Source organism: Magnolia sinica, chromosome 6, assembly GCF_029962835.1.
Source record: "Magnolia sinica isolate HGM2019 chromosome 6, MsV1, whole genome shotgun sequence".
Classification (NCBI taxonomy): Eukaryota; Viridiplantae; Streptophyta; class Magnoliopsida; order Magnoliales; family Magnoliaceae; genus Magnolia; species Magnolia sinica.
In genome coordinates this window covers 17,476,645-17,547,970 of record NC_080578.1, presented here as the reverse complement: position 1 = coordinate 17,547,970, position 71,326 = coordinate 17,476,645, and the positions used below count along the sequence as shown (strand labels likewise).

The 71,326-nt window shown below is 40.1% G+C and overlaps 1 protein-coding gene and 1 pseudogene across 1 annotated transcript; both read left to right on the top strand.

The window, feature by feature from the left end:
• Positions 1-15,485: 15,485 nt before the first annotated feature.
• On the top strand, positions 15,486-66,884 carry LOC131248427 (K(+) efflux antiporter 5). The gene is made up of 20 exons (XM_058248707.1): positions 15,486-15,944; positions 18,721-18,764; positions 33,981-34,048; positions 34,161-34,245; positions 34,393-34,454; positions 34,648-34,723; positions 34,861-34,935; positions 45,869-45,940; positions 46,063-46,146; positions 46,286-46,354; positions 46,452-46,529; positions 46,657-46,745; positions 47,099-47,195; positions 49,799-49,852; positions 53,003-53,098; positions 64,214-64,402; positions 64,502-64,579; positions 65,247-65,291; positions 65,388-65,483; positions 66,483-66,884. The coding sequence occupies exons 1-20, from the start codon at positions 15,698-15,700 to the stop codon at positions 66,522-66,524; spliced, it is 1,746 nt and encodes a 581-aa protein (XP_058104690.1). The 5' UTR covers positions 15,486-15,697; the 3' UTR covers positions 66,525-66,884.
• Positions 57,029-62,370, top strand: LOC131248428 (methionine S-methyltransferase-like; annotated as a pseudogene).
• Positions 66,885-71,326: the final 4,442 nt, after the last annotated feature.

The following is a 71,326-nucleotide window of genomic DNA, read 5'->3' as shown; positions in this document are numbered from 1 at the left end:
GTTGATAGCGTGATAAGTAATTCACACACATGCATCTATAGTTATTCAACACTTATATTAGACTAGAGCTTAATTCGCCATATTTATTTATTAGGCTATTGATAAGTATGCCGATTTCTTGGAGAGAAGGCACAGATCATTTCCTACTTGATATACAAAGGACTGCAAGTTCTGCCCCACACTTTTTTTTGTAACTGTATGAATTTGGATCATGATTAATATGTTCTCTTTCATTATATGATATATTTTCTAATTTGATATATTGTCTGTAATAACTATGTATCGACATGAAAATATTAGTACTGAGAATGTATCAGGATGTTGGGAACGATGAAGCGCGTTCATTAATAGAAGTGGAGAAATTCACTGTTCACAGCATTGTTAAACCTCGTGATGGGCAGAAGGCCATGGGGAAGTATAAATATGTAATGGTGTCGTCACAAGATATCAACGCTAGGTGTCCCTATTTCTATAATGTTTATAATGATATCTTATCTTGTCAAACATGGACAGGCATACGTACCAGTCAACCACGCCAATAGTCATTAGTACCTAATGGTTATCCACCCTTGAGACCGAGAAATCGTTATACTCGACAGTTTATATTCGAGGGTACTCAGTCGATACAGGGAACATATCAAGCTAATGAAGGAGGACTTGCCTATATTATTCCATGCAACAGGAGATATGTCTGCGTTGGATGAGAAGGCTTGGACGGTTAGAGAAAAGACTTCTATCCCAGAGCAAACGAATGGATATGATTGTGGCATTTTTGTTATGAAATATATCGACATTTCGTGCAACGATCAAATTTTGTTAGGGAGAGACTTGCAGAAATTCACTCCCAGCATTAGGAACTCAATATCCTATGATTACTTGAGCGACCTCAAAATATGATAAATTTGTTTTAGGCATGAGAGGAATCGAGAAATTTTGTGAAATGTTTAAGTTGTTGTAAATGATGTATTGTAAAACATTCAGGGTAAAATAATGTAAATGATGTCTTGTATATTTTGTCATAATTTTATAGTAAATGATGTCTTCTTAATAGTGATTTCATTATGAATGGTGATTTGTTTGTGTATTAGATAATTTCATTTACTCTGCAGTCAATTTATTTCACTTCGCGGTCAATTCCATGCATTTCACAATCATTTCTATTCACTTCACGTTCAAAACCATGCATTTCACGGTCATTTTCATTCATTTCACAGTCAATTTCATGCATTTCACAGTCAATTTCGGCAATTTCGCTTCACTTCAAGGTCATTTCCATGCATTTCACGGTCAATTCCAGTGATTCCGCTTCACTTCCTGGTCATTTCCATTCATTTCACGATCAATTCCCTTCACTTCACAGTCATTTCCATGCATTTCACGGTCAATTCCCTTCACTTCACGGTCAATTCCATGCATTTCACGGTTAATTCCGGTGATTCCGCATCATTGCACGGTCATTTCCATGCATTTCACGGTCATTTCCCTTCACTTCATGATCATTTCCATGCATTTCACGGTCAATTCCGCCGATTGCGCTTCACTTCACAGTCATTTCCATTTATATCACGGTCAATTCCCTTCACTTCATGGTCATTTCCATGCATTTCACGGTCAATTCCCTTCACTTCACGATCAATTCCATGCATTTCACGGTCACTTCCAGTGATTCCGCTTCACTTCAAGGTCATTTCCATGCATTTTACGATCAATTCCATACATTTCACAGTCAATTCCGGTGATTCCGCTTCACTTCATGGTCATTTCCATGCATTTCACAGTCAATTCCATGCATTTCACGGTCAATTCCGGTGATTCTGCTTCACTGCACGGTCATTTCCATGCATTTCACGGTCAATTCCCTTCACTTCACGGTCAATTCCATGCATTTCACGGTCAATTCCGGTGATTCCTCTTCACTGCACGGTCATTTCCATGCATTTCACTGTCAATTCCCTTCACTTCATGATCATTTCCATGCATTTCACGGTCAATTCCGCCGATTGCGCTTCACTTCACGGTCATTTCTATTTATTTCATGGTCAATTCCCTTCACTTCATGGTCATTTCCATGCATTTCACGGTCAATTCCCTTCACTTCATGATCAATTCCATGCATTTCACGGTCAATTCCGGTGATTCCGCTTCACTTCACGGTCATTTCCATGCATTTTAGTGATTTCATTATAAATGGTGATTTGTTTGTGTATTAGATAATTTCATTTACTCTGCGGTCAATTTACTTCACTTCGCAGTTAATTCCATACATTTCATGGTCAATTCCCTTCACTTCATGGTCAATTCCATGCATTTCATGGTCAATTCCCTTCACTTCACGGTCAATTCCATGCATTTCAGGGTCAATTTCGGTGATTCCACTTCACTTCACAGTCATTTCCATTCATTTTACGATCAATTCCCTTCACTTCACGGTCATTTCCATGCATTTCACGGTCATTTCCCTTCACTTCATGGTCAATTCCATGCATTTCACGGTCAATTCCAGCGATTCCGCTTCACTTCATGGTCATTTCCATGCATTTCACGATCAATTCCCTTCACTTCACGGTCATTTCCATGCATTTCACAGTCAATTCCGACAATTCTGCTTCACTTCACGGTCATTTTCATGCATTTCACAGTCAATTCCGGCGATTCTACTTCGCTTCACGGTCATTTCCATTCATTTCACGGTCAATTCCCTTCACTTCACGGCCATTTCTATGCATTTCACAGTCAATTCCCTTCACTTCACGGTCATTTCCATGCATTTCATGGTCAATTCCCTTCACTTCACGTCATTTACATGCATTTCACGGTCATTTCCATGCATTTCACGGTCAATTCCCATCCCTTCACGGTCAATTCCATGCATTTCACGGTCAATTCCGGTGATCCCGCTTCACTTCACGGTCAATTCCCTTCACTTCACAATCATTGCCATGCATTTCACGGTCAATTCCGACAATTCCGCTTCACTCCACGGTCATTTCCATGCATTTCATGGTCAATTGCAGTGATTTCACTTCACTTCATGGTCATTTTCATTCATTTCATGGACAATTTTCTTCACTTCACGGTCATTTTCATGCATTTCATGGTCAATTCCCTTTACTTCACGGTCAATTCCATGCATTTCACGATCAATTTCAGTGATTCCGCTTCACTTCACGGTCATTTCCATTCATTTCACGGTCAATTCCCTTCACTTCACAGTCATTTCCATGCATTTCACGGTCAATTTCCTTCACTTCACGATCAATTCCATGCATTTCAGTGTCAATTCCGGTGACTCCGCTTCACTTCATGGTCATTTCCATTCATTTTGCGGACAATTCCCTTCACTTCACGGTCATTTCCATGCATTTCACGGTCAATTCCCTTCACTTCACGATCAATTCCATGCATTTCATGGTCAATTCTGGCGATTCCGCTTCGCTTCACGGTCATTTCCATGCACTTCACAATCAATTCCCTTCACTTCATAGTCAATTCTAAGCATTTCACGGTCAATTCTGACAATTCCGCTTCACTTCACTGTCATTTTCGTGCATTTCACAGTCAATTCCCTTCACTTCACGGTCATTTCCATGTATTTCATAGTCGATGATATGCCAATCATATTACAATATCATAATGCCAATCAAAGAAACAAAGCATCTGGCTGGATGAATTTAGTGTTCTGGCCTATCACTATATTGGAAGATTACGTCCAATTAAACACACTATTAAGTATTTCTCTTGCATAAAGAAAGGAACAAGAGCTCAAGGAACATCTATCAATTATATATGTTTCTCTTCTATTCTAGATCATCAATTGTTTCTAAACTAAGCTATAAACATAATGCCAAAACAAATGCAAAGTCAAGCAAACTTTCCACAATACTAAAACAACATATTGGAGGATTTGGAGCACCTTATTTGGTAGATCTCTTATGTCCTTGTCATTGCATGTGCTATAGTGACATTCCTGCACATACAATGAACACAAACATTGTCAAAGACCCTTTGACTCCTACCAAGGCACGTGGTCCTTGGACTTAAATGGTCTCCTCGGAACATGTCCCTTGTTTGTCTTCTCCATGAAGAATGTCTTTCTTGTGTATTCTTCGCTTCAGGGAATAATTAAAAATAAGAAATAAAAAAAATCATTTAGTCCGTCTTCCTAAGCAACAACCAAGTTTCTTAAAAAAAATCATTTCCTAAGCAACAACCAAGTCACTGTCCCATTGAGTCACTGTCATTTTGAAAATGTGGCTATCACTTAGCAGGTGTTTTATTAACATGATCGAAGGTGATCATTCCCATTACAAGAACCATAATAATGGGTTCAGTGATTTTTATTTTAATTTTTTATAGCAATGTTATCAACCCACTCGGGATGTGCCACATTCATATCCTTGAATATTAGGGCAAAACCACATTTTTTTTTTCTTTGTTTTTTTTTTTTAAAAAAAATCTGATTGGGTGCAACCTTAGGTGCAAGATCCTTCTAACTAGGCGTCACTCCTGCTTCCCTGCTTCGGACTCTTGCTCCCACTCCCACTCTTGCTTCCTATTTATGTATATTTGTTTGCATTTTGAAGAAGAAGCTTCCCCACTCCTGCACCCGAATTTGTTGCTGCTTAGCTTCATGCTTCATGCAACTATAGGTGCAACACCAGATTTGATATTTCACAACTTAGAACGTTCAAAGAAAAAGGAATCTTAAGAAGAATCAAGTCAAATATTTCGTTTTACCTAGCCAATAAGGAGATAAATAGTGTAACGGTAGATCCATGAGAAAAAGGGCTCTAATCACCCATCCTTGTATATTGGAAGCTTAATTCCTTTCTGATTTTTAATTGATTCTTTTTTGTCGCTTGATCGAACAACCAACAAAGCGAGGAATCTCAAAAGGAGCAGATGGCTTGTGATGCTAGAAGAATCCTCACATATTTCCATAACAACCAGGACCTCCAAATCTCATGGAAACCAAAAAGACCATGATGTCCCACTAACCTGGTCAACCCTGAGTCACTGTCCCACTGACCTGGTTGATCGGGTTGGTGGACAGCAAGTCGGGGTCGACCGGGTCAGTGGGACAGTGGCTCCGTGGGACAACTTCATTTCCTTTCGAGGTCTGAATTGTTCCTCGGACACACTCTTCTCATTTCCATGAACTAGATGATGAGAAGGTAAGCATGTCCCTTTGCCTTGTTTATGCATTTGACAATGGATGACGTGATACATTACCTGCTCTTTGAATTTTAGTCCAGCAGTCATGAATAAAACATGGATGGCCATGTCTTATTTAAGTTAGAATAGCTCAATGAAAAATTGAAAGGGTGCTGCATTGGAGTCTATAGATGAGTGGAAACCAACAATTGTTTCATTTGAGACTAAACCCATCAATTTGCAAGCCAAGGTCTGAGACGTAAAATGGTTGGTCATTCAAAAAAAGGAAAAAAGAAAAAAGAAAAAAAGAGAGGATGTAGAACTGTTGGGAATGGAGTAGCTTATCAAGGTTGGAATTTTCTTTCTAGAGCTACAAAGTTCGGGAGCTCTTTCGTTTATGAATTGCGTGTTGTTTGTTAGTAAGAAATCTATTGCATGATACTGGTTCAGAGCAATTTGTCTGTTGTGTTCATAGTTCGTTTAGTTAGAATTTGCCTCTATACTTCATTTTCTGATGCAGTAATTTGTTGATATTTTCCATTTATTGAATTTAAACCATGTAGTCTTATTGAATATTTTATCCAGCTACTTGTAGGTTGTAACAGAAACTTATAAATTTCTTACATGCAATACCATTGCCAAGTTGTGATTATACTACTTGAGGTTTGATAATCCACATGTGTGCTTATCCCACTCCTTACACATGATCATATGGCAAACCTTTGACCTGTCCATCTCTGGTGTTGCCCCCAACCTCAGCAGATGCCATGGCCCAAAATATTCAGGCTGGTCCAGTCATAAAGTGGACCGATTGTATGAACTTGATGCAGACCTGAGAATGAGATCTATCCAAGATTTCAATCCACTCATCATCATCATCATCATCATCATCTTTGTTGGCAAATCTTTATACCAGTTATTTGGGGTTGGCTACATGAATCCTGTTCCGCCATTCCACTCAATCACATATTTTTTGGTTTAATGGTTGTCGCTATGGCATAACTTTGATGCAGGCTGCTAACTTGACGCAACCATCCTCTGTCTGGGCTTAGGACTGGTAATGAAAACATAGAACTCCTAGTCTCTAAGTAATAGACTATAACCCAGGTTGATTCCAATCAAGTGCAATCTAATAGTCTGTTAGGTTGATTACAATCGAGTGCTATCTAATAGTCTATTACATAGGTTGGTTACAATCAATCGGTTTCAATCCACCACTCACCGATCCGCAAATATAAGAAAATTGCCACTATGTGGAAGAAGGATATGCAGCCCACGGTTGAAGAAAACAATCATTAGCACAATTTTGCAGATCTGAATTAAGGGCGGAGGCTCTCACTTCAGCATCTTGAGAGCCAAGCAACGCCCCTTCACCTCACTGCTCAATTTGGGCATGACTGTTGATATAACACGAAAACCCCCCACTCAAATCATAGGTATCCCCTCTCAACTTATCCCAAGTGTTGTGGTGAATTTTGGGTAGGAATAACATGAGGCGACACATCGATAGACAGGTTAGATGTCATGAATCCATCACGTGGGCCCCACTTCTTCCTAGTATCACTGTAGTTTACAATGGTATCAAGGAATTGCATTGAATTGACCGTGAAGTAAAGGGAATTGACCGTGAAATGCATGGAATTGACCGTGAAGTGAAGCGAATTGACTGTGAAATGCATGGAAATGACCATAAAGTGAAGGAAATTGACCATGGAATGAATTGAATTGACCGTGAAGTGAAGGGGAATCACTGGAATTGATCGTGAAATGCATGGAATTGATCATGAAGTGAAGGGAATTGACCACAAAATGCATGGAATTCACTGTGAAGTGAAGGGAATCGACTGTGAAATGAATTGAGTTGACCGTGAAGTGAAGGAAAATTGTCGGAATTGACCGTGAAATGCATGGAATTGACTGTGAAGTAAAGGGAATTGACCATGAAATGAATTGAATTGACCGTGAAGTGAAGGGGAATTGCCGAAATTGACCGTGAAATGTGTGGAATTGATCGTGAAATGGAGGGAATTAACCGTGAAATGAATTGAATTGACCGTGAAGTGAAGGGAATTGACCGTGAAGTGAATTGAATTGACTGTGAAGTGAAGGGGAATCGCCGGAATTGACCGTGAAATGCGTGGAATTGACCATGAAATGTAACATCTCGGAAAAATCCGTACAAGGACCCGAGTACAACCTTAGGCAGAACAACCCGAGAACTGCATCTTGTCATGTAATTTAGGCAAACTTTAGTTAAGTACTAAACTGAATAATCGGTGGATTAATCTTGGGCCACCATTTTTCATTAATGGGAAGGCCTAAAACGATGAGTACCACTGGCTCAATGCTGTCTTAAGACCTAGGAGAAATCCCAAGAGCCCATCGCTCTCAGGAGTATATTGAAACCCCATATCGGACCTATACCGCACATTGAGGGTCCGATGACCGCGAAACTATAGGACTATGTCCGTCCTGCTGGGCTTGACAACCATCATCGGAATCAAGCTCAGATAGTGTCCAGAAACGTACAACTTGAGCCATGAGTGAAGTGCATGAGAAACGCGAATACCTTTAGAAAACAAACCACAAACTTAAGTGAATTGGGCCGTTCGCTCTTATGCAAAATTGTGGATTTCGGACCGTTAGTTTGTGACAAAACTTCACTTATGGGGAGAGAAAATTTTCATGCACACATCCGTATAACTGCGGCCCCGATTGAGTAAGTGTGACCGTTGATCTGACGTGGACTCTCCACGGTCGATCGACTTATCCGATCGCACCGAAATCATGTCCTGGCATGAATCCATTGTCAGGGAACCTACCCTATAACGTAGATGGGTCGTGGGCCTCCGTATAAGCCTCATTCATCAGAAATAGACGCCCAAAGGGTATAAACTATGTATAAAGTGGCCCTGAGGCCATTTGCATCGCTTCTGGGCTTATAAATAGCCCTTATTCCACCCTTCCTCTCTCATATACGAATTTCACAAAAACCCTAAGGGAGAGAGGAGCGAAAAGAAGAGAAAAGAGGAAGGAGAGAAGGAAGAACTTGAGAGATTGTTGTAGGAATCCTCTCTCACGATTCCACGCACCAAATTTTTACCCCACTGCGCTAGCAAACCTTTTCGGCTGCAATTTTGGGTAAGAAATCCTAACCCTAATATCATTGTAGAGATCCAGGTTAGTTATTTGTCAACTTACCTAATCCATTTCGTCATTTAGGTGCCCAGCGTTCCATTTTCGGAAACGTAGAGTTTAAATCGAGTCCGAATTGAGTATTCCGACGAAAGGTGCGGACTATAAACGCTTAGGTTGCGGTTATCAATGCTTTCATGTCGGCTAATGAATTATGTCTGACTTGATTGCTGCTGTATTGTCTTAGATACGCCAATTTCTGTATGATATACGTATATGAACTTTGATGAGTGAAAGATGCATCCCATGTGTTTGTTGATATGTTTGAATGAACATATGAAAATGATTTGTGCTTGCCATGATTACTGATATAGGTTTCATCATTGTATATACATGTTGATCTCTCTGTATAAGGAATTGCTAAAACATATGTTGTAACTAACCTAGTCTATATATTTGATGAAGTGTAGTCTAAGTGTTTGATGAATTGTCTGAATGAGAAATTGTTAATAATTTGTACTTATTACGAGTAATAAGACATGATTCTTCATTGCCTTATGCATATGTATAATTTCTTTTATGTAGTCATATTTGCCTCTATGTGATTAATTGATAAAATGCAAGTGTTTGGTAACATGATTGATGTGTTTGATGAAATGCTCAAATGAGGAATTCACTTGGATTGTTTGTTAAATGCTGAGATGTTTATCACATTTGTCTACTTGTTGCATATGAGTAGGATTGAAGCTACAACGTGGCCCAGGCAATCAGTAACAGTCCCCGTTAGGGTGGCCGAACTAGTCTTGCTACTTTGGGTATACTCGATGAATCTGGGTCGCACAACGATTGTTGACAGTGGTTACCACGATGAGTGTTTATGCGCTTCATGTCGATTAGGTCAACGTGTGCCCGTACTAATCGATCTTACCTAACGAACCGATTGGCTTATTGTGTATTTACTATGTATGGACACTATGCTTGAATCTAAGGTACCTCTTACTAATGTAAAGGCCCACTTTAACTATGGTACCATGATCCGCTAAGACTCATGAGCTGGGCATAGTGGTATGAGATACCGTGTTAGAGCTGTCGGCCTACGCTGGGGTGACGAGCCTCCCCGTAGTGACCAGTGAGCAACTCAGACTCGTGAGCCGGGCATGGTGGTATGAGACACTATGTTCATGTTGTCAGCTTACGCTAAGGTGACGAGCCTCCCGTGGTGACTGCGAGTATAAATTCTTGAACTTGCCTATCGACTGTTTTTCATTAGGAGTGACGACCCTACAACTTGCCTATCGTATGTGCTTAACTAGGAGTGACGAACCTAGATGAATTATTCGATTCGGGTCAATGATATAAAGGGAGGTACCCTAGCTTCTCAAACTTGTTGTATAAATAAACTTAATTAATTATTTGGCTAACACGACTATGCATCGCACTGCATAAGTTAAGATGTGCTTTAAAGGCGATGAAGTTGTACCGTTTTGAGGAAGTGATGTCATATGCGAAATAGGTTGTCGGAGTTGCTTGTGAGGGAGCTTCGATCTGAGGGCATACATCATTACTTACACTCCATTTTTGCATTAAAAAGAGTAGTTAGGAAGTGATTGTTATGTTGCTTTATTATTACTGCTTGATTGACTTGATAACATGTTAACTTTTACCTTATAGTACCACTGAGTTGATCACTCACTCCCACTCTAGGACGGTGTTTTAAAGCACCTACCAAACTTTGATTTAGATGTAGGTGCTGATGAAGTCTATGCAATGGAGCAAGACTTTGTGGATGATGAAGAGGAATTCTCCTACTTTCAGCTCTTGGGCGGGTCGATGTAGACCTCGTGCCAATGGGCAGGGACCACGGGGATATCTAGCTTAGTTGGACACTTTACATATTCATATTTTGTTTATTTTAAGACAATACATGTATATATTAAACTTGACTATGTACTCATACTCTAGAGGTTTGTGAAACACCCACATGCTTAATTTAATATGTTTCAGACTTCCGTTTGCTTAATTTAATTATATTCGGAGTATGATATGCTGTTTTAGTATAATCTCACTCATGCTTAACTTATTAATATGAATGAAATTTGAACATCATCATCGATACTGCAAAAGTGATATTCTGGATCTCGGGAGTAGAGCCATGCTCGACCTTCGAAATTTAGGGCGTTATATGAAATGAAGGGAATTAACCGTGAAATGAATTGAATTGACCATAAAGTGAAGGGAATTGACCGTGAAATGCATGGAATTCACCGTAAAGTGAAGGGAATTGATCGTAAAATGAATTGAATTGACCGTGAAGTGAAGGGGAATCGTCAGAATTGAACGTGAAGTGCATGGAATTGACCATGAAATGAAGGGAATTAACCGTGAAGTGATTGAAATTGACTGCGAAGTGAATGAAATTGACGGCAAAGTTAATGAAATTCACCGTGAACTGATTGAAATTGAGCGCGAAGTGAATGAAATTGCCGCGAAGTGAATGAAATGAATGAAACTGATCGCGAACTGATTGAAATTGACCGCAAAGTAAATGAAATTCACCGCAAATTGATTGAAATTGACCACAAAGTGAATGAAATGAATGAAACTGATCGCGAACTGATTGAAATTGACCGCGAAGTAAATGAAATGGATTTTCTACCATCGACTTAATGGAATCTTGAAAAATAACTAGGTTGGTTGGCTAAAGTAACTTCTACTACCCCAAAATCATATGTGGTACATCAAGTAACTAATTTTTAGTTTAGAGGATATTCTCATTAAATGAATAAAGAAAAAAAGAGATTTTTATTATTATTATATACTTATATATATATATGGGAAAAGGTACTAGGCGCTCGACCTCACGAGTCCGTCCCATGAGATCGCGCTGTGTGGGCCCCATCGTGATGCGTTTCGAACATCTACCCCATCAGTCAGATGCACCATTCCATCGTGGGCCTAGGTCTCAAAAATCAAGTCAATCCGTGACTTTTGTGGGCCACACCACATACAAAAGTGAGGAGGAGCCGTGCACCATTAAAACATTCATAATCATTTTTTGGGCCCATCGAGATGTGGTTTGCAAATCCAGCCCATCCATTATGTGTGTCCCACTTGAATGAGGGTTCAGACCAAGTTTCAACAGCATTCAAAACTCAAGTGGGCCCCACTAAGTGCTTTTATATGTTTTAACGGTGTCTTCACATGATTTTAGATGGTATGGCCCACCTGAGTTCTGTATACAGCTGATTTTTGGGATATCCCATAATTTAGAGGACACCCATCAAATGCACAGTATTGATGGTCGACACACATCATGGTGGGGCCCACATAGCTCAACCTCACGGGAGCTTATTGTGAGGTCGAGTGCATAGTGCCTTTTCCCTATATATATATATATATATATATATATATATATATATATATATATATTTATATAAATATATATGAGAGAAAAATGTAAGTAGAGTAAAGGTTTCCATGTAAAAAAGAAATAAAAAAATGTATAGAATACCACAGCACTACGGCTTTGGCTACTGTTATAATTCGTAGGTATTGGGACCCGCAGCTCCTAAAAAAGTAGAGGCATTTTCGACCTGTGAAATGAGGCCGTACAGCTGGGGCTTTTTTCAAAAAGCTAAAAAGCAAGTGAGCTTAAAACGGGTCGGACAGTAGGGGATTTCTCGTGTTTAACCGTGGGCATCGCTGTCCTCGCTGTCTTCTGTGCTGAGTCGACTGTAGCTTTGGATTTAACTTATTCTTTGGATCTTGCCCTCAAATGCTCTCTCCAAATGGATGGATGGACCGCATGGACACAGAACATTAATCATGGTGGGGCCTGCGGAACTTAGTGACACCACTTCAATAGTGAGTCTCACTACTTAACCTGTAAGTGTATCCAAAATTCTAGTATACCAAACCACAGAAAATAATGTGAATTAAAATCTACTATTGAAATTTTATTGAGGGCAGCAGAAGTTTTGAATGAAAATTATATTTTTGTTTTTACTCTCGTCCATATTTTTGTGACGTAACAAACAGGTTTGGATGACAAATAAACATAACCTTGGGGCGTAGCAAGGTTTCAACTGTGGAAATCACTATTCCCGTTGTTTCTTGTGTCACGGTTACTTCAACTTTCGAAGCACTTCTATTTTGGTGTCAATCCCTTGAATGAGCTAGGAAAAAGGATGTACGGCGTATATAAAGCCTACTGAGTAACTCTGTAGGCTTAGCAAACTCTGTGGGGCTCACAGTGATTTATGTATTTTATCATCATGTGCATCTATTTTAAAAGATAATTTTATGACTAGAGATAAAAGATGAAGTATATCCAAAGCTCAAGTGGACCACACCACAGGAAACAGTGTGAATTCAATGTCTACCATTGAAAAATACTTGAGGGCATAGAAATTACGTACCAAGCTGATATTTGTATTTTTCTCTTCATTCATATCTTTGGGATCATATGAACAGGTTGGATGACAAATAAATCTCATTGTGGGCCGTGGAAATTATTATTCCTACTGTTTCCTGTGATATGGTCCACTTGGGCTTTGAATATGCTTCAATTTTAGGCTCAACCCTCGAAATCAGATGAAAAAATGGATGCAACCATTGGGCATAAGAAACCGATGGTCTAGATCACAAAACCGTGGGCCCCACCTATCAGGCTTAGAAACCATTGCCTGTCATGCATGCAAAGACGCGTACCCGTATCATATGATTCCGTCGACTGCGGAACGGAAAACGCTCGTGTTTCTGGCGATGGGACTACCAGGGTTACTTTTTCTAATGCGGGGGGAGACGACTCAACGTGCATGAAATGCACGCCGTCCGTCAGATACATCACTCTCTTGTTTGGCTTTTGTTCCAATAAACTAGGGAGGTTCAACACTTAGGGGAGCCACCCAAAAAAATGATACCTAAAGCTTTTAAATTATGTGGTATAGCCGACCTGAGTTTGGTAAACCAGGAATTTTAGGTAAACCTTTTATCATGAGGAGGCATATGGGATGAATGGATATAAATGGTACGGTGGGGCTATACAAATCCCAATATTTTATGCTGTGGTGTACCTGAGTTCTAGGTCATGGTTCATGGGTTCCATGGTTAACACGGCAGCATTCCCGATGGACGGACTGGATCTCACGAAAGTTCCACCCACGCGGTTCTTGCTGGGTCTATAAATCTAACTACGCTGGGTGGTAGGGAAGCTGATTGCGTCCGACCCCGCTCGTACAGCAAGTCGTTCGACCAGATCTGTGTGGGGCCCACCATGATGTATCTGTTTATCTACGTCGTCTATCAATTTTCTAATATAATGTTAAAAATTTGGGCCCAAAAATGAGGCAGATCCAACTCTCAAGTGGCCCACACCAAACAGTGAACTTGTGTTGCATTAAATTCACAAAATATTAAATGCAAGAGTCATCTCTGGTGTGGTCCACATGAACGTTGGATCTGTCTCTTTTTTGGGATCATATTTTAACATTATATGAGAAAAGGGATAGACGAATCGGATAAATAGATACATCATGGTGGGCCTCACACAGATATGGTCGAACAGCTTATTGTTCTAGCGGAGGTCGGACGCAATCTGCTTCCGGTTAGGAGGCACTCAGCACTTTCCATGTTGCCCGTGGGAGAGGAACGCGGCGTCCTACCCCCGCCTGTCTCCGGCTGGGAATGGGAATAAGCTTTGAGTGGCCACCGTGATGTATGAGTTTCATCCACACTGTCCATTAATTTTTCCGTATCATTTCATGTTATAAAATTGAAACTGAGGAAAATCAAAGACACAGGTATACCACACAATGGGGATTAAACTCTTACCGTTGAAAACTTCTTAGGGGCCACAAAAGTGTTGGATCGAGATGATATTTGTTTTTTCTATTCATCCGGTTCCATGTAACTTTATGAATAAGTTGGATGGAAAATAAACATCACGATGGGCTCTAGAAAAGTTTGAACGTTGAGAACCATTATTACCGCTGCTTCCCTTGGTGTGGTCCACTTGAGAGTTAGATTTAACTCTGTTTTGGGCTTATATACTGAAATGATATGGAAAAATGAATGGACGTTGTAGATAAATATAATACATCACGGTTGTCACTCGAATCTCCTGCATGTTCCCAGCTAGAGACGGGCGGGTGCAGGACGCAATCCGCGGGTGGGAGAAGATTGCTGCTGCGAACAAATCGAAGTACTCCGGCGGATTACAATACATCCTCGTTCTGATTTACCGCCATTATTCGGCTCACCTAACGATAAATTGAAAAGCAAGAGCGTATTCTCGGCATCAGACAGCGAAGGCTAGCCTAACTGAAGTGGAAACGGATTGGCTACTGACCCTGCCCATGATGTATGTGTTTCATCCATGCCGTCCACCCATTCTTCCAGGTCATTTTATGGTATGATCCCAAAAATTAATTTGATTCAGATCTCAAGTGGATCGCAGTGTTGATTGAGCGCCTACCATTAAGAACTTCCCGGGGCCATAAAAGTTTTGTATCAAGCTGATATATATATATATATATATTTTCCCTTCATCCAAGTCTGTATGACCTAATCAACATGTTATGAACTAATCAACATGTTAGATGCCAAAGAACCATTAAAATGGGCCGTAGGATGATTTTAATGGTGGAAATTCAATCACTACTCTTTTCCCATGGTGTGATTCACCTGAGATTTATATCTACCTCATTTTTGGGATAAAGCCCTAAAATTATCTTTCAAAATGGATGGACGGCGTGGATAAAACATATACGTCATGGTGGGGTCCACATAGCACCGACCACTAGCCACCTGGCTGGTGGCAGCCTCACTAGCCAAACCGCGTCCAACTGAAGTCCGTTACGGTAGTTCAAAGGAAAATCCAGACCAGTCACTGAACACCGGGGGAACCACCTCCTTTTCTGGGGCGCGGATTCAGCCAGGTTTGGACCTGACCCATTTCGGTCAGGTCGTGTCCGTAGGAACCACCTTGATGTAATCCACGCTGTCCAACCGTTTCGATCATTTTAGTATATGGGCCCAGAAATGAAGTAGATCCAGATCTCAGGTGGACCACACTACATGAAACAGAGGTGATTGACCATTAAAAACTTCTCGCGGGCAACACAACTTTTTCCTGCCACGTACGCCGCGAGGCACCTAATCCTGTATTTCCGCGGACCACCTCCGTTTCCCCCTAAAATACCTTGGCCAGGAAAAAAAGAGCGCGCGTAAGAATTTCCAACTTCACGGATTCCCACAACCACCGCTCTCCACAAAGCATCCCAGATCTCATAATCTCTCTCATCAAAGCCATGGCTTCCAGAAGATCTGAATCTTCAGTTGATCTCCACTGTTCATTTCTCCAAGGATAGCTCGGCCATCATCACCGCAGAAAACCAGGGATTATTCAATGGCGTCTCCAATGGCGGATCGGAATCCATTTCGAGGGATGCTGCTCGGACTCCTCTTCTGGTCCGTTATAATGGCGTTCTGCGTTAGGGTTTCTGTACCAGCGAGATCAGACAAGGAGATGAGGGAGAGGTTCTACGGGAATCTGTCTCTTGAATCGGCGCCGCCGGATTCCGGAGAGGGGAGCATTGCCAAGATGTTTGATCGGGTGCTTGAGAAGGAGTTTACAGAAGGCGATCAGCCCGAAGGTTAGAGTTTTTCTTCTGCTCTAATAACTCTTCAATTGGATTTTTCAGGCGGAAATTCTTTGTAATTTTAATTCATCATACGTTTTGTCCGTTAGGAATGCAATTGCCACCCACAACCCTCCCCCTCGCTTGGAGTTTGCATGCCAGACTGGGTTGTTTGTCCGGTGGGTCCCATATGTGCCATGGCCTGGTAATCAGGCTGGTTTGGTTGTCTGTGGGCCTCACGTTTATCACAAATGGACGGTTAAGAAAAGAACTAGAGGTCCACATTTGATGCATATGCTTGGCCAAGACGATAATCATATCGACCTGATTCTTGGGTACATGCATGGTGGGGCCTGTCTGCTGAATGGTCTGGATCCCACACGCTTTCCCACATTGGGACGTGTGGAGAGAGCTGCAAATAGCCACAGCAAGACTTGTTATGAAATTTGTGAAAGCATTCTATCATTGTATGGCATTAGTAGAATTTTTCGTGAAATCTAAACTACGAAATTATGGAAAGAAGGGGAAATTGGACACCCGACATCATTGTGTGTTTTGAATTGAATGCTAATGTCTGTGTTACAGTGTGTTTGGATGTGCCATCGAATTGAGTTGCAATAATTAGTTATGGAAGCAACCCAATTACAGTTACATTTCTTAGCATTTGTTAGAGGACTGTGCTCCAAATTGCAGTTGTGTTACTTAAAAGTCAGAGCTGAAAGGAATGAAACTGGAATTTGAGGGCAACTTCCTCACTTTGAATGCAACAAAACATCACTAATTTTTGTCATTTCCTCGTGACAAAACTAAGGCCCTGTTTGGTAGACTAGGCGCCTAAAAATGAGTTGATCTCATTTTAGTTAATGGTAGTTATCTATTGAAGATTGATCTCATTTTAGTTAACGGTTAGTATCTATTAAAGATCATGATCTCTAATACTAATGAGTTCATGTTAGCAGTAATTGTGTATTAGAGATTAGATAGTTACTGTTGCCTAAAATGAGGTCAACTCCTCTTTAGGTGTTTACCGAACTTGATCTCTAATACATAATGAATTCATGTTAGCAGTAATTGTGTATTAGTGATTACATAGTTACTGTTGCCTAAATGAGGTCAGCTCATCTTTAGGTGTTTATCGAACATGGCCTAAACTTTTGCAGTTCACTCTTGCATCTATATGCAGGTTAAATCATAGCATAAGCAGAGGCATCCATGCATAGGTTAAGGTGTATTAGTATTGGGCAGCTAGTGTCGTCTTGGTTGATCACTGGTTGAGATTTTTAGTGTCATCTCCAGGCTTTAATGGTGTTGGGTGTCATTTTCTGGGTTGTTGGAGGCATCCCATGGACTTTGAGGAGCAGCTCTTGTATGAGGTCATGACCTATGAATGAGGGTGCATGAGATGCAACCACTCATCCAGCATGCCCCACTATGAATGGGCCGAGAAAAAAAATCGCCCCAAGAAGTTTTTGAGAACCATTTGAATTTGTGGAAGTTATGAAATTTACCAGTAAAGGAATTTTTGGAATGAGAAGAGCATAACCAAGACTTTATTCAATGGGTTTGATAGAACATGGAAATATTGCCTGTGGGAGTTTTGCGTTGTCATTATTGGTGGCAAGCCTTGTTAAAGGGGGAGAGTTTTGTTAGGTTGGCAGCCGGTGTGAAACTTCTGCCACAATTTTCACTTTGTGTAGCTGATCCCATTTAGTTGACATAAGGCTTAGATGACGATAATGATATTTGTTATAACATTGCATTGTTGATTTGACAAACTTACAAAAAAAAAAAAAAACAGTTTTAAGCTTAGCTTGTTTTATTTTCTTATTGGCTTTAAACCAACGATACGATACAGAAAACTACTATTTGGGCGGTGATGGGGAGTGGCTCTTCATCGTTGTTGCATTTTGAGTTCTCCAAGATTTGACAAGGGGCATTTAGGTTCCCCTTACCTCTATTTAGAGAAGGCAAATGCCTCTGCCAGTCAATTGCCAAATTTTGGCATGGAGTTAGATTCACACCTTCCTTGCTTTTTGCCTCATTTCACTTCACAATGACGTACTCAAAGACTCCTGTTTTATATTTGTGTACATCAAGCTTTCATCTGAACTGAAGAGGGGGTAAACAACCATATGGTGGATGGAAAGTATCCCTTCTGGCCGTCGCTTTTAATTTCAACTACGGAATGTTCTCTATGATCAGGTTGTCAGCCTCCCTCAGATTAAACCTAAGCGAATTAAGGCCTTGCCTTGAAGCTTCCTCCTTAGTTGTTGTCGAGTCTTTCCTATTCAGACATTGTATTCTGGCGACATTCTCTGATGTAGCCAACAAAACCCACGTGCCCTAATTTCCATTATGCTCTCACCAGCAACCACCTTGAAGAGGACATCTATATCAATAAGAGAAGAATGTATTAAATCATTGATGATGATGACACAGAATAACAAAACCTAAAAAAATGTGGTTCATGTGTTCCACTAAAATTAAACAGGCACACAAAACTAAGGTCTCTCATCATCTTTAAGAAATAAGGTTGTTCATCTCTGCAAGTGGTTGGCCTGCACAAGATCTCTTACTGCATGATGTTTTATTCTTTGGCTTTTTTTCTTGCTGCCAATGTTACATAACCAAATCAATAATATCTTATTATGTGCTCTACCACTCTCTACATGACCATGTATTTCAATAAGATTCTTAGTAGTCAGTATTGTTTTATTGATTTTCTGATTTGTTACTTCTTTGGTTGTTCTCCTCAATGCTAATGAGATGGTACTGCATTCTACTTCTTCAGGACCTGACTCAAGCAATTTTAACAGCAGTGTAACTGATCAACAAGTAGGTGTGACTTTCCTCTTGAAATTTCCTATATGGGCTTGGACTGTCTACTTATTTTATTATATTGTGTTTTGGACAAAGGCCATACAAGAGCAGGACAAGTACAGCAGGGAACTTGGCCCAAGACCAAAAGTGTCCTGGAATGGTTAAAAACTTAGCCTAGAGAATACTTTTTGGTACTTCTCTAATGTTGTTAGAGTGCAGCCGAACCCTGCAGGATATGCTTTTGGTTTATGGAACCAAGCCTTTGGAATATTGAAAAACTTGAAACCAAGAGTGTAAACATGATGCATTTAGTTGGTAAAACTTCACCATAAGTATACTATCGACACAAATTCTAACACAAAAAATATGCTAACAAATCATAAATTGATGAATGATAGGATACATTGCCTGGGGCTTTGCACAATTCACACCGGTTTTTAAACTTGACAAGCATGGACCATGCTTTGGTAGAGGTGGCAATGGGCCGGGCTAGAGCCAAGCTAGGGTGGGCCCAGTGTTTTAAATAGCGGTAGCGTGTTGCGTAGCATTCAACTCTCTGTAGCGTGTAGTGTATACCTTTTCCCCACCATGATCTATGTCGGACATCCAACCCATCAATCGGATGCACCCTTCCATGCTGGGCCACATGCTTAAAAAATCAGGCCAATTCATGACTTGGGTCGGCCATCGGGGTGTAACCACTAGCTGACCCCAGCTCGTACTCGGCTCGGCTCGGTCCTTGAGCCTGACTGGCCAGCTTGGTTCGGTTCGGTCAGCAGCTTAGGCCAGTTCGAGCCAAGTTCGAGCCGAGTTTGCCTGTGCAGCATTTTCACAAACACATGGATTGCACCTTCAAAATCTCACTGTATGTAAAACAACAGTAGTGGTTTTACAGGTATTTTATCAAACACCTTCTAAGCAACATAAAAATCAAGAAAAAAAGGGTATTTGTTTCATATACGTACCTTCCTTGCCACCAGCCACATTTCGTTGAGTCATTTCATCAAACACTTGGTGAGCAACATCAATATCAAACTAACTGAGTCACTGAACTAGTTCGATCCAAGTCGAGTCAAGCTGGGGCTAGCTCGAACTCATTTTCGAGCTCAAAAAATCAGCTCGAACTCAGCTTTGAACTGAGTCGAATCGAGCTTTTCCGAGTCGAGTCGAGCGAGCTAACCGAGCTAGCTCGGTTTGTGTACACCCCTAGTTGGCCATGCCATAGACAACAGTTGAGAGTGGATACCCACTCATTGAAAACTTCATGATTGTCTATAGGGACCATTGAGATGTGGTTCAAACATCCAACCCATCCATTGTGTGTGTCTCATTTGGATGAGAGGTCGCACACTTAGGTGGGCCCCACCAAGTGGTTTAGGGTGTTTTAGGCACAATTTCACACAGTTTCAGATGGCATGGCCCACTTGTGTTCTGGATACAACTGATTTTTGGGATATCTCATAACCTAGAGGGGACCCACCAAATGCACGGTGTGGATGTCCAACACAGATCACAGGTGGGCCCATAGAGCTCAACCTCATGGGAAGTTCCCATGAGGCCGACCTCATAAGATCATTTCCCCTATATATATGCCTAAAACATGATTCATTTTTTCAAGTATGAGCATGTTCAAACAAGTAATTAATTATCATTTACCAAAAGCCAATCCATATATATATATATATGTATATAAATCATTATCACATCAACAACTTTCTAAGAAAACTACTTTAATTAATAGTGTCTAATTGAAACCATAAGTCACAATTGTGAAAAGAAATTAAAATCCCACAGGTTGAGAGTATTAAGCACAAGATACAAAATACATTTATCATTTATAAAAAAAACATAGCATATGCTACGTATGTTATGCATACACTATATGTGCTACACGTATACTACATACGCTATGACCTTTGTAGCATATGTTACAGGGGATTTATGTACTTAGTGTCGTAGCTATGCTATGCTACATTACAGATGCTATTCAAAACACTGGATGGGCCCTAGCCTGGCCTTAGTACCTTTAGCTCTAGCCTTGGCCCTACTTGGTTGGGCAGGTCCATTGTTAGGGCCGAGCCTATAAGGAAAAGTTTTAAATAATCAAAGGTTTGAAATAATCCAATTTAAGAATATTTTTTGGTATCCTCTATCTACCACTAGTCCCGTCATATAAATAGTTTGGGTCATTGAAGATGACCTAGATCTAGCAAGTGTCTTCAAACTACACATGGTGAATGGGAACTGCTCACAAGTTTCTTTAAATTGTCTATCCTTTTGTATAAGGGCGGTCTACTTGTTGATTGGACTAGGCCAACTAGCCATTCATGATTGGCCTTGGCCTGGACATTGGGCCTAGATTTCAAGCTTGACCTTGGCCCTGGTCCTCATGCCAAGTTTGGGGGCCCAAGCCCCGACTCTATAGGGTCGGGCCACCCAGCTGATGCAAGCTTAATTAGGCCCACAATCCATGGGCTAGGACCAGGCCCATTAAGCCCAAGCCCCCATACCTGGCTCATCAATAAGGAGGCCCAGGTAGCTAGCTAGCAAATTCAATCATCCAGCCATGCAATAATCAATTAGTCAAATCTTCTTAATTGCATTATTATCCCTTATGCATATCTTTATTACTTTTCTATTTTTGTAATAAGTCATTGATTGCCATTGTCAATGACATTATGAATCTTCCTTGTTTGTATGTCTGAAATCTTATTTAACGGCCTGACATGAGTAGTATCAAGGCATCTTGAAAATGAATGAAATTTTCTAGTTATTATTTTGCTTTGCTTGTGATTCTTGTGCTTAGTTGAAGGTGCTCACGTTTGGGCAGATCCTTCCCATCAGTCGGCTGTGCCAGTTTGGTATCAGAGCGGGTTCTAACGGTTAGATTGAAGTCTTGGATCAACAACAATCGCAATATTTTGTTTATGAGTTATTTTATCATAAAATTCTGCATCTTTTCATTTATTCTGTTCATTGCTTCCATCTTCCTACCCTTCCATTCATTTTTTTTCTTTTTGTTTACAAAGTCCAAAAGTCCAATTGGCGAGGGGAAACTCTACTGAAAATTTGCCAGCAATCTACCCTCCATAATCCAGTCAGCAGCAACCCAAAAATAGCCATATTTTATTCCAAATCCAGCTCCTATTATAGCCTATTAAAACCTCAAAAAATCAGTCCTATTCTGGTCCATTAGAACTCCTAAAATCAGCCCCCATTCCGGCCCGTTAGAACCCCCAAAATCAACTACATTCTGGCCCATTAAAAGCTCCAAAAATCAACCCAATTCCAGCCCATTATAAAAAAGGTCCGTTCTAGTCCATTAAAACAAAAAAGCAACCCCATTCTAGCCCATTAAAAGCACAAAAAAGGCCCAATTCCATCCCATTAAAAAAAGCCCAATTCCAGCCCATTAAAAGCCAAGAAAAAGAAAAATACATACCTCTTTGACAATTCCTCTTTCTACTTCTTCCTTCTTTCTTCTCATTTTATCCTTTGCCACCCCGCACTCCTCTACTAGCAACCCCAACTCTCTCTCTCTCTCTATCTCTCTCTCTCTCTCTCTCTCTCTCTCTCTATATATATATATATATATATTAGGGTTTCAAAATTGAAGGGAGCCATGTGCGTCTCTTAGGGATTCGAAGTCGAAGGGAGCCATGTGCATCTCGTAGGGTTTTGAACTCGAAGGGAGCCATGCGCGTCTCTCTCTCTCTCTCTCTCTCTCTCTCTCTCTCTCTCTTCATTTACAAATCCTTCATTTTTGAATCCTTCTCTCTTTTTATTTATGAGGTGGCGATGTGCTGATGTTGCAAAGTTCTGTGGGCCCCACCGTGATGTATGTGTTACGTCCACACCTTTCGTCCAATTTTCCATATCATTTCAGGGCATGAGCCCAAAAACGAGGCAATTCCAAAGTTCAAGTGGACCACACCACAAAAAGCAGTAGGGATAGTGACGCTCATCGTTGAAACCTTCCTAGGGCCCACCATGATGTTTATATGCCATCTAACTTGTTCATAAGATCACATAAACCTTTTTTAAGAAGTATAAGGTCACGCAAAGTTGGATGAAGGGAAAAACGAATATCAGCTTGATCTAAAACTTCTATGGCTCCAAGAAGTTTTCAGTGGTAGGTGTTCAATCCCCACTGTTTTTTATGGTGTGGTCCACTTGAACTTTGGATCTGCCTCATTTTTGGGCTCATGCCCTAAAATAATTGTGGCAAAATGGATGGACGATGTGGATATAACGCACGCATCATGGTGGGGCCCACAAAACTTTGCCATGTCAACTCTACACTACCCAATCCGAGTCCCATTTACGGATACGACTTGGCTAGTACCCCAAAACCAGCGATGTGGGCGGTACCCTGATCGTGGGGCCCACCTCAATGCACGTGTTATATATTTATGCCATCCATTTGTGTTGCGAACTCATCGCATATGCCAAAAAAATGAAGCAAATACAAATCTCAGGTGGACCACACCATAGGTAACAATGGTTATTAAATGCCCACAATTAAAAACTTCCTAATCCCCACTGTAGTGTTTATTTGCCATCCAACTTATTCATAAGGTCACACGGACCTGGATGAAGGGAAAACACAAATATCAACTTGATTGAAAACTTTCATGGCCCAGAAATTGTTTTTAATAGCCATTCACCACTATTTGGGTTTGCAACCTCATGAGATTTGGATCTGCCTCATTTTTAGGACTATGCCCTAAAATGAGCCGACAAAACAAATGAACGACATGCATATACAACACATACATTAGGCCTCATCTGCTAAGTTGTACCCTACCTCACATAATCCGAGCCTTCAAAAATTGTACAAGAGGCATATATTAACTCAAAATTAACAAATTAAATTATGAGACTATTGTTGCTAAGTCACAGTCCCAAAATCAAATTATTTGAACGATTTTAACCATTGATTTGCGGACACTCGTTTTTTAAATTAGGACTATTGAATATTTTTTCAATTTTCAATGTCCAATAAATATCCATCGATGTGGGGCCAATTACGTTAATGGGATGAGTGCCAATAAATTGTATGAATTTGATGTTGCTTTAGGGCATCGAGTGGTCTGCCAAATCAGCCCCAAATTGGCAACATTATTCACCTGAGGTATGTAATACACTAATATTATAAATAATAGTAAAAGCTACAAATGTGATATGTTTTGGTAGTACATTCATTCTAATAAACTTATCATTGATATGATATAGTTAGAAAATTAAATATAGAAGGTTTTTAGTCAATCCCAGGTTGTCAGGTTCATAAATCCATCAGATGACCTTTGATGAGGGTGTTTGTTGCGCAGCACACCAACAACGCAGTGAACTGAGATCCAATCTCCGGTCTCACCCACAAACGATAAACAAGAAGAAATATAAACTAGAAAAAGAATCAAAACATTCAACATAAACCACAAGACAAGATATACGTGGAAAAACCCCAACAAGGGTAAAAAACCAAGGATGCAAACTTCCACTATGAAGAAAAACGAAGAGGAAAGGCAATATACTAACATCTCCCTTAGAAGTATAGAGAAAACCCTTTGCACACACCTTGGAATAACTCTCATCATACCTAGAAAAGCCCTAGGGACCCCTATTTATAGTTTAGGCAACTTCTCTTTCGCACCCTTGTGAAAACCAACTCAAAAATCCGCAATCCGCATCAAATCCGGAAACGAATCTGCGTAACCTCGACTGGTCGAGCACCTCGGATCCCAAAAAACATAGCTCGCTAGAATTTGAGTCGAGCCAGCCCTCGACTGGTCGAGCTGGCCACTCGACTGGTCGAGCGGCCCTGTCTAGATGTGGCTCCACATCTCAAAAATTTTCCACTTAGAGACACATCACCATAAACCTTCGTCTTCTACATCCGGAGTGCACCACCTCCCTGTCTTCAAGCCTGAAGACCAATCAAAGTTAAACAGAGCTTTAGCTTCTCCCGTGTGACCGCCTTGGTCAGCATATCCGCAGGATTCTCACTTATATGAATCTTCTCCAGAACAATCGATCCATCTTCCAGTAATGAACGTATGAAGTGATATCTGATGACAATATGCTTGGTCCTTGAATGAAAGGCTAAATTCTTAGCTAAGTGTATTGCACAGCTTGCAATATGCTTGCTTCTTACCTAACTCTTCCATGAAACCTTGCATCCACACCATCTCCTTGCACGCTTCTGTCGCCGCAACATATTCTGCTTTCGTCGTATTGATAGATACTATCTTCTGTAACTGAGAGACCCAACTGATTGCAGCACTACCCAGAGTAAAGACATAACCTGTAGTGCTTCTTCTGCTGTCGATGTCTCCTGCCAAATCTGAATCCACGTAGCCTTCTAGCTTGATTTTCAATCCACCATAGCACAACCCTATATCCTTAGTACCTACCAGGTATCTAAGAATCCACTTCACAGCTTCACAATGTTCCTTCCTGGGTTTATTTATGAACCTGCTAATAACTCCCACTGCTTGAGCAATGTCTGACCTTGTGCTCACCATAGTATACATGAGACTCCCAATAGCTGACGCATATGAGACTTTAGCCATGTAGTCCCGTTCCTCCTGTGTCTTTGCACCTTGCTCCTTAGATAGCTTGAAGTGGTTGGCTAATGGAGTGCTAACCGGCTTAGCACCTCCTATATTGAATCGATCAAGTACCTTAGCTATGTATTCTGCCTGTGGCAAAATTAATTTCTTATTTTTCCTGTCACGCTATATCCTTATGCCCAGGATTTGTTTTGCAGCTCCTAAATCCTTCATGGCAAATTCTCTAGATAGTTGTCTTTTGAGATTTGAGATGTCCTTTATGCTTGAACCGGCCACTAACATATCATCAACATACAGAAGAAAGATGATATACGGCGTATCAACCTTCTTCAAATAGCAACAGTGGTCTGCATGACATCTCCTAAAACCGTTTTCCAACATGAAACTGTCGAACTTCTTGTACCACTGCATTGGGGCCTCATTCAGGCCATACAGACTCTTTTTCAATCTGCACACCTTGTTCTCATTTTCTGGTGCCACGTATACTGTTGGCTGATGCATATATATCTCTTCTTCAAGGTCCCCGTGAAGAAAGACTGTCTTAACATCTAGCTGCTCTAGATGTAAGTCCTTTGTAGCTACTATACTCAAGACCAAGCGAATCGTAGACATTTTTACCACAAGTGAAAATATTTCAGTGAAATCGATATTTGCCTTTTGTTGAAACCCTTTTACAACTAATCTATCCTTGTATCGTTTCGAACCATCGATTTCCTTTAATCTGTAAACCCACTTGTTATGAAGAGCTTTCTTACCCTTGGGTAAAGTGATTAGCTCCCATGTACGATTAGACTCAAGAGAGTCCATCTCATCATCCATGGCCTGCTCCCACTTAACCCATGTATCCGACTGTAATGCCTCTTCAAAACACTCTAGTTCACCATTATCTGTCAATAGTAGATAATGTAAGGAGGGTGAGTATCGGATCGTGGGTCTCCTTTCCCGAGTAGATCTCCTCACAACCGGTGTCTGTGGCTCTGCCTCATAATGCTCCTGTGCATGATCATCCTGTGGCGCTGTAACACCCGTGTCCGGTAACTCTTCCAACTCCACGAATTCTTTCACCTCGGCCTTATTTTCCTGCACACTGTCCTTATGCATCACTTTTTCATTGAAGACTACGTCCTTGCTTCTGATAATTTTCCTGTTTTCTGCATCCCAAAGCCTGTAGCCATGTAACGTCCTGGATTTTCACTGTTTTGGATTTCAAAAAATCCTTGAATTTTTTTTTATTAATTAACTTATAATATCACTTAATGACCATTAGCATTCAATGCTAGTTATACAGGGGTGGTATCAGTAAAGAACCGCACAAGTCCGATAAATCAACCGTGGGAAGCCAATGAATCCCGCCCGGATCTTGACTAATAGACCAAATCAACCCCGTTACTCCTTTAGCCCAAAATCTACGGTTCAAAGTAATCATGACCTAATCTCTATTGTCACTAGTTATAAATAGGCCACAATATAAACATAGTTAATCCAAACCCTAATCATTGCCCACGAGAAATCTCACTACCAAATTCATTCCAGAAATGCTCTGATTCTCCGAACGAGTTTTAGACCGCTCGTTGGTGGGCCACTGGTTCCAAAACTATATAATAATGTCCGTCTTACTGGGCTTGACGTCCATCGCGGGAGTCGGACCTGGACCGCTCAACTTGAGCCGAAGGACAAGTGCATGAGAAGTGCATATACCCTAAAGAAAAGAGCTAGAACTTAAGTGAATTGGGTCGTCCACTCTTATGCAAAGTTGAGGATTTCGGACCGTCGGTTTACGACCAAACTTTACCCGTGGAGTAAGGATATTTCCCTGCTTATATCCGTATAGCCGCGGCCCCGATCGACTATCGGTGACCGTTGAACAGACTTCTAATCATATCTGTCGATCGGCGCATCCAAATGGCGGGCCGATCATATACATACGTAGATCATCATTAGGGCTAACTATCCTATTGTGTATATCAACTTGTATACCCCATAGTGGGCCCTAGAGGAAAGAAAAACCCTCCCATAGGGTTAGTATAGTAAAAACCCAACACTTGGGGCCATTTGCACCGAATCTGGCATTATAAAAGGGGCTTCTTTGGGGCACCCCTCTCCCCATACGAATTTGCCCTAGGAGGAAAGGGGAAAAAGGGAGAAGAGAAAGAGGAGAAAGAAGGAGAAAGAAGAAAGGAAGAAGAGAGGAAGGGAGAGTGAAGAAGAGGGAAGGTGGGCCATAGCTCTGGTGAGGCCCAAAGGAGACCGATTTTTGCAACTCCTTACTTCTTCTTCAACCAATCCATTATCCACAACTGGGAAGAACCCTCTCCACCGATTGGGTAGGTAAATCCCTCATCCTTTCTTGAAAACCCTTGTGTTGAGAAGGGATTGGCATGAAGTTCTAACATGCAAGTGCTTGCTTTAGGGGTTCCGGCCGGTCGACCCCAAATCCACGCTCCTAGGTTGTTTTTCAAGTCTTCAACGATCCATAGGTGCGGACTATTATCCTTAGGTGGCCTAGCACCAACTATACTATGAGCCTAATGATTTTGATTGCTTGAATAACATATTTGGAAATTCTAGAGAAAACCTAGGAATTGTATGTTTTGCTTGGAATCGCACGGAATGGTATGTTTTGTTTAGTACTCACATGATGTTGTTCTTACCTCTCACATGAATTGCTACAATGGTTGATTATATGTTCATGTCTTGTTGTTTTTCTTATAAGGTATTGCTTTATAACATATACAATTCCTTAATTCTTGTGTTATTTGATTCCATGAAGTGTGGGAAGTGCTTAGCTTCCTCACTAACCCACACCACACACTTGCACCCTTAATTCACATCATGATTAGCTTTGCTTGGTAGAGAAATTCGAGATTCTATGTTGGAGGATATGAGCGTATGCTTCTACTTGTATTGGATGATAACCCCGATTGTGGTATGTTATGAAATTACCCTCAACTCTTGGGTTGGTCAGGAAAATGAGGAGAGTGAAGGTGGCCCCGTTGGTAGGGCTATCCTGAGGCTAAACCCATGGATTTGGGCGGGTGCGTGTGGGCGACAGTAGTTAGACTACATGGGTCGCTTGTATACGATGTCGTCTGTCACGTGCTTGCCTAAACCCGTGCGGTCTAGCCCACTTATTGACCCACCTTGTTTGTTAACCCTGTCTACTCACTTATGTATGGAACCTGGAACACTTTACAACCGTTGTAGCCCATCGATAATCAAATTGAAGCTGATCCACCGACTCGTGAGCCAGGCATGGTGGAATGGGACAGTGTTCGAGCTGTCGGCTTGTGCTGGGGTGATGAGCCTCCCCGTAGTGACCGCGAGCGATCCCAGTTCTCAGCACTCCCCATGTGCTTGAAGTTGGGGATGGAGAACCTGACAGGATCAAGGATCGCGGTGCCCTGGCCTCGCACGTTGAAGGGCGTTGACATTGCAACTAGTTGAGGGCATTGATACGTGGGGTGTATCAGTTTCCCCAACCTGCTGGATGAATGGAATTAACTAAGAACTTGGCTAACATTATCATTGCATCGCACTAGCTAGGTTGGCGACTCGGCAGTCGAGGTCGCTCTGAGGGAGTGTTGGTCATACGCGATCGTTAGATGGAGTCGCTCGAGGGAGTGTTGTGGCGAGGGCATGCATCATATCATCTATCATGCATATGCATTAATAAGATTAGTTAGGTATTTATGAATGATTGCTTTTCATTAAGTTCATAATGTAATTGATGCCTGTTACAACTTAAGATTAATAGCACCCACTGAGTTGATCACTCACTCCCACTCTGGGACGGTGTTTTAAAACACCAACCAGACTCGCCCGTAGATGCAGGTGATGCAGAGTATGAGGAGCCCGGCGACGCGAGCCTCGAGGAGGAGGACGAGTTCTCCTACTTCCAGTTGATGAGCGGGTCTTCATCGGCTCAGTAGATGGGACGTTGGATCGCTGAGTAGTAGACTCAGCTTTATTCTTTTGGACATACTATTCTTTTGTGATTTTGTTGGGCACGCCTGGTGCGACCCATGTATATTTTTGGACCTGTATATATATACTTGATCTCTTTCATTTTAGTAGACATGTGTGGTTGTGCTTCATGTTTCAGAAAATTTCAGGCTGTGCATTAAACCCAATTAAACGCAAACTAATAAAAAAATTGGATATAAGTGATACCCGGGAACTCAGGAATCGAGTGTATGCACGACCCCCGATTTTCAGGGCGTTACAAGTCAAAATCATGCTGCCTGTAACTTATAAATGTGCACCTCCTGGACTTCGCATCCAGCTTGTTTCTGTGCTCTGCATCAATGTGAACATATGAAGTGCAACCGAATACTCTGAGATGTGCAAGGTTCACTTCTTTTTCAGTCCACGTTTCTTCTGGTAGCCCACCATCCAATGGTGCTGAGGGACTTCTATTGATGAAATATGTGGCAGTATTCACAGTATCTGCCCAAAACATCTTAGGCAACCCTGTATGTAACCTTATGCTCCTGGCGCACTCAAGGATGGTCCTGTTAATGTGCTCAGCCACACCATTCTACTGTGGTGTCCTTGGAATCGTTTTCTGATATTTGATTTCATTTCCTGCACAATACTCCTCAAATCTCTTATCACAGTATTCTCCCCCATTATCTGATCTGAGACATTTTACTGTTTTACCTGTCTCGTTTTCTATCATAACTTTCCACTTCTTAAATACATAAATGCATCAGATTTATACTTTAAGAAATATATCCACGGTTTTCTACTAGCATCATCAATAAAAGAAACAAAATAACATGAGCCACCAAGAGATAATACCTGTGCCGGTCCCCACACATCAGTGTGTACAAGCTCCAACAGATGTGTCTTTGGAGCGCGTCCTGTTTTCTTGGTACTTACCCTCTTCTGCTTACCATGCTCCAACCCTCGGAGAATTCCAAGTCAATAGACCTCAGCCGTGGTAGCTTCCCTTTTGACAATAACACTTTCATCCCTTTCTTACTCATACGTCCCAACCTCTGATGTCATAACTTCCCATTCACTCCAGTTGATGTGATTGTGAGTGAACTATACGATCCTGAAGTCACATACAAAGTACCTTCCTTCTTGCCTCGAGATATCACCAAGGCACCTTTTGTGATCTTCCAGGAATCACTAGTGAATGTCGTCACATAACCGGTATCGGCCAACTGCCCCACTGAGATCAAGTTTCGTTTCAAACTCGGTACATGTCTGACATCCTTCAATTTCAAAGCCGTTCCGTCTTTCTGATTTATATGAACGTCTCCCTTTCCAACGATGCTGCACGGCTCATCATCATCCAGGTAGACTCTCCCAAAGTCACCTGACACAATTACGTATAACTTCCTTACATGAAGTGGCATGAAATGAGGCACCCGAGTCTATAACCCAAGACTCATTCCTCGCATTAGGAGACAAGATTAATGCCTCTATGTCACTCTCCTCGGATAGATTCACTGAATCTTTCTCGCCTTGAGAGCTTCCTTCTTGTTTCTTGAGCGCTCTGTAATCATGTTTCATGTGCCCCTTCTTCCTGCAATGCCAACACCTTCTTTGTCTTTCGATCCCTTGGACTTCTTCCTCGACTTAGAACGTCCGTGTTTATTACCTCATTTGTTCAGCGATTTTCTTCTTCCTTCAACGTTTAGAACATTCCCTAAATCCCCTGAAACTCCTGATGCCTTTCTTCTAGATTCTTCGCTGAGAATTAGACCAGCCACATCATCAAATTTCAGCTTTGTCGACCCTGAAGAATTGCTGATAGCAATCACCAAACTATCCCAACTGTCTGGAAAACTGGATAAGATGAATAATGCCCTGACTCATCCTAAAAAACAATGCCGACGGATTCCAACTGGCTCGTGACTGTATAGAACTAGATGTTCAGCCACCCTCCTACCATCTGACATCTTCATGTTGAATAGCTGTTTCATAAGATGAACTTTGTTGGACACTGAGGGTTTTTCATACATAGTGGCTAGGGCTTCCATTAATTCTTTTATGGTTTTCACCTTGGATATATTGAAGGCAACGCTTTTAGACAAAGAGAGTCGGATCGTTCCTAAAGCCTTTCGATCCAATAAAAACCATTCATCATTTGTTATCTTTTCTAGTTTATTCTCTTTTCCTCATAGAGGAATATAAAAGTCCTTCTGATACAAATAATCTTCCATTTGCATCTTCCAGAAGGCAAAGTTTGAACTATCAAACTTCTCAATTCTAGTCTTCCCTTCTTCTGTTATCGCTCTTAATAGAACTAAACCAATAGTTCTGATACCAGTTGTTGCATAGTACGCCAACAACATCGTGAATCGAGATCCAATCTCTGGTCTCACCCACAAATGATAAACAAGAAGAAATATAAACTAGAAAAAGAATTAAAGCATTCCACACAAACCACAAGACAAGATATACGTGGAAAAACCCCAATAAGGGTAAAAAAACCACGGATGCAAACTTCCACTATGAAGAAAAACGAATATTACAAGGCAATATACTAACCTCTCCCTTGGAAGTCCAGAGAAAACCCTTTGCCCACACCTTGGAATAACTCTCATCATACCTAGAAAAGCCCTAGGGACCCCTATTTATAGTTTAAGCAACTTTCCTTTTGCACCTTGCGAAAACCGACTAAAAAATCCGCAGTCCGCGTCAAATCCGGAAACGAATCTGCGTAACCTTGACTGGTTGAGCGGACCCTCGACTAGTAGAGCAGGGGCCTTGACCGGTCGAGCACCTTGGACCCCAAAAAACATAGCTCGCTGGAATTTGAGTCTAACCAGCCCTCGACTGGTCGAGCGGGCCACTCAACCGGTCGAGCAGGGCACTCGACTGGTCGAGCGGCCCTGTCTAGATGTGGCTCCACATCTCAACATGTTTTTAGAGCATCGACCTTATAGAAAGGTGTGAGTTTAGTGAAATCAAAATTTCAAGAAGGCATTGGGTTCTCCCTAGGTAGTGGTGAGAAAATTTGTTTTTGGGAAGATGTGTGGGTGGGTCCCACTCGTTTGAAGGAGATTTTCCCCTATTTGTTTCGTCTCGCTTCAAATACTTCTGTGATAGTGGCAGATTGCTTCTCTATTCTTGGGAATGTGGTGGTTTGGGAGCCTCCTTGTAGGCGTTTTCTTTGAGACGAAGAAGTGGATGATTTTGTGGCCCTTTTGGAGCGTATCCAACTCTACTCTCTAGACCCTTCAATGTCGGATAATTTGCTTTGGAAATGGGACAAATCTGGTCTCTTCTTGGTAAATCCCTATGAAGATTCTCTGGAGAATGTCTTTGTTAGCAATTTGGTGGGGCCATTTGGGAAGAAAAAAAGATGCTTTAGAAATGATTGCAAAAGGGCAGAAAGTGTTTCTTTAAGGGCTAGGATGTTAGTTGTTGAATGGGTTGCCAATGTCTCTAAAAGCTCAAGGACTATAATATCTATTTTCTTGGGTTGTAGCTGGGTTGCCACCTCGGCGGCTTGGTCTTATAGCTTCTGTTTCTTCTTTGCTTTGCTTTAATGAAGTTTTCATTATCTTAAAAAAAAGAGACTTACATTTAAAAAATAAATAAAAAGAAAACAAGGCAATCCTTTGAAAACTGATTTTCTATGTAACCTAAGAGCAGAGCCGTACACGAGTCGAACTGAGTCGAGCTTGGCACAGCTCGGCCAACAGCCAACACTAGCTCGAACTCAGCTTGGCTCGGTCCTCGAGCCTGATTGGCCAGCTCAGCTTGGTTTGGTCAACAGCTTGAGTCAAGTTCGAGCCTATGCGACATTTTCTCAAAACATATTGCATCTTCAATCTCCCACACTTCGAATGCAAATCAGTAAGAGGCTAAGAGCACTTTGCAAGCATTTTGTCAAACCCTCGGTGAGTAGCATCAACATCAAGATATAAGGTCAGTCCTAAAATGTGAAGGTTTTTTTATTTTTATTTTATATATATATATTTTTTTATGTGGGGATTTATTTCTTCAATCTTCTCTCGAATACCCATTTCGAGAATACCCTGATATGAGGCGAGTCCAAGAAATAACACTTTTTTGAGGCATTTCGTCAAATACTCGTTGAGTAGCATCAAGATCAAAATGATTGAGTCACTGAGCCAATTCTAGTCAGGGTTCGAGCCGAGTCGAGTTGAGCTTGGGCAAGCTTGAACTCGGCTCGAATTTTTTTCGAGCTCCAAAACCTAGCTTGACTCAGTCCAAATCCAGTTTCGAGTCGAGGTGAGTCGAGCTTTTCCGAGTCGAATCGAGCGAGCTGACCGAGATGACTCGTGTACAGCTCTGCCTGGGAGGAGAGCAGCCGGTTAGGACTCATGAGTGCACGTCCAAAGCACGTGCTGAAGAAAAAAGAGCAGTTAATTAAGGGCCACATCATTTAGTCTTAATGTGTTATGGACATTAATGCTGAAATAGAGCATACTAGTAGATTGTGAATGAATCTAATTAGGGAACCATGCTATATATCTGCATAAGTCGTATATCTTTAGCAGCATCTGGTTTTCTCATTTAAAAGCTAGCCTACCATCTTGCAGTTTAGTGGTCCCATTTTTTCAACCATTATCCATATACTATTTTTACCTTCCTTTCTTGGAGTGGCTATTCAGATTATTTTTCTTTGTTTCCTTCTATATTTTTGCTGAGTTCTTTTGCCCATGTTTTGCAGGCTGTATTAGAGACTGTAGCTAGAGTTACTCATGAGAAGTCCAAGAAAAATGATACACAAGAGGCAAAGTAAGGAAATCAGTACTTTTTAATTGATAAGGAGCAATTTACTTCCTCTTTTGATTTCATAGAATGGAGGGTATCGTTCTTGTAGTTATGGCAGCAATGTTTTCTCTTGCAGTGGTACTAGATCATTTCAGCTTCAAGACGTTTTCACCATTGAAAATGAAGGCTCTGATGATGATACAACCTTGATAGATAAAAAGGTAAATTTAGACATTGCTTGGGGATCAACTGTTGGACAAGAAACCACGGTCTTAATAAGAAGGCTAAGATATTATTGCTTCCAAGTAACCGTTATCCAATTACCATTTTAAGATTTTCTTCATACTCACCTTTCTACTTCATGACAGGACAATGTATTCATAATGTCCAATCGGAAGTCCAAGTATCCAGTGTTTCAAGTAGATTTAAGGTTTGTCTGATTTATCTTGTGTTAGTCACTCAATGTTTTAGATGACGTTGATCTGTAGCGTTGTGTTATATCATGAAATGGCAATACTAGAATATATCAATGTTGAACCTTATGGGAAGGTTTTTGTAGCCTGTACCCGAATTCTTCCTTCCTGTAACTTGTGCTTTATTTTTATCAAAATGTATCTCTGCAGGTTCATTTCAGACTTGGTGGTTGTAATCGTCTCTGCTACAATCGGTGGAATTGCCTTTTCGTGTGTGGGACAACCAGTAAGTACTCTTATACCATTTGTTTTGAGTCATGGTTGTAGTTCTGTGGGGTTTAACCCTCATTTCAAAATCTATTTCTCTAGTCATTTGGTCCTTATCTCTGGAGCTCACCATTTTTTAATGGCTTCATATGCCAGGTCATTGTTGGTTATCTCCTTGCAGGGTCTTTTATTGGACCCGGGGGTTTGAATTTCGTCAGTGAAATGGTACAGGTATGCTGCTGCTGCTGCTTCTTTTATGTTTTGTTTTGGGGGGTTGGGTTCAGAGCTATCACAGAATGTATTATGTTTAAAAACTACCATACAAATGTTGTTCATTTGCTTTTTATTTTTTCAATTCAGTCATGATAAATGAGGCCTTAAAAAAGCTATTGCAAGCATAGACCTCTTGTAAGTGCCATTTAGCTAACACGAGTCTGTTTGTGTAAAGAACTTTTATGTTGTATGAGGTTGTTCAGATATGCTGTTGCTGACGAAACCCATCTAGATGCACTGCCACATCAATACATAACTATGTTTCTATTTTTATGCGATATGATTTTTTCTACTATTAATGGATATAATTTTTGATTTTTGAAGTGCTATAACATACATACATATATGCATTCATTTATTCATACACACAGATCAGCATGATTGTCATTGTTTTCATTGTAGAATTTCTCCAAAAATTCGACGTTGGCTTTGAAATGGTAGATTGGCGAAATTTTTTACAATCAGCTGCCCACTGGACATCAACCTTCCCTTTTTACTGGGTTCTAGAACACACTCACATATACACAAATGCACATCCATCATTATCATTATCATTATCATTATCCAAGCTTTAGGCCAACTAATGGTTAGCTACATGAATCCTATTTCACCATTCCACTCTATCAAGAGCCATAACTTCAGTTAGACCATAGGTCATCAAGGTCTTTTCTTACTATCTCCACACGTCTTTTTGGCTCTTCCCCTCACCCTTTTAGAGCCTTGAACTTGTACCAACTCACTCCTAACCAGCATAGTTCATGTTCTCTGTTGCACATGACCAGACCATCTAAGTCTACTTTCCTTTATCTTAGTACCTATTGGTGATACTCCTAAGTTCCCTCGAATGCATTCATTTCCAATTCTATCCTTCCTCATCTTGTGATTCATCCATTTCAACATCTTCATTTTAGCTACACGTCTTACGAACATGTTATTCCTTAACTGCCCAACACTCTATGCCATAAATCGTGGCTAGTCTTATAGCTATCCTATAGAATTTTCCTTTCAGTTTGAGTGGTACACAATGATCACATAACACGTTAGAGATACATCTTCATTCCTTCCACCCAGCTTGAATTCTATGGGCAACATCCTTGTCAATCTCTCCACTCTCATGAATTATTGACCTCAAATATCAAAAGTGATAATTGTGGGGAACATCTTGGTCAGCAACCTTAACTAATTCCTTGTTTACACTCCTATTGTTATGATGGGGGCACATCGCACACACGTACGCCCCCCTTACGCACGTACGCAAGGAGGGCCCCACCTTCGATCTAGATCGATGACGATATCCACGAAGGGCTTCCTAGTTAGAGGATTGTGTTTTGGTTCCTTCGAGTGGACCCGATCAACATGTGGATCCCATCATTAGATCTCATGATCGTGGCCCACTACCCTAGGTGACCTAGGACTTTCAAGTTTTTTTTTTATTACCGTTATTAGAAACATCATGAACGGTTTAGACTGCATTGATTAATTGTTATTTTTGATTACTTTGTCTTTAAGTAATAGTATGCGCACATGGCGCGGCTTTTGGGGTATAAGTTTTTTTTATAAATAGGCAACCTCTTGTAGGGTTTATATATATATATATATATATATATATATATATATATATATATATATATAAGATTAATAAAATTTTTACGTTTTACTTGCTCCTCTTTGAGTTGTGAAAACCTAATTGGGTGCGAAACCCTTCCTTCTTCGAAGGGCTGACTACCGTGGTGCGAAGCCACACCTATCCCGATTCGCCCCCACCTTCTTCCATCCATATTTCTCCTCCTACAATCATCTACGCTTCAAATCCATTATCTATTGCAGCTGTTTCTCTCTACGGCAGATTTCTAGAATCTGGCCCTGCAGGAGGGTTGAAACTTCAGCAGAGAATCACGCACAAACCGTGTATCAGATCGAGCTGAAATTTGGGGGTTTTGAAGTCACCCGTGATCGACTAGGGCCAAGCTGGCCTTTTTTTGAATAGTGGGCCCCACACACTTGTGGTCGGGATCACACGCACGTGCGTCTGGGCCATTGTTGCTATTCACACGTGCGGTACTTATCTGGTTTATCTCTCCTCTCTTTCACTCTTTCACCCAAAATCCCTGAACCTAACCCTAAATTATTCAAATCCCTAATTTTATGCCTTTTTTCTAAAACCTTAGGGTTCCCCAAATTGAAATCTGTGAACCCCTTTGATTGGGGAATTATTTCTGTGCATGTGTGGATGAATTTACCCTTCTTTGATTATTGTTTGGTCTATAATTTTGATTGATCCAACCCCCTGGCTTGTGTAGGCCTGGGCCTGTATAGATTCCCCTTAATTGAATGCTTGAACTTTCATGTGGGATATGGAATTTTGTGTAATTGTTTTTGAACTAACGTGATCTAAAGCCTGAAAATCTTGCATGTCATATTTGAATTTCATGTCCTGCATCAAATTTGGTATCAGAGAACGAGGTTTTTATAGGGGAATGCATTACATGTTTAGGGTTTAGTTTATTTGTGTCCATTATGCATTAAGTATCATCATATAGAGTTGTTTAGAGGTCCATAATTTCTGATATAAGCTGCTGAATTTTTTTGTTGTCAGAAAATCCGCATATATCTTTGCTGGATTTTCTGTTGACAATTTTTTATTTTTATTTTTATTTTTATTTTTTTTGATAGATAGGTTGTTAGAAATTGAGTAATATTGTGTCGTTTTCTCCATATAGAGTCCTATAGGAGCATTTAGTCCTATCTAGGCTCATATAGTCGCAGTAGAAGGTCCTTAGATTGGGTTAGTAGTTGTATGCCCACACGTACTGATCATGATTTTGGCTTGCACCCTACACTAAACATGAAGCAATTGAAAGAGTCAATGAACAAGTTGACCCAACAGTTTGAGTTTTTGGGTAGGCGCTTGGAACAACGTATGGACCAACGCTTTGAACAACTTGTTGTGCGCGTTACCCAACTAGAGACCTTCGCCAGGGCAAACCCCACCATTGGGAAAGATGCCCAATCTTAGGCAGGTGGTCAGGAGGATAGACCAAAGAATGGAGGTGGCCAAGAAATCAGTTATGGACGCGGACTCGTGCACCCACTCCGTGAGGGACATCAAGACCACTATTTTGAGTGGTACGACATGTACGACCTTGTGGCTAGAGAGAGTGCACCAGAGGCTAGTGTAGAGTTACCCACTGAGGCCATTCCGGTAGTGGATGAGTTTTATTATGTCTTTCCTGATAATCTACCAGACGAGTTCCTCCTTATGAGGGATATACAACACACCAGGACGTGGGACACCGTACTACCTATAGCCGAGTTTGCGTTTAGTAGTTCTGTCAATAGGTCCATAGGTTTAAGTCCTTTTAAAGTCGTTACTGGTTATAAACCTAGGAAACCTATTGATCTTCTCCCTATGTCACTGTCCCATAAGCCATCAGAGTCTACAGAGTCTTTTGAGTATTACATTCACTCATTGCATCAAGAAATCAGGTAAAAGATTACTACTAGTAACGAACATTACAAAATTTATGCAGACCAACATAAACGATTCCAGGAATTCAATATAGGGGACTTTGTGATGGTCCGCATCAGGCCAGAGCGGTACCCTTAGGGAGTCGTTCGTAAATTACACCCGTGTAGTGCTGGACCATTCAAAATTATAAAATGAAACGGTCTCAATGCGTATGTGGTAGATCTTCCACCTTACATGGGAATTAGTTCCACAGTTAATGTAGAGGATCTAGTTGCATTTCATGGAACCACTGATATATTGTCCAGCCTGTCACCTAACCATCCTGATTCCCCAGACCTTTCCTTTGATCCATGGCCCCTTCCGACCTATCTTCCCGACCTCTACCTCTCATACCTACCCTTCCCACACCTAGAGAGGAGATAGATGATATTTTGGACCATCAGATAATATCGACGTCAGACGGCGGATTTCAAAAGTTCCTGGTCAAGTGGAAGTCACGTCCAGCTTTAGATAGTACGTGACTTACTGAGGAGGAGCTTCAGAGACTTGATCCTAACATCTTTGTAGGAGAAGAGAAATATGGATGGAAGGTGGGGGCGAATTGGGATCAGGGTATCCCAAATCGGTTACGTATCGGCCGTAACGGCCGATACGTAACGGTAACGGTGGGACCCGTTACGCGATACGGGGTCGAAACGGCCGTTATGGATTTCTGTGACCATAACGGCTGTTACGGGCCATAACGGCCGTTACAGACCCGTAACGGCTATTACGAGCCCTAAAAAAAAAAAAAACAAAAAACAAAAAAAAAAACCTCACCTTTTTTTCCTTTCTTTTCTTCTTCTTTTTCTCTTTCTTCTTCTTCTTCTTCTTCTTCTCGAGCAGCTGCGGCTGCGGCTGCTTCCTGTTCTTCTTCTTCCTCTCTCTCTCTCTCTCACTCTCTCTCTCGCTCTCTCAATCTCTTCTTTCCCTCTTTCCCTCTTTTTTTCTTTTCTTTCTTTCCCTCTTTTTTTCTTTTCGTTTCCCTCTCTCCATTTTTTTTATATTTGCAGCAGCTGACTGCTGTAGGTACGTGTCACGCAAAGACGAGCGCTAACACTCCTAGAGCTCCGAGTTGTACGAACGGTTCAAAGGAGATCAAAGTTATATGGGCTCCACAGTGATGTATTTATTACATCTACACCATTCACTTGTTTTCAGAGATCATTTTAGAGCACCCGCCAAAAAATGAATTATATCCAGAGATCATCTAGACCACACCAAAAATAACAGCAGGGATAATGATTTTCACGGTTAAATAATTTGTAGGGCGCACGGTAACGTTTATTTTCCATCCAATCAGATCAGACCCGAGTAGGCCCCACCATAATATATATATTTTATCCATATCGTCCATCCATTTTGCCACGTCATTTTAAGTCAGGATTCAAAAAATTAGTAATATCCAAATCTTAGGTGGACCACACCATAGGAAATAGTGATTATAGAATGCTCACCATTAAAAATTTCCTAAAGTCCACTGTAATGTTTATTTTCAATCTAACCTATTAATTGGGTCATATTGATGTGGATGAAGGGAAAACACACATGTCAGCTTGATCTAAAACTTTTCTAGCCCCCAATAAATTTTTAACGGTGAATGTTTAATTATTATTGTTTCTTACGGTGCAATCCACCCGAGCTTTGAATGTGCCTTATTTTTGGGCTCATGCCCTAAAATTATTTGGCAAAATGGATGTATGGTGTAGATATAACACATTCATCACGGGTGAGGCCCAAAAAACTTTGACACGTGTGCTGCACTTTACATCAGAGTCCTTCCTAATTCAAGCCTTAAAAAATTGTACACGAGACATATTAACTTGAAATTTGACAATTAAATTATGGACTGCAATTGCTAACTCACAATGCCAAAATCAAATTATTTGAATAGTTTTAATTGTTAATTTGTAAACTTTTATTTTTTAAAATAGGGCCTTTTGATTTGATTTTATTTTTTTATGATTCACTATCCAATAAATGTCCACCAATTTATAAGTGGGATAATGACAATAAATGGCATGAATTTGAGGTTGATTTGGAGAATAAATTGGTCCTCCAAGTCAGCCCCAAATTGGCAACGCCATCTATCTGAATTTAATTTCATTTTTTTAAAGAACTATTGGGAGAAATGATATTAAGATGTTAAGTATATAAATTACATATTTAAAAAATTAAATATATGAATTTTGTAGTCATATTCAAGTTACCTAGTTAAAAAATTAATCAGACAGTCCGATACAACTTCTCACCAAAGAGTGGATCGTTACACCACCATAAACATGTTCCAATTTATAAATGAATGCATATTTGGAATGCTTAGAATATTTTGGATTTAATCCATATTTTTTCATATTTTTTTGGTAAAAAAAAAATTGCGCCGTTACGGGCCGTTATGCCCCCGTAACGCCCCCGTATCCGTATTGGTTTCGGAGGGCACCGTTATGCCAACTGATACTGATACGGGACACCATGATTGGGATAGGTGTGGCTTCGCACCACAGTAGTCAGCCCTTCGAAGGAGGAAGAGATTCACACCCAATTAGGTTTTCATAACTCAAAGAAGAGCAGGTAAAATGCAAAAATTTTATTAATCTTCCACACACACACACACACACACACACACACACATATATATAACCCTACAAGGGGTTACCTATTTATAAGGAAAACTTATACCCTAAATGTCGCGCCATGTTGGCATACTATTACTTAAAGACGAAGTAATAAAAAATAACAACTAATCAATGCAATCTAAACCGTTCATGATGTTCCTAATAACGGTAATAAGCAAAGCTTAAAGTCCTAGGTCACCTAGGGTAGTAGGCTACGATCATGAGATCCAATGATGGGTTCCACATGATGATCGGGTTCACTCTAAGGAACCAAAACAATCTTCTAATTAGGAGGCCCTCCATGGATGTCGTCATCGATCCAGATCGAAGGTGGGCCCTCTTTGTGTACGTGTGTAAGGGAGGCATACGTGTGCGCGAGATGTCCCCATCAATTCTCCCCGGCTACGAAGATTTCGCCACCAGCGAAACAAAACTCCTAAACCGCTCCAAGATTTCTTGTCCCTATGTCACTGTTCCATAGGTCATCAGAGTCTGCAGAGTCTTTTGAGTATCACATTCACTCATTGCATCAAGAAATCAGGCAAAAGATTACTACTAGTAATGAACATTACAAAATTTTTGCAGATCAACATAAACGATTCAAGGAATTCAATGTAGGGGACTCTGTGATGGTCCGCATCAGGCTAGAGCGGTACCCTTAGGGAGTCGTTCATAAATTACACTTGCGTAGCGCTGGACCATTCAAAATTATAAAACGAAACGGGCTCAATGCGTATGTGGTAGATCTTCCACCTTACATGAGAATTAGTTTCACATTCAATGTGGAGGATCTAGTTGCATTTCATGGGACCACTGATATATTGTCCAGCCTATCACCTAACCATCCTGATTCCCCAGACCTTTCCTTTGATCCATGGTCCTCTCCCGACCTATCTTCCCAGCTTCTACCTCCCATACCTACCTTTCCCACACCCAGAGAGGAGATAGATAATATTCTGGACTATCAAATAATATTGACGTCAGATGGCGGATTTCAAAAGTTCCTGGTCAAGTGGAAGTCATGCCTAGCTTCAGACAGTACGTGGCTCACTGAGGAGGAGCTTCAAAGACTTGATCCTGACATCTTGGAGCGGTTCAGGAGTTTTGTTTCGCTAGTGGCGAAATCTTCATAGCCGGGGAGAGTTGATGGGGACATCTTGCGCACACGTACGCCTCCCTTACGCACGTACGCAAAGAGGGCCCCACCTTCGATCTGGATCGATAACGACATCCATGGAGGGCCTCCTAGTTAGAGGACTGTTTTGGTTCCTTGGAGTGGACCCGATCATCATGTGGAACCCATCATTGGATCTCATGATCGTGGCCTACTACCCTTAGTGACCTAGGACTTTGAGCTTTGCTTATTACCGTTATTAGGAACACCATGAATGGTTTAAATTGCATTGATTAGTTATTATTTTTTATTACTTCGTCTTTAAGTAATAGTATGCGCACATGGCGCGACATTTGGGGTGTAGGTTTTTCTTATAAATAGGCAACCCCTTGTAGGGTTTTTATATATATATATATATATATATATATATATATATATATATGGAAGATTAATAAAATTTCTGTGTTTTACCTGCTCCTCTTTGAGTTGTGAAAACCTAATTGGGTGTGAATCCCTTCCTTCTTCGAAGAGCTGACTACTGTAGTGCGAAGCCACACCTATCCTGATTCGCCTCCACCTTCTTCCATCCATATTTCTTTTCTCCTACAATCATCTACGCTTCAAATCTATTCTCTATTGCAGCCGTTTTTCTCTCTACAACAGATTTCCAAAATCTGGCCTTGCAGGAGGGTTGAAACTTCAGCGGAGCACCATGCACAAACTGTGCATTGGATTGAGCTGAAATTTGGGAGTTTTGAAGTCCAACCCTGGCCGACCAGGGCTAAGCTGGCATTTTCTTGAATAGTGGGCCCTACACACGTGCGGCTGGGATCACACGCACGTGCGTTTGGGCCATTGCTGCTGTCCACACGTGCGGTACTTATCTGGTTCGTCTCTCTTTCCTTTCACTCCTCTTTCACCCAAAATCTCTAAACCTAACCCTAAATTATTCAAATCTCTAATTTTATACCTTTTTTTTTAAACCTTAGGGTTTCTCGAATTGAAATCTGTGAAACCCTTGGATTGGAGAATTATTTCTATGTATGTGTGGATGAATTTACCCTCCTTTGATTATTGTTTGGTCTATAATTTTGATTGATCCAACCCTAGCTTGTTTAGGCTTGGGCCTGCATAGATTCTCCTTGATTGAATGCTTGAACTTTCGTGTGGGGTATGGAATTTTGTGTAATTGTTTTTGAACTAACGTGATCTAAAGCCTGAAAATCTTGCACATCATATTTGAATTTCATGTCCTGCATCATGTTACTAAAATCACAGTCCATAAATTTACCTTAACTAAAATCACAGTCCATACACTCTGTTTTAGTTCAACTAATTTTAAAATCTTTAGGTTTTAAAGCAACACTCCATAAATCTAGCTTTGTGTTTACTCCCTCTCTTGTCTTGTTAATCAAAACTATATCTTTTGCAACATGCACCATGGATATCTTCCTCTAAATGCCCCTTTAAATCGTCCATAACCAATGAGAAAGATGCGGGATCAATGTTGACCCTTGGTGCAAGCCTATAGTAATTGAGAACTTACTTATCTCTCCACTAGTGGCAAGGTATTCCGTATCGGTAATGGTGGCCGTAACAGTCACCACCATTACCGATGCGGGTATCGGCTGTAACGGCCGATACGGGGGCGTAACGGCTGTTACGACCACCATAACAGTTGAAATTTTTTTTTTTGTCCGAAAAATTCTGAAAAAATATTTAGAAAATCAAGAATAATGTAAATATTCCAAATATGTATTCCTTTTTTGTTTTGAACATGTTTATGGTAGTGTAATGGTCCACTCTTTGGTGAGAGTGTTTATCAGGCTGTCTAGTGAATTTGTGAACATGATTATATGTATATAATGTTTACACATCACAATCAAGCATTAAAACTAAAAATAAGAAAAATTGCATAAATACTATTTTTTCAATTTTTTGAAAAAAAGGCCATCGGAGCTTCTTTTCGCTCAAATCACTTCAATCTATGATTTTAATATTAAAAATTATAATAAGAGTGGTCAAAATCTACTTGCAAAATGATCTAGGAGAGTTTTTGGAATGAGAAAAGTTATTAAAAAAAAAGGCGGCGTGAATGGATTTAAATAGAAAAAAAAAGTGGCCGTTTTTCAACCGTTACAGGGGTAACGGTCGTTATGCCCCGTAACGGCCGATACGGTTCCACAAAATCAATTGCCCCGTTTCACCCCCGTATCGCATAACGGTCGTGGCCATTACTTATACGTATCGGCCTTTACGGGTGTATCGTAACGGATACGGAACGCCTTGACTAGTGGTCCTCACATTTGTTGTCGCTCCCTCACAGGTTCATACATATCCTTAATCATGTCAACATATCCTCTTGAATCTCCTTTCTTTCCCAACACTCACTAGACTAACTCACTGGGGACCCTATCTAAGTCAACAAATGCACATCCATTTCATTAATTAAAAAAATGTCCGAACTTCGAACTTCCCATGTCGACAATCCTTTATTTATTTATTTGAAAGTGCCAACAATCCTAATTGGGAGGACATTGGGAAACACATGCGTAGTGTGGGATAATTATCACGGGAAGGAAAAACAAACAGATGTCTTGAAAAAATGAGTGATGCTTCAGGTATAGGAAAGAACCTTTGGGGTCTGTAGTAAGGTTTTCCGGCTTATTCAGGAATGGGGTGGTTTGTATTTGTTCTTTGTTCTTTTGTTGCAGGGTTCCTGCTAATGAAATAATCAAAATCAAACCACCGCCCCCCCCCCCCCCCACACACACACACACACACAAAAAGAAAAGGGAAGAGGTTACTTCGGGTAAAAAAGCTCTGAAGCATATTTGTGGTAGAAAGAGACACATGTAAAGGTTATTTAGGTCTCCTAATCTTAATCTAAGAAACAAAATTGCTTGAATATCAAAAATAATTTTCTTCCTAATTATCTATTTTAACTACACATTTCATAATATTTCATCTTTATTGTCTAACCAAGGCCGTCTCTTCTCCCTTTTGGATTTATCATTAGCCAACCTGACGCCACTGTAACCATACTGTTTCTGTTACCTAGACACAAGAACTTGCTTAATGCGTCATGAGTTAATTCTAATTTACATTTTGAAGAATATGATTCTCAGTAGGGAATGCTGGTCTCACTTTCTGTAGACTGGCTGTTAATACAGATGCAACTGAGGCTAAAGTTTGTGGTTGGTCTGGGATCCTTGAAGCTAAATTTTTGGTGGTTTGGCATCCGATCCATGTTTTAAATATTATCCAACATTGAGTCAACTTGGTTATCTGTCTTCAACGCTCAATGTTGGGTCCACATGAATAGAGATTTCACTGCATTTGAAATGCCAATGACAAAAATCCACCTAATTTCTTGTTCAGGTGCATGAGCATTCATTTTCCTATGAGGGATGCTATTTTTTCTTCTCAGAATATTGAGGAAAGATCCATGGTCACTAAAAGATGACTGGCTCCAGTGATCTGAAATATCTCATGGTCTTTTTTGCATTAGTTGGCACAGGATGTGCGTATTCTGATTTGATGTTAGCTTTCTAGTCTTTTGGGAATTATTTGGTGTAAATTCATTAATATGAAATGCGTTAAATTGTTATTGCTATCATGGTGATGTGATGTTTTTCCCCCCCTTGCATCCAGGTTGAGACTGTTGCACAATTCGGTGTTGTCTTTCTTCTTTTTGCTTTGGGTCTTGAATTTTCCTTGACAAAGGTATCTTGTAGACAAGATCTGATAACTTCTTTATGGTAGTTTATTCTGAATTTTCATGATATTTTTCCTCTCTATTTTTCTTACCACTGGACCCTTAATCTAGCTCATCTTATTAAATGCAGTTAAGAGTTGTTGGGGCTGTTGCTGTTCTTGGGGGGCTACTTCAAATTGTTATTTTTATGTTCTTGTGTTGTGTAACTGCCCTGGTACAATGCAGAAAAACACTTTGTAAACTAAAATTTCTATTGCAACTGGCTGAGATGGTCTTTTCTAGATTTTATCCCAACCAGTGTGGAATTTTGACTGCTTAATTTGAAAAAAGTGCAAACTGTTTATTATATACAGCTATGTGGTGCAAAGTTATCGGAGGGAATATTTGTTGGTGCTTTCTTATCAATGTCATCAACAGCTGTGGTAATTGTGTCATTTCTACCTTCTATAACATTTTCCAGTTGTTTTACTGGCTGCCAAGATCTAGTTGAGTTTACATGGTCTTTCATTCCTTTTACAGGTTTCGAAATTTTTGGTTGAAAAGAATAGTACCAACGTTCTTCATGGTCAAGTCACAATTGGGACACTTATTCTACAGGTTTGGGCCATTTGGCATGAAACTCTTAATTCCTGCAAAGTATTATCTAACTGATAAGTGAAAAGATGTCATACTAAAAATATTGGTTGTGGAATGTATAAGTATATTTTCCCCGTGGGTTATTCAGGATTGTGCTGTTGGTTTATTATTTGCTCTGCTCCCGATTCTTGGCGGTCATAGTGGCGTTTTCCAAGGAATAATATCCATAGGGAAGCTGTAAGTTCTTTTAATTTCTAATGGTTAGACACAGTTTTTTTTTTTCCTTTTAATATTAAATTCTTAAAACTATATAATTTATTGGATTTTTAGTTGGTCTAATGATATAAGCTTGTTTCAAATATTACTATTATCTATATATTATCTATTGTTAGTTGATTTGCCGTTTCATGATAACATTTGGTGGTGCAATTTATGTTTGAACTTTAATTTTAAATTTCTTTCGGACTAAGCTATTTATCTTAAGGTGCCGAATCTTCTCTGCTCTTGGTGCCTTTGTTGGTTTTGAGCTTTCACATTGATGCTTGACCTGTAGATGCTACTAAGGTTTCTTGTACACTCTTCATCTGCAGGTTGTTCGTGTTGTCCATGTTCCTAACTGCTGCATCTATATTGTCTTGGTCATTTGTTCCTCGATTCTTGAAGCTAATGATACAGTTATCATCTCAAGTGAGTGATTACCATAGCCTCAATGTAGATATATACTTTGTATTCTGATAGCAATCAAAATGATCATAAAGTGGAATCCCTGCCTTGGATTGTTTACTTGACATGCAAATGCTTATTCTGTGGGCCAAACAATGTTTAAATGACAGAAAATTGGTATCATCAGACAACTTACCAAAATATCTTTCTAATGGGTAAAATTTTATGCGATTCAAACAAGTATTGAAGAAGTTATGAGTTATGACCAGATAATCAATGGGTACGGGGATATGAATAAAATTAAGGTTTTCTAAGAGTCGATCACAATTGGTAAAAAGCTTCAAATGCTTTACACATTCGTGCATGGACTTTTCTGCAAGCCAGGGTGTGGAAATGAATTTTGATGGCTCGTCTCTAGGTAACCTTGGTCCATTTGGTATTGGTGGGGTGTTTAGAGATGATAAAGGCATTGTTTTCAAACTTTCTCCAGACTGAAAATAGAAGAGAGGAGAGTGCGGCAGAGTCCATGGCTCTTCGTGAAGGACATAGGTCTTTTGTGAGGAAGATTTTGGGTCCCTTGATTATGGAGGCGGATTCTTTGGGAGTGATTTTGTGGGCCGCATTCCCCAGGCAGGAGCCATGGAATCTGTCCTTCATTTTTGATGAAATACAATATCTAGCCTCTGGAATGCAATTTTTATTTCTAATGGCATTCTCATGGTTGAATCCCTGGCTAGGGTGGGTGCTAGACATTAGTTTCATTGTATTGGGAATTCTTTCCCTCTTTCTAAATGTCGTTCTTCTTTTCCTTTGAATAAAATCACTAATTAAAAAAGAGTCAAATTGGCTAGTCCATGATTGAGAAAAAGTTCCAATTAGGGGTTCAGGAGGTAGTAACCGTGGTTTGTCTTGTCAAAAGTTTAGCTTGGTGAGCTAGTTATCCTAGTTAAGACTGAACAGTCATTAGTCATATTGGTTAAAGGTTGTTTTAACTTATTTCTAATTTGGCTTCTCTTGGTTTTAGGAAAGTTATAGTCATATACAGGTTTTGCATATATATATATATATATATATATATATAGAGAGAGAGAGAGAGAGAGAGAGAGAGAGAGAGAGAGCAGTTGAATGAGATGATATAACGAAACATAGTAGCATCAACAACTCTAACCCTGATCCAAAACTCTAGACAGTTTCCTCCCTTAACTTGCATTTCTCTTTGCTATGGCCCACTAGAGTTTTGGATTAGGCTGAAAATGGGGCCCATAGAGTTTCAAGGGGTTCCGCATCACGTGGACCGTTCAGATCCTGTGCCTAAGACACGTGTGCACAGGTGCTCATGTAAGAAGGTGCACAAGTGAGCTCGAATTAATTTGTGTGTATATGTGTGTGTGTGTGTGTGTGTGCAATAGCAAGTTATGAGCGTTTTAAACTTAGCAAGTTGGGTTTTATAATTTTTTATCTGATTATAAATATGGACCTTAAATGGGCTCATGAATTTTAACATGAATATTTATATGAATAAAGCTTTCTTGAGGTTTTTTTAAGGGTCTGTTTGATTATGAGGAATCCATGGGAAAAGAAACGAAATCCCTTATGAGACAGTTTCCTATGTTGATGTGCAAGGAAAGCCATGGATTCCACACAGTTTTTGTTGGAGTTAGCATGAGTAGCATTTCTCTGGTACAATGTACAAGCTGATCCTAATCTAATAAATCTAGGATTTTCTGCTTGCAAAACAAAATTAACCCTCTTTTTTAATCCATTGTTGTAAAGTGCTTGGAAAGTTAATCATTACACCTTTTTTTTTTCCCTCTCTTTTCACACAATCAAACAGGCCCTTAGTTCCCATCTTTAGAGGAATGATTCTTGTTATTAATTTTTATAGTAACACTAGTACAACGCTGTCGAAGCATATTCGGTGGCCCTTATTTCTAGTTGGGATTTTTGCATAAATCAAGTGGATCTGTTAGAGACTTTGGCCAAATTTTTGGTAAGCAGGATAGGATCCAATCCCCCTTCTGATTTCAGGCTCAAGTTCCATTCCATACTGCTTGCTTGATCTTCATCATGTTTATTTATTTTGCCTTTGGATCTTATGATTCTTATCTTGACACTACGGAAAGCCCCTTTCGTCATATTCTTTCCAAGCTTGTTTAGGAGAGCAATTAGACACAAAATTTGGGAACATTTATTCTTTTGCAGATGGGATGGGGTTTCTTGCCTTGAATTGGGGATCTTTTTATTTTTATTTTTTGTTATAGTTAAAGTGGTTTCAGTGTTATGCACATATAAGATACCATAAACTTTGTATGTTTTCACTTAGGAGGATAAAGTTGATATATGGCTGTTGCACTTCTACCTCTTCCGATCCGTTATTATTTTACTGATATGCGTTGATCTTTAGTGAGATATTTATATCTTTGATGTTTAATTCTCTTCCCTTTGTGCCAATAAAGAATATCTGCTAGCATCTTGAAAGTTCCATGCCATAGATTTGTGTAATCCATTAAGTTAGCATATTTTGTGAGATTGCAGTGTCTTGTTTTTCTTTCCTCAAGCTTTCGTAAACTACAAAATGGTTTGTCTACTATTTTTATTCAATTAGCTGACTTTGTGCTGGTTTGCAGACGAATGAACTCTATCAGCTAGCTTCTGTGGCTTTCTGCTTATTATTAGCATGGGTAAGAACAAATGTAACTTCTCTCTGTTTATCAGGGTCATGCATTATAAATTTATAATATCTTAGTACAATTTACATTATCATGCTCATCCTCTATCTTAAAACACCCCCCCCCCCCCCCGCCCTCTCTCTCTCTAGCTAGCTAGCCCTTTATCTATCTTTCTGCAACTTACATGATTGTGCCCATCCTCTTGCTCTCTCTATCTTACTGCAACTTACATTACCGTGCCCATCCTCTCTCCCTCTCCCTCTCCCTCTCTTACCGCAACTTGCATTCATGCCCATCCTCTCTCTCTCTCTCTCCCTCTCTCTCTCTCTCTCTCAAATCTGATTCCTGTAGTTTTCTGTCTAGCTGATAAATGGAATTGGGAACTATTTTCACTTTCCATTTTATTTGGTTATGATGTCACGTTCAAGTTTTGTCCAGTGACATGGATATATATATTTATATTAGTTCTAGAATATAATGAATATACAGAGCAAGTGTAGTAGATCTACTTTATTGGTGGTGTTCCCTTTTTCACTAAGTGCCAATTACAACTTTATGAAACATTTATCACTACTCTAAACTAAGGAAAAAATGAAAAGAAAAACTGTATATAAGGGTGACAAGGAGTGACCTATATAATGCATTGTATTGGTGTATGAGTGCGTGGGCCTTGCATGTGGGCTTGAATGTGCCTCTTCTAGGCTTTTGTGTTGTGGGCTTTTAGTCCTTAGTTATTTAGGATTCAACCGTGTTTTCTTATTTCCCCCATTTGCCTTTTCCCTATCTCTTTAGTGTCTCTTCAATATTAATGGCATGTTTGTAATTGTACAAGGCTATCTATTATAACTAAGAGGGTTGGATCCAATTGAATCGATATTTGTAGTCTTATTGACTTCCGATGGAAAATCAAAGAGTTTGACACTAAGAGTACAGGTTGAAGTCAACAAATCAATGGCATATTTTCGTTGAGACAAAACTATGCCATATTTGGTATGGGAGGCTTTAATTCTAAGGAAATATTTTAACAGTCCCAAGTCTTTGATATTAAGCACATTGCTCAAATATAATTTCAACTCAGAAATGGCGTTAGTATCATCACCTGTAATAAGAATATCATCCACATATGCACTCATAATAATGGTCCCCTTCACATGCCTCTTGACAAACACAAAATAATAAGGATGAATATGAGAAAATCCAATATAAATCAAGGCCCCATTAAACTTATCAAACCAAGCTTGAGGAGCCTGCTACAAACCATATATTGTTTTTCTTAGACGACATACCTTCCTCTCCTCGCCCTTTCGAGTAAATCCAGGAGGAATCATATTGATCTCCTCAATCAAATTACCATTCAAAAAAGCATCTTTAACATCCAATTGATGCATAGGTTAATGCAAATTGGCAGGAGAGAAATACTCATTCGAACAGAATTCATCTTACCAACAGGAGCAAAAGTCTTGGAATAATCCTCACTAAAAGTTTATGTAAAGCTTTTAGTTATAAGGCGGGCTTTACGTCAAGCTATATTTCCATTAGGATTGTACTTGAGTGCATACACCCAACGACAACCACATGATTTTTTCCAATTGGTAACTCAACCGTTTCTCTTGTATGATTCTTTTCAAGAGTTACCATCTCCTACTCCATAGCTTGTTACCATAGATAAGAAATAAGGGCCTGCTTAAAGATTTTTAGGAATGGTGGAAGAAGAGCACTCAAGAGTAGAAACAAATGATTTATGCTGAGGAGAAAGAAGATAGGAAACAAAGTGTTCAATGGGATGAGAGGTGCAATGTATTTTTTTCTTTCTAACAGTAACAGGTAAGTCCAAGGAAGGGTTGTCAAAATATGGATCAGCATAAATAAGCAAATGTGTAGGGACACTATCAATACCTGTAGCCAAAGGAGCATGCTTTGTTGTGTCCTGAGAAGTAATATGATTATGAATATTCCTTCGTTCATATACTTTCAAGCTAGACTTAGTGGAATCAGTAGTAACCGTATGTTTAGCATTGTTGGGTTTAGAAGGATAGGGACATGAAGAACCATAGAATAGTGCTCCCCCTTTACACAAAAAAATATGGAGCGTCTTCAACAAATTTAATATCCATAGAAACATAACACTTTTTAGTAATTGGATTTTAACACTTGTACCGCTTTTGTGAATACAAATATCCAAAGAAAATGTATTTAACATCTCAATTTGATAATTCAAATTTAATATCCATAGAAACATAACACTTTTTAGTAATTGGATTTTAACACTTGTACCGCTTTTGTGAATACAAATATCCAAAGAAAATGTATTTAACATCTCAATTTGATAATTTATTTCCCCAAGGCCTGGAATTTCAGGAATTGGATAAAGGATCGAAAAATACTGGACAAGTGACTCTTCAGTAAAAAGATTACTAGGAAGGCGATTAATCAAATAACTGGTTGTGAGAGCAGTCTCTAACAAATCAGATTTAAGAACAAACATACCAATGAGGAGAGTACAAGTGACTTTTAAAAGGTCTATTTTTCCTTTCATAAATTCCATTTTCTTATGAGGTATATGCACTCATGGTCTGAGAATTAATACCATGCTCTTGAAGATAAGATAACATAGTATGGTAATTTACGCTTTTGTATTATCTATACGAAGAGTTTTAATATTTACATTAAATTGATTGTTGACCTAACTATGAAACACTTTGAAAATAGAGCTGACGTTATCTCTATTTTTCATCAAAATAAATCCATTTTATACGAGATGCTTTTTTAATAAATGGGACAAATTATTTAAATCTATTAGAGATAATAGGAATTGTACCCCATAAATTTAAATGAACCAAAGAAAAAAAATTCTATTCGTGCATTGGATGCTTGCTCAAATTGTTTTCTACTCTGACACGTTACATGCTTGCTTGACTCTCTGTATCATGCATTGGATATTTGCTTGTTAGAGTGGGAATTCTGGGTTAGGTGAAAGTAATTTAATTTGGTGATATTTCACAATAGAAAATTGGTTTCAGGGAATCCCCTCATCCACATCAGAAGGTAGCTAAGATAATGGGCGTATGATATGCCATGAATAATCCGCATACTGCTGTGACATTTTTGCAGTAAAGCTTCTCATTCGCATCTAATCCTCCACTTTTTATGCTATTTTTTCAGTGCAGTGATAAGCTGGGTTTAAGTCTTGAGTTGGGTTCATTTGTTGCTGGTGTTATGATATCCACCACTGACTTTGCTCAACATACTTTGGATCAGGTACTCTCCTGTTTCCTCTATTACAACCAGGAACACCTTAGACAGGAAAGCCCAAGATAGCTCATTTCTAGTTCCTCGACTTGCCTACAATATTATATTTAGGATACCAACTAATCACATAATATTCCCCAGCGATTTGTATCTCTTTTTTTGAGATTTAGGAATAGTAACTGATTCAATCATTTCTTTTTATTTTTCGAATATTGAGAATTTTGTTAAGGGAGAACCCAAAGCACAAAAACAAACAACCCATAAATAAAAAAGTAACACAGTTACACCAAGGGCAGTGAATCCCGAATCAAAACACGAGACAAAGAAGGCCCCTTTTTAGCTGGATCACCAGCCACCGAATTAGCTTCTCTCTTGACATGTTTCTCTTAACTCTCTTAGGACCAATTTTGACGCACTTCCTCAAAAGGGGCTTTACCGAAAATGGGGTTTCAAGCCTGCATTTTCAGTTGACTCGACAAAAAACTAACTGGATTAGTATTTGCCAAGTCGTCATTTTAGTGCCTATGAGTGGGAGAGGAGATGGGGGTTTGCAAAGTTCATCCAAATACACAACATCAACTTCTATTTGTACAAAACAAGCATTTATGTCTCAAACACCCCTTCTTAGGGTGCATCCAAACAGGCCCTTATTTCCTCTATCCACCAAGCCAAACGGCAAGGATAGAGGCCTGAAGAGAGAGCCCAGTGATGGCGAGATATGGATATCCTTCAATGATCATCTGCAGGGCAGTCCTACATAGCTGCTTCAAACTGAACCATAATGCTCCTGCCTCTGCTTCATTGGAATCCATGATCCTCTCTTGACCCGAGAAAGCCCTCAGCATTTCGCCCGAGCTATTTCAAATGACCCCTCCAATCCCAGACGGGCCTGAAACTCCTATCCACATTTAATTTCAATTGGCCTGCAGGAGGTGGAACCCAAATACTCCAAGACTAAACCAGAATGACCCAGTCTTCCAAGACAACAGCCCAACCTCTATGCAAATCTGCAATATGCTCCCTTTTCAATTCCTTGCAAGCCAACACCCAGGAGATGATCGGATTTCTGACACCAACAGCAATGCTTTCTGGAGATTTTGATTTGTTATGAAAGGTGTGGTCATTTTGCTCTTTCCAAATGGCCCCACCCAATAACTGGAAGCAAGAGATACCACCAAATCACCCACTTCCACAGCGAATTGCCTTCTGATTTCTAAGCCAAACCCCTAAAGCCACTTTCCAGGCAGTGTAAGATTCATAAATTTTAGAGATTTGATTCCTGCACCTAAACTTTTTTTGGCTTGCAAGCTTCTGCCCATTCCAAAAGATGGTACTTCTGTTTGTCACCTGCCCCTCTCCAGAGGAAATCACTTTTGATTTTTTTTTTTTTTTTTTTGAACCTTCTAATCACTCTGGCCAGACTTTTGAACAGGGACATGAAATAGATAGTCATATTCCCAACCCAACCCCCCCCCGGATAGATATTTTTATTTCCATCCAGATTGTTATCTTTTGTTCTTCTCCCTCTGTCCCATAAGGAATGGGAGGCTTATCCATGCGGAGAGGAAAACCTAGGTAAGTTGATGGTACTGAACCCGCTCTGCAGCCAAATCATGTAGCCGCGATGTCTTGCTCTTCCAATCAATCACCATTATTTTTAATAAAGAGATTAGTCTTCAGTCATGACATTACTTCAAAGCATTTGACTACAATGCGCAAGTTGTTCACCTGCTGCCCAACTACATTGCAAAATAAAATCCTATCATCTCCTCATCCATTTAGTTCCATGAATAAATTTCTTATTCAAATTTCTCTCTTTTTATCTCTATGTATGGCATAATGGTGGAGCCACTTTGACCACAAGGAATAGGACTATCATGTTTCAAACAATTTAGGGGCTCCATTGGTGTGGAGTTCCCAAGCATGCACAATTGCGATAAGGCGACTCAATGATTTATATGGAACCTAATACTCCTTTCTGAATGGGAGGATGATATGCTTTTAACCAAAGTGGGACCAAAACTTTCAAACATAGGTACGCAAAGGCAGCCTGTTATAATTTTTGAATACATAAAAAAGAAAAAATCCCGACGACAAATAAAAGCATGAAAAGCAATTTTGGTAGCCTAATGCTTCTTCCATCCAAATGCTATAGTAAATGGAAAAGAAAGCAAATGGTTTGAAGTTCCGTAAAGCATCCAAGGGACCAATGTTCGGATAGAGTCTTTTTCTTTCATGTAGAAGAGAGAATTAGAGTGGAATGTAACATTCCATAAAGCCAAAGAATGACAAAAAAGCGAAAAACTAATTACAAATCTGCCCAACTATCAGGGAACTAAGATGGTACTATTGCCAAAGATTCGGAAGCCCATTCCTTGACATAATCTTTTCCCGAAGTACACACCTCCGCATGGACTCTGATGGGGACCTTAAAGTCTATGAGCAGAGGACTAAGTTTGAGGTGGGGCCCATGAGTCTTCTCCAGGCTCCATGGGCTAGTTGGCTAATTTTACGAGCCAACTAGGTGGTATAGTTGGGCCCCCTTGAACCGAACAAGCATGGTGTGCCATAAAGGCTGTTATGGGTCCGTATAGGCCATTGTGCAAAGGTAACGGTGGCAATCGTTACACGTTACGAGGTCGTAACGACCGTAATAACCGTTTTGCAAAAAAGACCCATAACCACTGTTAACGGCCCGCTACGTCCCTTGTAAAGGCCATAACAACCCTATAATGGTTTGTTACAAGGTCATATTTAAGTTTTTCAGACATTTTTTTTCAACTTTACGGGACAAATGTATGGGTTTTTTTTTTTAAATAATTTTATTTATAGTTTTTCTTCAATAAAAAAGTGACTGTAATAGCTGCTACGGGCGCCGTAACAGCTGTTACAACACGTATCGTAAAGGTAACGGTGGTGGCCATTATGGCCATTGTTACCGTTACAGAATACCTTACCAACAAGCGTACGTGTGCTTTATGTTAAGAGGAGTTATTGTAAGGGTGTTTTTGTAAGAAAATGTTACTATAGTGGGGTATTTTGTGATAAGTATTTTAGATAAATCAGCCTGGTAGTCCTTATATAAGGTTTTCTTGGGGGAGAAAGAAATACACTGTAGCTCGTTTTTTTTTTCTCCTCTTTCTGGTCTTGGCGCCGACTCCAAGACCACCACTGGTGTTGATTCCGACGAGATTTATCACTTCCTCAACTTCTAATCTCCCACATCCTTCTTCTTTCTAATCCTCACATATTCTCCTTAAAACTTTTTAAATTTTTGTTTTTTTTTTTGTTTTTTTGTTTTTTTTGTTTTCTTTATTTTCTTTATTCTCATTGGCCGTCCGCTATCAATTTGGTATCAGAGGCCTAGGTTTGCTATGTCGACTTGCACAGGCAGATCTTCGTTTTTTTTTTTTTTTGTCTTCTTTATTTTCTAATCCTCACATATTCTCCCCAGTACTTCTTCGTGAGTCTCCGCTATTTGAATATTGAACATCATAACCACGAATAGGAATGAAGCGGCAATAGCTCCTATATGAACTACTGGGGAGATCATAGCGGAGAAGTCAAGACCTAACAAAAGAAGTAAACCTAAAGTGTCGCGAAAGACTGGGATGGGAAACGAAACGGGATGTACCGAATTTTTAGCACGTGCATTGTGGAACAGTATAATAAGGAATACTGAATACACTGACCCAGTTCAGAGGGTGACCTTCTGGACTGCCATGTCTCCTTTGTAAGGATGAAGTGGATTCCGACAGGAGATTCTTGACTCTATGGTGTGAATTAGTTTGTTCACTCCAGAAGGCCGTCGATTTCCTCCGGTGTGTTGTGGGTTGACGTATCCGCGATGCGGTTGATCCACAGTACATCGCCTTTTCAGGCGTGACGTGGGTGGTTCAAGTGATGCGTCGGCAGGATGACGTGCTTACACCGTTACACGCATGGCGGATCAAATCAACTACCTCGTTCGGCGCATGGATGCCTTGGAGCTGTGAGTGGAGCGATTGGAGTCAAGGAACGACGAAAATTGTGTGCCTGCAAACCCTACACGTGACATGAGAGATGATGACACTTCTGGATAGCATGTGGCGGAGAATAACGGCAAGGCTCATGTAGGGATGACGTGGACTGTTATAGCTGTGGTGAAAAGGGGCATTATGCAACATGTTGCCCCTGGAAAATTAACGTTGTTTGCGCAAAAGAAGAGGATAATGAACCAGAGAGGGAACACGGTCCATGTGAGGCTCATGTATGGCAAGAAGACACCAATGAATGTGGCCCAGGAGATGGAATATTGGCCATTGTTTGGAGAGTACTTGCAGCCCCTGAGGAAGAGATTGAAGATTGGCGACAAACTTCTTTTTCCAAACCAGAGTTAGGTGTGGTGATAAGGTTCTATGCAACCTGATTATCGATGGGGGAAGTTGTTCAAACATGGTGTCACAAGAGCTGGTTAGGGAGATACAATTACCTGTTGAGGCACACCCTCAGCCCTACAAGATCACATGGTTCAATGAGGTGACCAATCCAGCATCCAAGAGGTGCTTGGTGAAGTTCAAGATAGGCCACTATGAAGATTCCGTCTGGTGTGATGTAGTTCCAATGAACATCTCTCATATACTTTTTGGACGGCCTTGGCTTTATGATCGAAAGGTGTTTAGTGACGAAGAGGCCAACGCAGATACCTTCAAAGTTAATGGCAAGAAGATTCTCCTTACACCCATGAAAGCAAGTGAGCCAATGGAGAAGAGAGCCGAGCCATAGAAGTTATCCAATGTCTTAACTACGAGGCAATTCAAGGAAGAGGCATATGCGGAGGACAAATCATTAGAAATGGAAAGATCGATGAAAAATCTCAATGAGAATTTACCTGCTGCCCTCATTGAGTATAACACGAAAGATGATCTTGTGACAAAGCATGCAAAGGTTGCAGAGGAAGCCATTGCAGGCTGGGAAAAGGCAGAAGCTGAAGCCGTCTTTCAAGGAAGAATTGGCGGATGCTTTGCAGCAGATAATAGCTGCAGGAGAAAGGATAGTTCACTTGGATGTAGCCTTAAAGGAATGTACGCAACAACTACAATTGGTCTGGGAAGAGCAAGAGCAAAAGATCTATGATGCTGTAATGAAGACCTCAAGAGAATTCAAAAAGTTGTGGATAAACCTAGAAGAGAAGCTAGCAGAAACAGGTAAAAAGCTTTCAAAATTACTTGTTGACAACAATCATCTGATTAAGGTCATTCAGGTTAAGTAAAATTTGGTTGAAGATTTGAGTGAGTGCAAGTCCTAGGCGGAGGCTGATTTTAAGGCTTTAATGGCAAGACTGGATTCTATGGAAAAGGAGAACACTTCCCTGAAATATAAGGTTCGTATGCTTGAGAAGGAACTTGAAATACAGAACGAAGAAAGAGGATTTTATCATAAATCAGCTAATGCATCACCTGGTGAGTGTGAAGAAGATTGCAAAGTTAGAAACAGAATGCCAGAGATCATATCTCCTGGTTCGAAAGAGATTGCCAGGTCCTGCTGTTTTTGCAAAAATGAGAAGTGAAGTTGAATGCCTCGGAAGGAACGTGGCCAAGCCAAGGAGAACAAAAAAAAAATAAAATCAAATCTTTCAATGGGAGGTTTGACAATGAAGGATTGTATGTCTGGATCATATGAACCAACTCTTGCATCAGTATCTGAAGATGTGTACAATGAGGATGAAGCTATCTGTGCTCGAACAGCCTGGGCCTATGGGAAGTCTGGTGGTCGCATTTCACATTCTTTATCAGTTTACAGTTGCCAACTTCACAAACCAAATCAGGTCAAGATCACATTTGATTTTCTCAAGAATGGTTTTCAAGACATCAACAGTTCCTTGGATTTATCTTTTGATGATGATTCAATAGTGTTGATGAGAAGATCCCATTCCTAGCTTATCTGGCCAGTGTCCTGAAAGAGAATTTAATTTTGTCCTATCAGCCTCCAGTTGGAAGCATATGATTTCGCGATCTTATTGCAGGATTTATGGGGATATATTGTCACGTGCCTCTTAATTCCACTAGCATTGTTGTGTTCTCATCAAGGGCTGTGGTGATCGAGAATGTTGTTGGTGAACATCTGGCAAGGCACTTGCCCAAAGAGTGGCGAACACCTGTGGCAATTGAGGATGGCAGGACTATAGATGATGTCCTTACTATGATTGAAGCTCCTCATTAATCAGATCTGATGATTGAGTTGATAAAGAAGCCAAAACTACAAGTTGTTTGATCTAGGACCAATGCATGAACCAAATATTATGTGAGATCAAGTAGCAAAATTAAGATAATTAACAAAAAAAATAAAAACCTTGCCATAATCCTTACAACTACCACGAAAACCAAAAGAATATCATGCATAATCCTAGCCTAGGTTACCAACATCATCACACAAGATCATTAAATAAAAGGAAACTAGGATCTAATGGATATAGGGACATCCAATTAGCATAAGGTAAAGTCTATTTCAAAGTAAAAGACTTAATACAATGTAAGGTAAAATTAGGGTTGGGAATTTGGGAAATATAGGAATTAGGGTTCATGGGATCAAATTGGGTGAAGGGATTAAAAGGTTTATAGGTTAGGATGTGGGAATTAGGGTTTTGGATAGAAGGGGTGTAAGGATTTTGGGTGAATTGAAGAATGGGAAAAGTTAGGGTTCGATAATTTGGAAAAGTATGAGAGTTAGGGATTTAAGGTTTATGGTTAGGGTTTTGGAATGGAAGAAGAGGGTTTTGATCTAAGGGTGATGGAAAACCAAAAGGGACAAGGTATGGCTGTACAACCAACCTAAGGGGTTCACACATACGCGGCCACGTGTGGCTAGATTTGTAGGGTTTTAGGGTTTGGACTGTGGATGGATATGGGTAATGGAGATTAGAAGAAATGTGAAGGTTTGGGATGGGAAGATCGAAGAATTTCAAATGAAATATCTTGATGGTAGATGAATGGATGAGGATGTGGGGATAGATGGAGACCTCGCACCTCCGTTGATGAAGATCGGCGTCACACCAACTTCTCTCCCAAATCGCATGGAAGATGTCTTCAAGTCACATGAAGATGGAAGAAGAAAAAAAGCAATGGAGCTCTCTCTCTCTCTCTCTCTCTCTCTCTCTCTCTCTCTCTCTTCAAATTCTAATGGTACACACCCATCTTTCTCTTTTATAATCTCAAAAAAGATCTTTTACAAAAAGTCGCTCTCAGATAAGATTCTCAATATAAAGATGCTTAATAAATTAAACGTTGTTCCTAACTCTCTAATCTCAACACAAATATAAGGTATACCAAAAATAATGAAGCATGTAAACAATCTAAACAACAAAACTATTTCCTGGCCCATGGGGGTCCACAATCGAGATGTCCAATGATGATCCAACGGTCCAATCATCGCGTTCACCCAATCTAACGGTTCAATGTGTCCATCAAGTTCTGAAATGTAACCCACGTGCATCTTCCCAGTGTGGGGTCTTAAAAATGCATGAACATGCACGGGGGTCTTCAACGTAGCTAGGAATGTGAATTGGGCCAAGTAGGCCCCATGTAATGGTCGTCTAGCCATAAGAAGACCGGTTCAACCCTCTGCTATGGTGCTCGGATGTCCTCATCATTGTCATTACATGCATGGAACATTTTGAGGCCATCACTAGTTCTGCTTTTGTGCACCTTTTAGACTCCATTGGAGACATTGGTCACAACTTTTCTTGGACATTGCTGACCAGCTGGAGCTAAAGTTTACCTAGTTCAAATGGGGTCCTGAAATATCTCTCTGAGATTGCTCTGCTTTCACGTGCAGCAATTCTGTGTGGTCTAGGTAAAATTCAGGCACATTCAGATTTGGAAGTAGCCTTTGGTCATTTCTGACAAAGAAAGCATGTTTAATGCTCTATCCAAGACTGTTGGGTTACTAGAAGGGCATGATGCTTTCTTTAATCAGTTCTACTATGGTTGTTTCTTCCATGAGGTTCTGGAATTTCAGTTTGTTGACCGTCATTCCCCTTCGCCGAGGGAATGTGCCAAGACTACATCTGCTGAGATGATTGGCTTTGCAAGTTCTGCCATTTCGACATTCAATGGCGCAGAGCTGTCCATTACGGAGCCAAAGGATTCATCATTGATTCACATGGATGTAGATCAAATCTTTCTGCCTATTCCTTCAGCCGTTAAGGGTATTGTCTTTAAGAGTTCTTCTTGACAGAACATTGGCGAACCCAAAACTGATGTTAAGAGTGTGATGCAGCAGTCTATCAAGAGCAATTCTGGGTTCCCAACAAATAGTACTTCGGAGTTCGTATATGGGAACTCTCCACTGGCTCTGTTCAACAAGATGGTCCTTCGTTGCGTCCAAGGTGGTACTCAGCTCTTTCCTTCAGGCTCAAATGGAACGCACGTGCTTAATATAAGCGAAGAGATTGAAGATGTGTACGGCAATCAATTGTGTCCACTAGACCAATTTTCAATGGCACATGGATCACGCCTTCCAATTTTCAGTGTCTTAATCTGAATTTGTATGAGAGGTACTAGCTATCAACTCGCCGTGGTCAAGTTTTTCCAAGCTGGGGAGAGATGATGGGGACCTTAAGGTCTATGAGCAGAGGACCAAAGCTGAGGTGGGGCCTACAAGTCTTCTCCAGGCTCCATAGGCCAGTTGGCCAATTTTACAAGCTAACTAGGTTGTGCTGTTGGGCCCCCTTGAACCCATCAAGTGCATGTGTGCTTTCTGTTAAGAGAAGTTACTGCAATGGTGTTTTTGTAAGAAAAGTTTACTGCAGGGGGTATTTTGTAATAAGTATTTTAGATAAGCGAACTTGGTAGTCCTCATATAGGGTTTTCTTGAGGAGAAAGAAACGCATTGTAACTCAGTTTTTTTTTTTTTTTTGAAGAAAACTAAAGAGGTGCCGACTCCTCTTTCTCGTCTTGGTGCCGACTCCAAGATCACCACCGGTGCTGATTCCGGTGAGATCTATCCCTTCCCCTACTCTTAATCTCGCACATCCTTCTTCTACTTTCTAATCCTCACACCTCCTTAAAACCCTTTAAATATCCGTTCTTTCTCCTTATTTTCTTTATTCTTGTTGCCCATTCGCTATCAGACTCCCTTCCGATTCCTAAAACAACGAAGATTCCTTTCCGACCACAGTGACCATATACCAACTAGCAAACATAAACGCTAAATCATCATCCCGATCTTCCCTTTACCCCCACCATGCCATAACAAGAAGAGAGATTTGATGGAGCCTGACAAAACCCATTCGATGCCAAACATGATTATTTTTCTTGCAAATGGAAGGAGAATGAAAAGATGATTTATTGATTACTCATCCTGATAGTATAAAAGACACATTTGGAAGAATCATTTGCCTCTTATGGAGATACTCAACCGTGAGCACCTTGTTTCTTCCCACTAGCCAAGCTAGAGCAGCCACCTTTGTAGGATCACCATATCCCTACATGAAAGCTGTATGACTTGCCCCATTGACATTTGAACCACCACTAATCATACAGTAGAAAGATTTTACTGAAAACTTGCCTGATTTAACGGCTAACCATCTTAACGAATCCCTTTCCGATGCTAGTGAACGAACTTCACTCGACATTTGCAGCAGCTTCAATAACTCAACCTCAGACTCATCCATGTTTTTTTCCACAAGGGGGAGCCCAAATGACTTCATCACCTTGAAAAGAAAAGCACCTAGTCACTTTCACATTAGCTTCTAGCGAGATCCCCAATAATCGGTGAAAGACCTCCCTCAACCTTTGCTTCCCTAACCAAACATACTCTCAAAATCTATTCTCTTCACCGTTACCCAATGAAACACCCACCCTTCCCAAACTTTGTTTTTCAGTGTGGCCACTGCTTTCCAAAGAGACAATGCCCTATACAATGATGAATCTTTCGTCCACCACAAACCCTCTTAACCCATATTTCCTCACCACTTCTTCTCTCCACAAGCTACATTCTTCCACCCCAAACTTCCAAACCCACTTGCCTAATAGTCCTATGTTACCCAATACCCAAAGACTGGGCCCCTAGCTCAAATGGCTTAAACTCCATAATAAAGCTAGTATTAGCAATTAATGTTTACTCATGGAAGGTTCTTCATCTGTGACCACGGAAGTTTCCATCAGATTCATGGATCTCATACGTGAGATACCAAGAAGAATTTAGGACATCAAGGTTGATGACATGAAAAGGATGGTACGTCTATTTGCTTTTCATGTTCTGAAGAAGCTGACACTTGGCAAGGCAAGAATGGTCCCTGGTATTAAAGGCTCTAATGAAGCTTAGATGCATTCTTTTTTGGAAGGCCTTGTTGTCCTCTAGTGTTCCTTCACAGGACCTTGGAGGGTGATTTGTTTAGTACCATTAGATGGGTGAGCCTTAGGTGTTGTTGCTCTGGACACTTGTGGAGCCTATGGAGGATTGTCATTGATAGATGTCAGTCTCTTATCTTAAAATTTCTGATTATATCAGTACTGTTAAATATCTTTAACACCTATAGTTGCCTCTCCTATGTCCTGAAGCTAGTAAAACAAAGGAAGCTGCGCAATCAAAATCCCCAAAACAATTTCTTGCAGGACAACATGTGCATAAAATGAAAATCTTGTGGCCATACTCTTTGTTAAGCTACAAAATTCACCATTTTTCTCTATATATAATCTTATACCCTTAAATATTTTCTTCTGTTAGTTTTTCAGTTAATGTTCAAAAACAAAAAGAAAAAAGGAAAAAAGGAAAAAGAAAGAAAGAAATGATTTTCTTCTATTACTTAATGGGAGATCAGATGATGCCTTTTGTTTTACATAAAGCAAGTGTACAATTAAGTGATTGATAGAGCAGAATATCCTTGATATATATATATATATATATAAGGAATGCTTTCTTGCTTGAAATCTTGTTTATTGGATTCCAGTGATTCAGTAATGCATGGTATGCCGAAGCACTTGTTATTTGCTATATTTACTTCCTGTCATCAAAGAGATGGAGCATTAAACCTTTCTAGTTGTAATTCAGATAGATTTCAGGCATGAATTTTACTTCCACTCTTTTCTAATATGAGTTGTAAGACACATATGGCTCTCACCTAGTCGCTCATATATATTGCAGGTGGAACCAATTCGTAACCTGTTTGCAGCACTCTTCCTTGCTAGCATTGGAATGCTGATACATGTACAGTTCTTATGGAGCCATGTAGATATATTGCTTGCATCTGTCATTCTGGTTGTCGTGGTTAAGACTGCTGTGAGCACTGTGGTGATCAAGGCCTTTGGGTACAGCATAAGGACATCATTTCTTGTGAGTGTTGTTGAACCCTTAAGATTAAAGCTATATGCTATTATAATAACAACCCTAGTAACTTCTGGTAGTTTAATGGTTTTTCTATTTGCCCTAAAGGTTGGTGTGTTGCTTGCTCAAGTTGGAGAATTTGCATTTGTTATCTTAAGCCGTGCCTCAAATCTTCATCTCGTTGAGGTACCGTCTCTCTTCTTCTCATGCATGCATGCACGCTTGTCCGTGCATGTTCGTGTAGTTTTCAATAATCATCTGCAATCTGGAATCCTACACATCAACTTTTCTATTATATTACATAAAATTTACTTGGTTTAGGGACGATATTTCTCCATCTGATATTAGTTTCAGCAAAAAGATTTCATCTAATACCATGTATATTTTTGGAATTACAAACCAAAAGGAAATATCAACCAGCAGCTTTGAGAACTATAAATATAAGCAAACGTGTTCTGTATGTACCAAAAAGTTCATTCACCATAGCCAATCCAAAAAATAAAAAATAAAATAAAAGATGAAAAAACTGTTCCCATGTAATTTTTTTATTCTGTGAATTATTGGAGTTCTATTTGACTGGATAGCTCATCGGATGTATTATCACTAAAATTTTGCTTTTGTCCAATTTTAGTGAAACATTTTAGTTCTCTTGCATTTGAAAATTTCCGAGTGCTCAAGATTGATCTGGTCCTTGTCATCAACACTTTTACGCCATCCTCAGCTGGACTGCTTTTCAGCTTGATTTAACTTGGCATAATTTGGTCACAACAAGGCCAATTACACTACTTTTTTTCCCCTTAGGCTATTGTTTCCATATTTAACATTTTTATTTTTTATTTTTGGTATCATTCAGGGGAAAATGTATCTTCTTCTTTTGGGGACGACAGCTCTCAGTCTGGTAGCCAATGGAAACTGCTATTAGATTTTTATTTTTATTTTTTATTTTTTGGTTTAAATATATTTGTCATCGTGAAATCTTTTTTGAATCCTGCAGGTAACAACTCCTCTCATGTTTAAATTGATACCTGCTGTAATGCACCTGGGCGTTCTGATGCACTGGTTTCCGGTGGAGAGCAGCACACAAAATGAGGTACAATAATTTCCTACATTTTATATCTTGATGAGAACCAGACCAGAAATCTAATATTAGCTGAACTTTTCCCTTTGTTATTCATTTGAAATCTTGATGAGAACTGGGCCTTAGGCATTTGCTCTTTTAATTTGAAACATGACATGTTACTCCTTAAAGGTGCTTCGGCAGTTTCTTCTGTGCAGAGCTGACTTATGATACCTTTAGGTATGTAACATCTTGGTCTGTATTACGACTGTGAAATTAAGATTAGAGTGGTGGAACATGGCCCAGCTGGCTTTTCTAGGTGGTGGTGGGATCGGGGAGTGCCCCACTTCCCATCATGCCTTTGCCAGTCCATTTTGACAACACGTTGATATGGTCAAACCAGAGCGATCCTTTAGCACACATTTCAACTTGTAAGTGGTGGTTTGGTTCAGCTTGTTACTAGGGCATCTATGGTGGTATGGTTCAGCTTGTAACTAGGGCATCTATCTTAAAAAGAAAAACTACGTTTCCCTTTCCTTGGCATGGCAATACGACCTTCTTAATTTTAAACTACTTCTGGATATTTTTTATTTCCAAATTTCCCCACGGACACGAGTTCAATTCCCCTCCCCGTGATTTACCCGATGCACGTGGTTTGTGGGTGATTGCGTGCATCTGCAGGGATTAGTCTTTCCTTAAAAAGGGGTGGGCACACCCTGTCATCATAAAAAAATAATAATAATAATAAAAAAATAAAATCCAAAGTCACTGTTCAGCTTGTAACCAGGGCACTATCTTATGTGTTTAAAAAAGAAAAAAAGAAAAACTATGTTTCATTTTCCATGGCATGGTGATACCACCTTTCTTAATTTTAAACTACTAATGGATTTTATTTTTTTTCCTTTCAAAATTTCCAAAGTAACTATTCAATGGCTTGCCAACTGAAATTCCCAATCGTGAATGTGTGACTGAGGACAGCTGAATTTCTGGGCAGGTGCAAGCTTACATTGATAAACTCCCCTTTGTTTTCAGGAGAGAGCTGCCATGATTGAAACCCGGAATAGATTGCTGTGACCTGACATGTGGATGTTGCTGGTTTAGCTGTCCTTTTCCAAGAATCTAGTTTCACAACTCCAAAAAAGAAAGAAAGAATGAAAGAAAAAAAAAATCGGAGCTTACGAGGAGCGGGGGTTGGATCACAATTCCAGAAGACTTGATCCCTCAAAAGTCAACGTATGTCTACCTTGTTACCATATCTTGATTTGTAAATATGATTTTCTTTTCAAAGGGATTGATCGAATTTTCTTGCTAATCTTTTAAGAGATGTGTAAGTGATTCTGATGTAGATGGAAGTAAACTCATAATTCGTCATCATTATCTTTAGTTATCTTAAATGAGCTAGAAATGAAAGTAGAAAGTAGATACATTACTTGATTCCTGATAATGGTAAGTGGGTAGATGTGACCCAGGGCTGCCTGTATTCTTTACAAACTGTGGGTCCCGCAAAAAGGGCCCAGAAGTTATCAAGAAAGTGGAGGGCAGTTCTCTGGAAAAATGGAGGGCTCTCCCACTCCACATTCTAATGCTCAGGGAGGGTGGGAGGGAGGGAGATGGTGGCACCTTACCACAGATCTTGGATGTGAATACACGTCACCCAATATTTATTTTCATACACAATCGTCTGTTCAGCCCATGTTTTTTTACCTTCCCTGGGCGAGGGGAAACACAAATATCAGCTTGATCAAAAACTTGTGGCCCCCAAGTTTCAATGGTCCGAATTCTACCTCTGTTCCTGTGGTGTGTTCCACGTGAGCTTTGGATTTGCTTCATTTTTGGGCTAATGCCCCAAAATGAGCTGACAAAATGGATGGATGGTGAGGATAAAACACAGACATCGCAATGGGCCTCATAGTGACTGCCACAAAAAAAGAAAGGACGTCAGAATCGGACTGCATCCTGCTTCCGACATGGACGGACTAAGTACAGGCAGGCCCTCCCACCATGGATGTGTGGGTTTTATCCACGCCCTTTAATCCATATTGCCCTACCATTTTAAGGTTGAGGCAGATCCAAGGATCAAGTGGACCACATTGGGGATAGAACGTCTAATATTAAAAACTTCTTGGGGGCCACAAGTTTTAGATCAAGCCGACATTTGTGTATTCCCTTCATCCAGGTTTGTGTGACACTATGAACAGCTTCCATGGCAAATAAACATCACGGTGGGCTGGGCCCTCCGAAGTTTTCAACTGCATGTGTCATTGTCACCGCTTCTTCCCGTGGTGTCTCACTTGTGCCTGGGATCTGCCTCATTTTTAATCTTGTTTCATAAAATGATCCAGCAAAATCGATAGGAGGCATGGATAAAACCCATAACATCACGGTGGGCCGAACAGCCCTTCTTGGACCGAGTCTGTGCATGTGCACGACAAATCCGCTTCCGCACTCGTTAAGTCGGACAATTGCATGTTGAATTTGAATTATTACTTCTTTTTTTTCCTTCCAAGAGTCCATTTTTCTTATATAAGTTTTAAAACTATCTGATCAGCAGACTAACATTAGTTTTGGTCCATGGCATATCTATGGTGTATTTTGCCTGATGAGGCATCCTCTCATAGAGGGTGTGGCATCTGGCATGTGGCACGTGAAATCTAAGCAATTGGACATCAACCACATTTTAAAATTCTCAAAATATCTATAACTTGAAGGATCGTTGGGCACCTTAGATTTGGAGTAAAGGGGTGTATTTCAAATCGAGTACTTACTTTTTGTGTTTGACAGTTTTAGAGGTATTTCACCGGTGTAATCGGCCTTTCCTGGGTCCTTTTTAGAGGCAAGAGAGTCACACACGATGTAATAAAAGACCAAAGTGTTGGTATGCTTCTAATCCACTATACACATGGCATGCTGAGTGTTTGACAGTTCTAAGTTTGGCGGTATCTTCTTCATTTTTGGGCTCATGCCTTAAAATGATCTGACAAAACAGATGGACAGCCTGGATGTAAAATAAATACATCAAGGTGGGCCATATGGAAAGGGCCATTTTGGGTGAGGGGGGCACCTAATCCGCTCCTATACATGTCATACACGTGGTAGACACCTGTCAATCAAAGCCGTTTATTGTAACCAAAAATCACATAAAAGAAGAAGAATGGAAGTGGCCAATTTTCAGGCATCACATACATGGTTAAAATGAAAAGATGGTTCATGTAAAAATGGGATGCTAGATCCTCACTAATCATGGGACTCCAGAGCCAACGTGGGTGCTGGTTGTGCAGGAAAACCTCTGTAAAGCTGACCATGATGTATGTCTTATCCACGTTGTCTAACCATTTTTCCAGAAATGAGGCAGATCTAAATATCAGGTTACCACGTAATAAGCAAAAGTGGTGTTTGAACGCCCACCATTCAAAACTTATTGAGGGCCATACAAGTTTTTAGGGGTGTCAATGGGCCGGGCTTGGTCCTGAAACGTTAATTTTTGAATAGGTCCAGCCCGACAGCCTGGCCTGAAACTGTTCAAAATCTGGGCTGAGACCTACCCCAGGCCCGGCCTGTTGGATGGCAAATAAACATTACAATGAGCCTAAGAAGATAATGGTGGGTGTTAATCACCAATGCTTCCTGTGGTGCAGTCTGTCTGAGATTCGGATCTGCCTCATTTTCTGTCTCACGCCTAAAATGAGCAAAATAGATTGAGGGCTTCGATAAAACGCATACATCATCGTGGGGCCCACAGAACTTTTCTCGCACCAACATCAGTACTGGGGTCACTACCGAACCGAGTCAGCTACATGCTTCATAAGAGGATGACAGGGTAGGTATGAGGGATGCAGATTGTGTGGTATCAGCCGTGACAGGGAATGTCCATGGTAATTTAGGGATTTGGTTGGGTCATGTGCCACTGTTTAGGATAGGATCAGGCAAAGCATGTCGGAGAGCTGTTATGCCGAGTAGGTGCTTGATCACAACCCAACTATGAATGTGGGACGAAGCCAAATCAAATCTCACCATATCAGGTCAACATGCAATTCATGTGCTACCATTGTGATGAGCTGGCATGGTTAGATTTGATTAGACTACATGCTTATGTCAGAAATGGAGCCCACACAAAACATGTTGGAAAGTTATATAGTGACAAGGTCACCTGGTACAAGACGAATACTATTAACTTTGGCTACTGAAAACAAATACAGTAGGAAGAAGATTGAGAGGCTGTTTGGCCGTTTGGATGGAAGTTGCATCCATCACAGGCTGTCTCGGTAATTGCATCCTCGAGTAGGCTATGCAAGTCATGTGGTTCTAAAGTACTGTTTTTTATTTTTTGCTTGCCAATTCCTGCAACAAAGCAAATACGGAGAATGAGGAATATGAGGAACTTAAGATGGACAATGGCATATGTAACATTTATTGTACTTCTATACATTGACACATGTAAAACATGCAAGGCAAAAAAAAAAAGTAAAGCAATTAAAAATTAATGGCAGATTCGATTATCTCCTTTAATTAGTAGGACCTAGAAAAGATAACCATGCTCTTATGGAAATTTATTTCAGAACCCGAATAGCTATTAAAATTAGCAAAAATGCATTTTGAGTTCATGACCATTTGTTGGACAACATCAGGGAACAACATACGATGAATAGATGAATAGAAGATTAGAAATGGTCAAATCACTAGAGAAAGGAGAAAGGAGAAAGGATGAAGCCATTTTCACAATATTTGCTTAAAAAAGCAGGACATCTCCGTGACAACGAAAAGGCAGAAATGGAAAAAGGGGAGCTCCTTGATACAAACCTCTATTACTATTAGGGCCCGTTTGATTTTCCATGATGCTGGTAAATTCCTAGTAAATAAGTAATTATTACTTTTTCACTTGTTTGAAGATGAGTGAGTAAATCCACCTAGAAAACCGGTCTAAAAATCTTTGACTTAAATCCGTGGCCCCACCGTGATGTATATGATATATCCGTGTCGTCCATCTGTTTATTAGAATATTTTAGGGCATGAGCCGAAAAAAGAGGAAGATCCAATACTTAATTGGCCGATAAGAAAGGAAACAATGGACTTAATTTGACCATAGTTGAAAGTTGACTCTTTTATTGGGCCTACATTGAGGTTTATTCACCATCTAACCCGTTTGTAGGGTCATATATACATGGATAAGTGAAAAACATAAATATAAGCTTGATATAAAACTTCTAAGGACCACAAGAAGTTTTTAATGGTAGGCATTTAATTCTCACAATTTTGTGTGGTGTGGTCCACTTGAGCTTTGGATTTGCCTAATTTTTGAGCTCATGCCTTAAATTCAATTGGAATAATGAATGGACAGTGTGGATAAGCCACACACATTATAATGGGCCTCATATTTATTTTGTAAATTTCTCAATTTAAGTGTTTAAAAAGTAACCCGTCAAGCCAGCATTAGAAAAGATGCAGTAATTACTTTGGTAAATAATGATTACTCATTTACAAGCTAATTACAATTGAGCCAGAAAATCAAACCGGCCTTAAAAAAAAACTCACAAACCTTTTGGGTTGAGGATAACGACAAAAAGTAAAAGTGAAAATGCAGGCGGAAATCCAGCTAACCCATTTATCAAGAAAATTAAGAGCTTGACGTATCCTTAAAAGGAAATTTAGTTTTTGGCGCATGGTATTAGATGGAATTAGGTGATATTGAAATGCAAAAATCACTTTTTCAAACCTAGGTAACATTTTTGTTGATGTTGGTTAAAAGCTTTGGAAACTATGCTGGATAAAAATTTAAATGGAGGGGATTCTCCCAATCCCACGTAATTTGCGACTGTGGGATGGAATTCCTCGATGGATTTGAGTTGGGGAAAATATAAGGAGCGAATTGTGTGGTGGTG

Coding starts and splice junctions, on each gene's coding strand:
- LOC131248427 (XM_058248707.1), top strand. CDS start 15,698: ATGGCGTCTCCAATGGCGGATCGGAATCCATTTCGAGGGATGCTGCTC. Junction 15,945..18,720: donor AGAAGGCGATCAGCCCGAAG/GTTAGAGTTTTT, acceptor CTACTTCTTCAG/GACCTGACTCAAGCAATTTT. Junction 65,292..65,387: donor GGACGACAGCTCTCAGTCTG/GTAGCCAATGGA, acceptor TGAATCCTGCAG/GTAACAACTCCTCTCATGTT.